Consider the following 60,948-nt stretch of genomic DNA (forward strand, 5'->3'; position numbering starts at 1 on the left):
GCTTCCCCCAAAACTTCAAAATGAGTCGAAGAAATTTCCCCGCGATGTTCGAAATTATTGATATTTATCGGAACGGTATCGCACCTTCTTTTTTAAACTAACGGTTCGAGATGACTAGTAGTCCAATATTTCATTGCACAACAGTTGTTGGGATGCTGTCACAGGCTATTTAACAGGCCAGGCCATCAGGAAACCTCCCGGTCCTCCCAATGGCCAGTCCGGGCCTGCTCATCCGTGAGCAGAGCATCAAGTTGACATGTCTATTACAGCTGAATGCGGCGATTACCATTTTGTTCAGCAAAACGCCTCACCAACATTAGTAAGATCAACAGCTTTGGTGCGTTTTGATGCTGAGTACAGCCACACTTGACAGTCTCTTCTCTGTCATTGTAGACCGCAAATACCTCATTCCTTCTGTGTACTTGGGTCCGAATGCTTCTCGTTTTGCGCCGTCCAGTTCAAATGAAATCGCCGCCAATCATATTTCCAAGCTCGCGCCAGGGCCGGGGGAGGGGTTACAAGACGTGCGTATTGTGCTGCATTCACTTGCACTCGGACATTAGAGACTTTCTCTCATCCAATGAGCCACAACTTTTCTTTCAAAACAAAGCTGCCAACTGGGGTGGCAGCTGGGGGTAGTACCCCTCAATGCAGTGCGCAATGCCTCAACGTATCAACGTGGGCGAGAGCTCAACGTGGGCAAAGCTCAACCTTTCTCAACTTTTGAGGCACGTGATGTCCCGACTCCCGTGTTGTGTACTTACCCAGTCACAAAAGTAACATATTTTGTCTTATAATATATATATAAATCAAGTTAGTTCTTCGAGTACATTTAGGGTTAGGGGTTAGGTAAGAAAATAGAGGTCATCTGTCACCATCTTGTGGTGGCAGGGGAGATGCACGGGCACATGGTTTTTAGTTAGTTCAATAAAACCAATGCTGTTAGTTTTTTACCTTATTAGGGTAATGTGGCATGGTTATGAACACATGAACACAACTATATCATAAGGGAGGAGAGGAAAAGATCGGGATTCAAAAAGGAAATGGAGAAAAAGACAGTTTAAAGGAGAACTGATTAGAAGTGGCAAAAATAATACTAAGGGGAAGGTGAGGTTTTTGGGTCCCCGCCCACGTTGAGCTCCCGCCCACATTGAGCTCATTGAGACATTGCGCACTGCATTGAGGGGCTTCTCAGCTGGGGTGGCAAGGCCTATTGCCACCCCGGTAGGTGAAACTAGGCTACTAGCTACAGTGCTACTAGATGAGCAGTTAACTCTCGCTCTGACTTTTTTTTTTTAAAACTCGCTCTGACTCAGAAAAGGTGGAAAGAGACGAGACACGCATTTTTCCCACCCGCATTCCGCGAAGACCCGCCTTACTGTGCCTCTGATTCGCAGACTGTTGGTCGGGGGGGGGAAATGCTGAATGTGATTGGACCAATGCGTTGACAGACACACACAGACAGTGGAACAGTCGAACATGCAGAGCGCTGTTTGCAGTGGACATAGCGGAGAATTTTGACTCGTTGCGTTGTGGCGATGTCTCGCGGATAACACAGATAATACATATGAAAAGTATAATTTGCTCAGAGTCCAGAGACAGTTGTGGTTCGGTCCGGATCCGGACCGAAGTCCAGACTTTGAAGATGCCTGCCTTAGACATCACGCTAGGTTCTGCAGCTCGCTGATCTGTGTGCCGTGCCATTCCTTCAATTCACAGGCAGCGTTGTGTAGCTTGTAGCTTGTGAAGGTGCAACACAGTCTCACATCATTTATTGTTATAGTCACAAAATGAATCTATTGATTCGTGTTCACCAACACGATTTCGTCATTTTTTTCGTGTCACACAGAATGATTTTAAAAGCAATGTCAATAATAACAAATTAGAAAGAAAACTGATTTAAAAAAATACAGATTTCAGTATTCTGACACAAACGAATTTAGAAGCAATGTATTTCTATTGGTAGTATGTTTCGTGCCTGCACCAAATAATAACACATTAGAAGGAACAAAATATGACAAAAAATACAGATTTCAGTATTCTGAGGCTCTGAGCCCCATTTATTTTCCTCACGGACTGCAAAAAAACTTAGACATTATACAATTTAAAATAAAATGGATAGGGTTAGGCTTAGGGTAAGATATTGAGTAAGAAAATGTTTTTACGAACGACACAGCTTCTGGTATTCCAAGACCCGACCGGACAAAAATATGTGGTGCAGGCTGTTGGAGCAAACACCACAGTGGTGGCTTAAAGCCCACCTCCGCTCCGCGCCGTCCGTTAGATGAGCCTGGTCACATTAATAAGGGAAGGAGTTCAAAACACCGGCATAAAAGTTATAACAATAATCAGATTTTAATTGGTAAAAAAACAACAATACGAAATACAGAGTGCCCTCTAACGGGCTACCCGCTCTACTGCCGTGCGATACAGATATCGGGACCAGCCAGTCAGAAACAAGGGGTGCCTGTGCATGAATAAACATCGGTATACATAGACAGATTTGGAGGCAGTCGATTTCACTCCTAAGCGAATCAGAGTTCTGAGAAAAATGTATTTTACTTCTGAACAGAGAGTGAGAGCTTCGGAACTACCCAAGGACAGAGTCAATCTTTTATCTTGCACCTGAATTCACTCCTTTACTTTCCCAAGGAATATTTCACACAAACTATTATTTCCCAGACAATCAAACATTGTACACAGATATATTGGTGCCCAGAAAGGACCTTGAAAATAATATGTGTGTGTGCTGGTATCTAGGTCAGTGAGTGTGAGTGAGAAGGTTATATATATATAGGATTACTTGAAAACAGTCCCAAATAGTACATGTTTACTTCAATACAGTTTAAAATAATACATGTTTACTTTAATACAGTTTACAACAATATCTGTTAACTTTAATCCCTCTTTTGATCTCACCTCACGAGATCAACATATACACAGCATTTGAAACATAACCACGGTCATTCTTTTCTACTGTGTCCGTCCCCCAACATTTATATAAATCCATCAGAAGCTGGGATTTAGAGCACTTTAAACCTTTAGGAACAGTCCACCATAACAACTTCTTATGACAGTGGAGGGAGACCAAAATATGTTAAAAAAAATGTGTCCTTGTCGGCTGAGTCATCGTGCTCGTCCTCCTCCGACGCGTAAGCCAACAGTCGACCTCCTTGACGATAGCCAGGTCCGTCCTGATGTCGTCCAAGGTCCTAGCCGGAGGATTCCCCGCCGCACACTGGCTCCAGTGGTACCAGCTGTCCCTCTTTCCTCCTAGGCGGACGGCATGAGAGGTCCGCTGGGTCACTCTGTAGGGGCCGGAGAACCTGGGGTTGAGCCACTTAGGCCTGATGACCTTCAGCCAGACGAACTCCGCTGTGTCGGCCTCGTGCTCCTCGGGGTCCCCCTTTGGCGTCAGCAACCTGTGTGGAGAAATCTGTTACCCACCCCTCAAGCCTAGGGCTCAGGGCTCCTGGGCCCCCAGGTGTTTGACCCACTACTGCGTAGGCCGCTTGGAGCCTGTTGGGTGGGTGTCTTAACACAACAGCCATCTGTGAACAGGTTTTCTAGATTAATTGTAGACGTCCTATCTGCCAGTGCAGCTTCAAAATCCTAATACTTGGCCTGTGTCAACAAAATAAACCCCACCATATTTAGGTGAACAAAATAAAATCCTTGTAATCTTTCTCAAATCTAAATATAATATGAACTGCTAATGTTTCTGGTAAAGAAACACACTAATGGATTCAAAAACAATTAAAATCATGATGCTGATAAAGTGAATAATTTCCTGGTGATACTGCTTCTACCTGTCACTGCTTAGACATTATCAAGCTGAAACAATGAATACAGAAATCCAACATACTGTCATCAAATGTCTTTCTATTATGAATTTAAATTAAATGTACATCCCCATAATGACCTAAACAGTCAAATCTATGGCTTTTAATTCTTTACCAGGCTAGTTACAAGATGTTGTCTAAATTAAATTCTGTCTCATTACATTACTATGTTTTAACTTAACTGTAATATGTTCTTTCTACATTTCAAACCTAAGTTACTCTAATACCTGTTGAAATATTACAAAATGGTTTCATTATCACAGGTCAACTTCTTCAGTACTCTATTCTGGAATTACATCTCTCACAGTAGCCCCTTGGCCACTGATTCTGCATCTGTGTTACCTGTTATAATTCAATCAATATTAGAAACATGTCAACATTCACCAAACAGTATCTTATCCCCAGATATGGAGCAGGTTCATTCTAAAACTTTCAATCAATGGTCAGATTGAACATCTGAGTTGGGGCGGCAGGTTTCTTCCAGTCCCTAAATGAAAATCCCACACTCCCCCTTTTTACACATGAACTCATGTGTAACAAAATCATGTATGGGAAGAAAACCTTCAGGTAACCAGTGGTTATAAGAAAATACCAAACATTATTCAAAAATGTACATCCATTATTTTCCACAGTAAACACAATAAGTGTTTATCTCCCTCTTGCAGTCCTAAAAGAAACAGAATCTTTTGATTTTAGTTTGAGCTTCACATTTGCAAACCGCCAACCCCTGTGGGAGTAAAATAACATCAAGTGGATTAGAAACGGGTCACCTGTGCGGTTTCCCCTTTTTGTGGAATTGCAGGAAACCTCCCGTTGCCCACAGAGCCCCAAAATAATATGTTAGTCCAATAACATGCTTGGTTAGTCATTGTCTAAAATCATGCAGTTGAACTGATCACATGCAGACATACATTCAAACTCACTCTGTCAGGTTGTAAAGTCTTGGTCAGGTTCACCCCAGAGTCAGTCATTGACAGTGCTTTTCTCAAGTCACACTGTCAGTCAGGGTCAAAGGTAATTCGGTCTCAGTCTTTTTGGCCATGTGTCGTGCTCTGCAGAGACTTTGATATTTCAGCATAGGCCAATATCCTTTGTCTACAAAAATCAGTCATATATGGATCGCCATCATTTATTACTTCTTGATGACAACTTTAATTGTCAGATATCTCTAACTTGTCATCGGGACGGCTGCTTCCCACATTTCCTGAAATTTGTTAGCCAAAAATGTAACTTCCTTAGTTGCTTTTTATTGACACCTAATCTATATTAAAATGTCTAATAGATCTATTTCAGAAACTTGTGCACATAACTATTATCTTGAGTCAAACCATTACTAGGATCTGTGTAGCTCTGCACCTCATAGCTCATTATACTCATTTATCTTCAATTCTGGTCTTATTTAAAAAACAATGTAAAACTCTTTAGCAGTGTGTGGAACCCTGGGTGTCCGAACATGCAACAATTACTCCTTCCTTCATCGGGGATTCAAAAACAGAAGTAATTTCATCAATGGTTTGTAGTTGAATTTTAGGAATTGTCACCTATAGTCAGTAGTCGAGTTGAGGGGGGAGGGGGGGGGATGGCATCCCCCTTAGGTATTAAAATTGTCAAAACCATCCCCCTTATGAAACGGCCATCCCCCCTTCCCATCCCCTGTTATTTGATCAATTTATGTGGAAATATGGCCAATGTTTAATTTTCAACATTCTACATTTTATATGTGCACGTCACGTGCCCCTCGTCCACATTATTTTAGCCGCTAAAATACTGTTGACGAGGGGCTCGTGCACATATCACGATCACGAAATTGATGTCAAGTCAGTCAGCGTCAACGATAGCAGCGCAGCCTGTGCAAGCATCATGGCCAGTAAGCGACAAGGACAGCTTGACCTGAGGGACTACTTCGGCTTTAAGAGGACAAAAAGTACCACTGAAGGTAAGTCAAGAATACTTTTGATATGTCACCAAATGTGTAATCTCTGGACAGAGGCGATAACAACAGATTTATAGTTTGGGAGCTTACGTTTTTTTTCTTGTTAACTAGCCTAACGCCAGGCAGCTAGTACTAGCTGCTATAGTAACCAACGTCAGGTTAGACCTTTCTTATATTCACAAAGTTAATGTCAGATTTGATTTCTTTTTCACATGGAATATCTCGCAGGGTTTCCCACAGCTCTTTACTGCTTAGGCGACCGCATAAGCAACACACTTAACTAGCCTAGACATGTTCAGTCGGGGAAAAAAATTAAATGTAATTTAGGATGAGGCAGAGCAAGCTAGTGTACAAGCAGAGACGACAGGGGCAGAAGAACACAGAGAAGAACAGGTGTCGTTGACGGTTCCTGAAACAGCCGGTGAAGTTCAGTTAAGGATGGTAGATAGTCCAAGTTTGGGATTCTTCAGTATGAAAACTGGTTCCGAAAGAACCCATTTGAATTAAGGTTCCTGGAGGATCTTTAGGCTGATTTTGTGTATCAATTCGATGATCATGTATCCACTAGTGATTTAAGCACTTTGTTTGATAAGCTTTCCATTCATTTTAGTGAGATCATATAATATAAATTAAGTGTGAAAATTGCACCTTCAGTCACTGTGAGCGACCAAAATGTATTACTTAAAAAGCTTTAAATGTGATGCATGCCTCCGAATCGTGTGATAGCGGCTTCTGGTGGTTGAATGTCATCGCTCTTATTTTATATGAAAAAAAAACACAACTTGACAGTAGGCCTACTTCACTGTCTGCTCATCCTAACAAAACCATAATGCCGTTGTTTTCTTCATATAGAGGATAATCATGGCGAGGAAGCAGGAAGGAGAGCAGAGGAGACTAGAGCTGGAGAAGGAACAGGTTTGATATTTCTAAATAGACACTTTTCTTTTTCGAAGAGGGGGAAATGTAGCTAATCCTACCAAGGGGGGGTTTTAACAAATTTTATGTTTTTGTGGTAGAAAAAAGAAGAGAGGAGGAGGCAGAAGCAGAGGAGCCTAGAGCTGCAGAAGGAACAGGTTTGATAATTCTAAATAGACACTTTTCTTTTTCGAAGAGGGGAAATGTATCTTACCAAGTGGGGTTTTAACATAGATTTTATGTTTTTGTGGTAGAAAAAAGAAGACAGGAGGAGGCAGAAGCAGAGGAGCCTAGAGCTGGAGAAGGAACAGGTTTGATCATTCTAAATAGACACTTTTCTTTTTCGAAGAGGGGAAATGTATCTTACCAAGTGGGGTTTTAACATAGATTTTATATTTTTGTGGTAGAAAAAAGAAGAGAGGAGGAGGCAGAAGCAGGGCGAGATAGTGTCGATGATTCTGACCAAAATAACCAGGGAGATAATGAGCAAGATATCCCTGAATGCTGGACATCTACCAAGTTCAGGGAGAAAAAAAAGTATTATCCATGGCTAATATGTCAAAGCAAAAAACTTGGCTGCCTAACCTGCCAGAAAATGAAAGTGGTTGGGCCAAGTACAGGTGGGAGCAGCCAGTTGCATATTGGTGAGGAGTGGTCCAACGTTAAGGTTACAGCCTATGGTACAAACCGAGCAGCACAGCTGCAGTCTCTTCGTAAGAAAATACACAAGCATAAAATGTCAGACTATCACCAAGCAGCTGAGAAAACCATGGAAAAAGCAAAAGAAAAGACATTGGAAACATTGACTTCTGAAATGCAAAGGGATCACTTCTTAACTACTGATAGGGTATTTCGTACAGTTTACAAGATTGTGAAATCTGGAAGGCCTTTCACAGATCTACCGTCCGATATTGATCTGCAAGTCTTGAATGGACTAGACATGGGAAGAACTTTACATTCAGACTATTCCTGTGCAACAATCAGCCAACACATAGCAAATGAAATGTGAAAGAGAGTAGTTGGAAAGGTCCTTCAAAGTGGAACAAAACTTTCTGTTATGATAGATGAAGCTACAACTGACAGTAAAAAATCAGTATTGATCATTTATATTAGAGCGAGCTTAGGGATGAGTGAAGAGCCCCTAACATTCTTCTTGGATCTAGTTGAGCTTTCTGCTACCAATGCAGGTGAAATCTATCAAGCTCTAATGAAAAATCTGTCACATCATGGCTTCTCTGAAGCTATTCTGAGTGAACGCTTTGTTTGCTTTGCATCAGATGGAGCTTCTGTAATGCTTGGAAGTAAAGCAGGTGTTGCAACCAAAATCGTAGAAAAGTTTCCAAACGTAATGGTGTGGCACTGCATGAACCACCGTCTTGAGCTGAGTGTTGGAGATGCTGTTGAAGAAACTGTAGGGATGAATGACTTCCAGTTTTTCTTTGACAAAGTGTACAGTCTCTATCATGCATCGGCCAAAAACCGCCGTGAACTCACTGAATGTTGTGAGGAACTTGCTTTACAGTGTCTGAACATAGGGAGAATTCTCAGCACTAGATGGGTGGCATCCAGTTACAGGACCATTCAAGCTGTATGGCAGCAGTACCCTGCAATCCACAAGCACTTTTCCAATGCCTCAGTTGATCCTAAAAGAAGTTCAACAGAGAAATGCATGTTCAGTGGTTTAATAGATCGCCTTTCTAATGTCACCTTTGTGCACAATCTTGGAATCATGTATGATGCTTTAGAAGAGTTGTCTGAATTCTCTCTCTCTCTTCAAGACAGAAACATGACGCTCCCCAAGGCTGTAGCAATACTCAGTCGGCAGGTCCGTGTGTTGAAGTCCATGGCAGAGCAGCCTGGACCAGCGGCAGAAGTGGCTCAGACTGCAATCGGTTTGAAGCTATTCAAAGGGGTGCCACTAACAAATAATTTAAGACACAGCACAGAAATAAACCACCAACATTTTTTTCATGCTTTGGCTGCTAAAATTGAGACAATAATGGGATCACTGCCTGGAAAACAGAGAAGCAAAGAAGAGTACCAGAGCTTTCTTGACAATGTCAAAGTGCTGCAGCCATCAAACTGGCCAGATGTGTGTGGTGTTCGTTATGCCGAAAAGGAAATACAGGAACTCTGCTCCTTTTTCAAGCTTGATGATGGCAGACAAATTCAGAGAGGAATGAGGGAATATGTTGATATGGTGAAACTCAAAACTGTTGATGAAATGACACCACAAGCACCAGAAGAGCTAAAACCCCTCCTTCATGCAGTGAACACACTGGTCATCTCCACAGCTGAGTGTGAGCGTGGGTTCAGTCAGATGAACATTTTAACCACAACTAGAAGCACGCTAGAGGTAAAAAGTATGTCAGCCTTGCTTTTCATCAAGTGTGTTGGCCCTCCACTACAAATGTTCAAACCAGAAGTTTATGTCAAGTCTTGGCTTCAAAGTCATAGCTTGGCTAATGATCTGAGAGCAAGAGCCCGGAAAGTTGTCATTAAAAAACATGATTATGAAACTCTTTGGAAGATCCTATGAGATACTACAGTATAGGGGAGAATTGGGTTGGTAGCCATTGAATAAAACTGTTTATTTGTATTTGTATATCATATTATATGTATTATGTTCAGATTTTGTAAATAGTATATTTGTTTAATCCATGTTCTTGCACTTGAATTAAAATGGACTTGACTATAGAGGATTCATGTTCAATGTTTTGTGAGGTTTTGTTTCAACATTTAATGGATGAATTCCCAGTAGATTTATAGGTATTGTGAGTGTGAAGTTGAAGTTGAAGTTGCACTTGCACCCAGTGGGAAAATGTGTCCTCTGCATTTACCCTAACTATGTAGGAGCAGTGGTAGCCATGGGACCAACTCTAATTCTGAGGTGCCTTGGTCAAGATCAATGACAGGAGTATCTGACACGTAATATATCCATAGCATGCAAGTTGTTTTACAGTAATAGAATATAATAATTATCTTTGTGCTTAAACACTAATCAAAAGGGTACAACGTTGGTCTCCCACCAAATGCGCTGTCATCAGATCAAATTAAGGGCCCTTAAGGCAGTCAGCACCAAACATATATCCAGTCAACTCAACTACCCTGAATTGCAGGTTAGTTTTTTTTTTTAATCTCCGGGGGGGGGGGGGGGGGGGGGGGCATGCAGATCCACCATCCCCCCTGGCTTTTTTTTACAACTTGACCACTGCCTATAGTAGTCACGTCTTTAGCTTCTAACATCTCTAAGTATCAGGTCAACACTAATTAAATGGATGTCCATTCGAAAAGGGAGAAGCATGTCTTTCAAGCTCATAAAATGATGCCTTGCGCTCCCTGTGAAGCTGCAAGTAAGACCTAAAAACCACAGCAGGATGGGTTCAGTGACCCCACATTCCTTCCAATTATATGGCTTTTTCAAAATCAAATGTGCTGTTTTTACTTTTACTCCATTTTAAACGCTACATTCTGGACTACAAACAACAGTTATTTCCCCCTAAAAAGTTATTCTATAGTAATATATGTCACAATGGTGAAACCAATACCTCATAATGTTACATCAGGATGTTAAACTAAGCTTTAGCCAAATCAATCATTATTACTGTATCAGAGTTAACTGGAGGTTGAACAAACAAAACCTTTTTTCTTTACATCATGCAAACCACTACCCGTTTTCCAATTGCAGCATCAGCCTTGTTACTCTAAAATTACTTCTTAAATAGGAATATTAGAAATGGAACAAATATTCAATCTTCAGAAATGTTCTTAACAAATGTCTATCTAGTGAATAGGCAACATGTTTCAAAAATGTCAGATGTCTAAAATATGAATCCTAAAATCTCCTTAAATATCAAAGTCCAAAGCTAGACCTAAGGTGAACAGTTTTTGTAATGGACCATTTAATCTAAAAACAAAACAAAACTGGACCTGTGTTCTTGTTATTTGTTCTTCAAAATGCATTAGTGAATACCTTTTGAAGTATTCACAATATAACTAATCCTCTCTAGGATGTGAAATCCATTAATCTTTAACCAGATACTATTTCCCTATTTATGTTTAGTTCATGATAACAATGGTATAACCACCGCATGTTTTACCCATAGCTAGTTTCTATGTCAACATTATTATGTGTGACATAATAATCAGATGTCTTGTTTGCTAAACAGGAATATTAAACTTGAATCTTTTCAGTATTCCAGACCATCGTTTAAACAAGCAGCCTCTTATCTAAACAGTAAGCATTAAGGTTTCTACACCATCCCCCGGGAAACTCTTGCACAATTATGCTGTAAAATCATTGCATCATTCCTTCAGAGTCTGAACAGTCTGAGACAAGCATGTCTCAAGATCTTGTCATAATGAGAACAGTCAATGATTCATTGTCCTCAGCAGCTGTAGTCAGTGGCAGGGTCCCCAAAAAGCTAGAACCGGCCCTGGTCAGTGGGCTTCAAGGAAACTCTCTCTGGCATTGGGATGAGGGAAGGAATCACTTGGCAGACACACGTTGTCCTCTGTACAGCAGAAATCCCCCCAAAACCACAGCACCTCTTCACACCACTGTTGCCTTGACAACGAGGCACAAGCAAAATGTCAATACCTCCTCAAAGATGCGTTCACAGTTCTTCTGTTTGCAGTGAGCAACTCTTCACCAACACACTGATTCAGAGAACCCAAAAGGTGGTGCACAACTATCCAATGCTGCTGTAATCACAGCAAATCAACTACTGAGAAAAATTCAATTGAAATCTCTCTTTGAAAACGGGTTACAAAATAACTGAGTGTCTATATGGTCAGGAATGCCGAAACATGTAAACGTTAAAATAAACTAACGGTGATAGTTTACCCAGATTCTTAACTTCAGAAAAATAGTAAAACTACACTGTAAAAATGTTTTTCTAGTTGAGATCCTGCTTTAGAAGTCTAGTCAGGAAAATAAAATAAACATCATCTTGAAAATCTTCTAAAATTTGAAACCCAAAAGGTATTAATTCTCCACCGTGATCCATTTCTACATCAAAGTCCATAAAAACTGATGATTTATTTCAAAAACATGAAGGATGACAATTCTCATAATCTCTTTACTCCAGTACTAAGTCGGATGAGCAAAACAAGGAAACTCTCCCTAACCACTATAGATTAATCTTTTATCTACTTGGTTATTCTATTCACTTTCAAATTGTCCACCCAAGTTGTGTTAAAAGCATGGTGAGGTTGTAACAGAATACACAAATAACTGTATTCAATCAATGTTTAACGACGTAATATAAGTTAAATATATTGTTAAGCTAATTACTGTTTTTTTGTGAAGGCATCTCTGGTGAACAGCGGCCTGTGGCTTTTATTTTGAAAGGCCGTTTCGGAAATACACTCCGTACGATGAACAGTGAGTTAAACAAAAATATATTGTAATATATTGGAAAATATAATACAATATATTGGATCATACATTTCCATATATGGGAAAGTAGTCCTTATATTTTGAAATATATTGCAATATATGTATGGACCATGTATGGCTATATATTGATACATATAAAAAATACATATTGCAATGAAAACAAAAACTGCACTATACGTTTTTATATGTAATAGTTTTATTGAAACACTCATTTATCTTTCATGAGTTACACAAGTTTACATAAAGTTGAGCAGATATTCATAAACAGTTATCTCACTTCGTTTTGTATAGTGACCCACTTTATATATGAACATATGTTTGATGGTATGAAAAAAGTACAATTCCATTGTCCATTGAATTATGGAACATAATATACAGTTTATAAATATATACAGACACACACATATATGCACGCATATATATATATGCATATATCCACCCATATATATATATATGCATGTATATATGCATATATGTGTGGAAAAATGCATATATGTATATACAGTGGGGCAAAAAAGTATTTAGTCAGCCACCAATTGTGCAAGTTCTCCCACTTAAAAAGATGAGAGCGGCCTGTAATTCTCATCCTAGGTACACCTCAACTATGAGAGACAAAATGAGAAAAAAAAATCCAGAAAATCACATTGTTTTATTTTTAATGAATTAATTGGTCAATTCCTCGGTAAAATAAGTATTTGGTCACCTACAAACAAACAAGATTTCTGGCTCTCACAGACCTGTAACTTCTTCTTTAAGAGCCTCCTCTGTCCTCCACTTGTTAATTGTAATGGCACCTGTTTGAACTCGTTATCAGTATAAAAGACACCTGTCCACAACCTCAAACAGTCACACTCCAAACTCCACTATGGCCAAGACCAAAGAGCTGTCAAAGGACACCAGAAACAAAATTGTAGACCTGCACCAGGCTGGGAAGACTGAATCTGCAATAGGTAAGTAGCTTGGTGTGAAGAAATCAACTGTGGGAGCAATTATTAGAAAATGGAAGACATACAAGACCACTGATAATCTCCCTCGATCTGGGGCTCCACGCAAGATCTCACCCGTGGGGTCAAAATGATCACAAGAACGGTAAGCAAAAATCCCAGAACCACACGGGGGGACCTAGTCAATGACCTGCAGAGAGCTGGGACCAAAGTAACAAAGGCTACCATCAGTAACACACTATGCCGCCAGGGACTCAAATCCTGCAGTGCCAGACATGTCCCCCTGCTTAAGCCAGTACATGTCCAGGCCCATCTGAAGTTTGCTAGAGGGCATTTAGATGATCCAGAAGAGGATTGGAAGAATGTCATATGGTCAGATGAAACCAAAATAGAACTTTTTGGTAAAAACTCAACTAGACGTGTTTGGAGGACAAAGAACACCATACTGTGATATATTTATTTTAATGTCACCTTATATATATTCATGTGTGTTAAATTTGAAGGGACAAATTACATTTTTCCTCCCCAATATAGAGAGGTGAAGTCTTTGTGTTTAGAGAGGGATGTGAGCAGGGGACATCCTTATTTGCAAATGCATGCACTAGTTGACAAAATGCCTTACCTACGGAGGGAGGGAGACATTGGATGAGAAAGTTTGCTGATATGTCGGTAGGGCAAACAATCTGCCTTGGAGATTTCAGGAGGATATTAGCACAACAGACTTCCAGCCATAACGTGAAGAAAGTTGAGGAAAGATCAGGAACAGTAAGAATGACCGATAACCAGCCTATCTCTTCCAACAACATACACAGCTTGCTGAGTATGGCAATGAGAGAACATTTCACACAGACAGGAGGAGGTTATGGCTCACTATCTTTCACGTTCACACCGGGAGAGGCCGCAGCAACCATGTTGCTCAGGTCACGCCAACAATACATAGTAGCTACTGACTGTAGTCCAGAAAGTAGTGACCAACATATGCAGATGTTCCGTAAAGCAATATTGGCAGCAGTACCTGCCAAGATTAAAGCTCTTATGGAGGACAACCCAGAAGTGGATCTACTAAGCACGCAGACATGGGAGCGTCATCTGGGCCATCATTTAGGCAAATTTAACAAACAACTCACAAAGAATAAAACCGAGGAAGAAGAGTTGAGAGTGCAACTACTCCGTGCTCAGCTAGAAATAGCCCGTAAAACAGTTCAAAATGAGAAGAAAAGTGCCAAACAGCTGATTGTTCATCCTGTGGCGCCAGCAGAGCAGGCACCGGGGCCGCAAAACCTAAAAGGAGGTTTTCCAAGGTCCATTCTATAACCAGCCCCAATACGGCTACAATAATGGTTTTCAGCACCGGAGGGGCGGGTTCAGAGACACGGCTAAAGGTAGAGGAGGGTTTGGAACAGCTCCTGGAGTGATCCAATATCAGCAGAACGTGTGCTACATTTGTGGACAGGCCAACCACTGGTACAGGCGATGCCCACAGAGAGGGCGGGGACAAGGGGGACAAGGGGGACAGAGAGGGCAGGTACAAGGGTACAGAGCAGACATGCAGTATTTCCAGAAACCCCATGAGGCAGCCCCACAGGCCCAACACCAAGACCAGGGTCACGTTGCACCAAATGCGATGGCTGCTCCCTATGGCCAGTTTGTCCAGTACGAACAAGACTGTTACCCACCACAATGAGGTCGCCCAGGGAACCCTGAATGTATGGGCCTGGCGGATCCTTACATGGACATGACTGTAAAAAACGCGAAATTACCATTCCTTGTTGATTCAGGAGCTAGATATTCAACTATCAACTCCCCCGTTTTCAACACATCCAAGTCCAGTAATACAGTCTCAGTCATAGGGTTTTCGGGAGAAATAGAGCAAGTACCGCTCTCTACGCCATTAACCACCAGAATAGCGGGCCAGCTATTTTTTCATCAGTAAATTCTGGTACCCCAAAGTCCGGCTAACCTCATGGGACGGAATGTTCTTATCAAAGCTAATGCCTCCATCCTCTGTTCCCCCGACGGACTAATAATATCGTTCCCAGATGGCACTCGCCTCAATTGTTCACTATCAACCATAAAGTCAGCTTCTCAAATGATGTTGGCCCAATCCAATGCAGCAGAAGTAACTCAGTATGCCACTATATACTGGGGGTTGCTCGACCAGCCCCAAGACAAGACACCGGGACTATTTTCCATTTTTCAACAATGGAAGCCGTGGATTAACCTCCTCAGGCCTTATGGTTCCCCTCCAGATCCTCCCCATCTGACGCTGAATTACGATAGAATGGACGACCAAAGTTATGCATATGCGTATGACGCAGAGGTGGCTATGTCCATTTGGGACGTAACCACAACCAATTTATTTGTGGAACAAGCGGGGGTGGCTGCATCTGTTGAACTCACTGATGAACAACTCTATTGGTACCGTATGTCAGCTGAAGCCACACCACACATTTCATTGGCTACCAGGAAGGGCTATGAAGCTAGGGAACTTGGTCCTATGGTAAAGACACTGCTAGAAGTCGAGGATTGGGAACCAACACAAATAGCAGCACTCACATACTCTCCCTCACACAAAGCTTATGCTCTAAAAATCTGCACACAAGAATGCATCTTCATGGAGAGACACGAAGTGGAGAGACATCACGGTAGAGAAAAAACTGACCACTCATTCACTGATGACATATTGCGTGACTTCCCACCTGACCTGTGGGCATCTGACTCTCATGACGTAGGTTTCTGCTCAAAGGCTGCACCAATAACATTTGAAGTGAGTAGCACTATGCCTGTATATCAACCACAGTACCCTGTTAAACCACAGGCCAAAGGGGGTATCGGCAAGGCAGTTGAGGGACTGAAGAGAGCGGGGGTGTTGGAACCCTCACAAAGCGAGTGGAACACTCCAATACTCCCGGTATCAAAACCTAGCGGGGAGTACAGAATGGCTCATGATTTAAGGACCATTAATGCTATCATGACTACAGCTCTGGTGCCAGTTCCTAACCCATACACGGCTATTTGTAATATCACACCTGAACATAAATGGTTCACCTGTATTGACCTGGCCAACGCTTTCTTCTGCATACCTCTGGCGGAGAAAAGGAGGCCTATTTTTTCATTTACAATGGGAGGGGGAAAACTACAGAACACGAGACTGCCCCAAGGCTTGAGTCTGTCTCCAGGAATATTTAACAAAATACTCAGGGAACAGCTAGACAGTGTTTCATTACCGGAGGGGGTGGTATTGATCCAGTATGTAGATGACCTTCTCATTGCAGCACCCTCCGCAGCCTCTTGTTTAGAGGCCAGCAGGAACCCACTGGTTCGCCTCCACGCAACAGGGTTCAAGGTCTCCAAGAAAAAGCTACAATGCACCCGTAAAGAGGTGACATTTTTGGGCAGAGTTATCTCTCCAGCAGGTACAGGCATGTCAGTAACACATCAGGAGATTATATTGCACCACCAGAAACCCAGGACAGTTAAAGACATGTTATCTTTTCTGGGTCTCACAGGCTACAGCAGACACTACATCCCAGAGTATAACCCAAGAACAGCTGTACTGAGAACACTGATCAATGAGAAAGGCATCCGCAATCTCACTGCCACACTGGCCTGGACACAAGCTGCAGAAGCTGCGTTCATTTCTCTCAAACAATCCATGTCCCAGGTCACCTCTCTCGCCTCTGCATCCTATGCATTGCCATTTTTCCTTGATATTTCTGAAAATGAAAACACAGTAAATGGTGTTCTATTTCAGAAAAAGGGGGGTTGTAGGTCAATACTGATGAGTACATTAGTATTACACTGGACAGAGTGGAGAACAGGGAACCTCCATGCACAAGACATGCAGCAGGTACAGCACGTATCTTAAACAAAATTTCACACATTGTGATGAGACACCCTTTGACAGTACTGACAACACATAGCATTGTCTCTTTTGTGAACTCAAGTGCATTCACAATGACTTCCACAAGACAGACCAGGTTAGAGAAAACTCTGACGCAAGCACACATCACCTACACACATGAAGGAGTTAACAGCGCAGACACCATTGGCAGCGGGGAACCCCATAGGTGTGAGGAAAGAATCATTCAGGATGTGAAGCTAAGAATAGATCTCAGAGACGAGCCTATGCCACATGCAGAAAACCTGTTCACAGATGGATGTTGTTTTAGTCACCCAACCAAAGGGCTCCAAGCGGCCTACGCAGTCGTGAGTCAAACAGCTGGGGGAGAGTTTGAGGAAAGATCAACAGGAGAAGTAACAGGGAAAGTCTCAGCACACTTGGCAGAAGTAATGGGAGTCATTGCAGCATTAGAGCTATCAAAGGGAAAAGATGTAAACATCTATACAGATTCAGCATATGTTCATGGTGTCATACATATGGAAATGCGCCAATGGATGCGAGCAGGATTTGTAACATCCACCAATACTCCCATCAAACACGAGAAAGAGATCAGAAGGCTTGCAGAAGCAGTAATATTACCCAACAAAATAGCTTTACTTAAATGTAAAGGTCACAGCACGGCAGAAAACTATTTGGCTTGGGGTAACAATGCAGCAGACAAGGCAGCCAAAGCCAAAGCAGGGTATATGCCCCAGTTTCAAATGCTGGTCTCAAAATCTGCGGACTTACTGCCCGCAGTAACAGATGATACTCTTAAAGAAGCTCAAGCAGCAGGGACTCCTCAAGATAAGACAGTATGGTTAGACAGAGGAGCTACCAACAAAGACGGGATATGGTACTCCCCAGATGGGAGACCAGTGATACCCCCAGGATGGGTAAGATCAATGCTTAAAGAAGCGCACGGCCCAACACATTGCGGCAAAACTCAAATGAGCAGACACCTGACTCACTGGTGGCACCCCTACCTACCCGACATGATAGCTAATTACCTGGAGGAATGTGTAATTTGCTTAACCCATAACATCAGAGCCACTGTAAAACCACACCAGGGAAAGTTTCCTTTACCTAAGATGGCAGGAGAAGAAATCATAATTGACTACACTGACATGATTGACAAAGTAAGAGGGTTCAGATACTTACTAGTTGTAGTCGATGCATACACAGGTTGGCCAGAAGCTATGCCATGCAGGAGAGAAGATGCAGACTCAGTGATCACGTTCTTAGTCACGCATTACATTCCACTACATGGGTTTCCTAGGAAAGTGAGGTCAGACAATGGCAGCCATTTCAAGAACCACGACCTACGCACAGTAGAACAGTCTTTAGGACTAAGACACAGTTTTGGAGCTGTCTATCACCCCCAATCTCAGGGAAAGGTAGAAAGGATGAACCAGAACATCAAACAGAAACTCAGCAAAGCATGTGAGGAGACAGGCATGAAATGGTTAGAGGCCTTGCCTCTGGCTCTCATGTCAATTAGGAGCTCTATTAACCAAGGGACAGGCTTCTCCCCATTTGAGCTGACACATGGCCATCAGTTTCCTGGCCCAGGAGCCTTGAGGTTAGGAAAGGAAGTAGAGGTCCTGAGTCCGAAACCTTATTTCCAGCAGCTTAAGGGATTGGTGTCAGGGTTTTCCACTCAGGTCGCTGATGCCAAAGGGGGACCCGAAAAACATGAGGCCAATACAGCGGAGTTCGTCTGGCTGAAGGTCATCCGGCCCAAGTGGCTCAACCCCAGGTTCACCGGCCCCTACAGAGTGACCCAGCGGACATCCCATGCCGTCCGCCTAGAAGGAAAGGGGGACATCTGGTACCACTGGAGCCAGTGTGCAGCGGGCAAATCACCTGGAAGGACCCTCGACGACATTCGGACGGACCTGGCTATCGTCAACGAGGACATCCCTACAGCAGACGACTTGGAAGCTGACATCAGCGGACTGGAGGAGAAGGACCTCGCGGACATCCCTACAGCAGACGACTTGGAAGCTGGCATCAGCGGACTGGAGGAGAAGGACAACGAGGACATCCCTACAACAGGCGGCCCAGAAGTCGCCGTCAGCAGGCCGGAGCACGAAGACACAGGACTTCACGGGAAGACAGAGGAACCTACTCCCCTCTGATCAAGTTGCTATAAGCTACACATAGCACCTCATTTACTAACCCATTTTTTGAGGGAAGTGGTATCTTAACCCACAGTTTAAAGTTATTTTAATAACCCATTTTTTGAGGGAAGTGGTATCTTAATCCACAGGTTAAAGTCATTTATTAACCTATTTTTGAGGAAGAAGACCCCATTTATAAACCCAAATTTAGGGAATTTGTTTTTCTAAACTCGCATTTAGGGAGTTGTTTTCTAAAAACCCATATTTAAGGGATTTTTCTTTTTTTCTTTTTTTACCTCATGTAGTACTGACACAGGGACCAAAAAATTTCAGAGAAGAATAGAAAATGTCTGAAGGAGCCCTGAATTTCCTGATAACCCGTTGGTCGCTACTAGTGTTAGGAGTAATAATCTACTTGTTCGCCCTACTGTATGTACATTGTAATCTTTAAAATGATGGTTGAGTGACCCAGTGGTCCACAGCATTTTTAATAACTTGGGTTTTAACACCAGACGTTAGCATAGACGTATACTGACACTAGAAGGGTTGGAGCTAACAGTATAACTATGTATGGTAACTGGAAAAGTCTCGCAGGATTAGCCCTGTTTTCTACTGTGACTGTTGCCATTATTTTAATCTTATGTGATTCCATTGACCACCCAGACTCCACTCCCCCGCCAAATGAATCCGTAACTAGAGTCAAACGGGGCCAATATGAGACAGTATTACCCCAATGTCTCCTAGACAAACCTTCACTCTCCATGCAGGTAGTGATGGAATAATACAACTCGACCTGTGCAAAATTGCCACCTGCAGAAACCTCGACAGGACCTATTCCTACCTAGCCAAATACGTCTGCTTAGCCCCTGCGGTATGTAACAGAAGCATCACAGATACGGTTAAAGGTGCTCCTTACATTAACAGAGGCAGTACATACAGGACCCTTATGTGTCCGTCACATACACATACGGGTGCGCCTGCGAGTCCTGGTCCGGTGTCCTAGCAAATTCGGGTCCTGATGACTGGGGATACATGCCACCTTACCGATCGGCGGAAATTGTTAGATCCCTCAAACATAGAATGAAAGTGATAAGGAGAAACCCAAACGTCCCGTGCTCTGTCAGGTTTTGTAATCCGGTACGCATAACGCAAAAAAATGTCGTGCCCTCCGACGCTGGACTTTATGTCCTCGTGGTACATGCAGGAAAGGGTTCGCCACAAGGCCTCTTCTAAATTAAAGTTAAACCAAAGGTAGAGCGAAACGTTCCTCGGGCAGCATCTAATATTAAATACCTGTCTAAAATCACATATACGGATAAATGCACGGGGGATTATAGCCAACTTCAACCTCTAGACGTCATCCAAATGGCCACAGGATACAAAGATGACAATCTATGGTTAAAATGGGTTGCCCAAACAGCCCAAGAACAAATGGCAGGGGATTGCCTAGCCTGTGCTACGGCCCGCCCGCAATTAGTCACTGACCCTGCGCCCCTGTTTCCCACAGATACCTGGGGGTACAACTGTATGTTAAAACTGACTAAGATGGCCAGCCCTCCTAACTGCAACCACCTAGCCAACGTTTTCCCTCCAATTGATAATGACACTAGGACAGGCCCATTTACGCCTGACAAAGGCGCCGGTGGGTACACATGTTTTTCCATGGTCCAAAAATCTCCACGTTTTGACCTAGGAAATGTCTCTACAGATTGGTGTAACCTCACCATGTCTAGCACTAATATAGGACATTGGGCCAGGGCTGGGCTCTACTATTATTGTGGGGGTCACCGCCTGTTCACCCGTATTCCCGAACTATCTGTAGGATTGTGTGCTATGGTGCGCCTCCAGGCACCCCTAATGTTATTAGGCAAAAAACTGGGGCCCACGGACCCTAAAGCCTCCCTTAACACCAATCTAATCACTCGACGTAGGAGACACGCGCTGTCCAAACGCCACGCCCCGGGCTCCTTCGATTTGTCTGTCGACTCTCCCACCTACATCGATTCCATCGGAGTCCCACGAGGGGTCCCTAACGAATACAAACTAGCTGATCAAATTGCTGCAGGGTTTGAAAGTTTGCCAATTATCTCTGCCCTCTTCCCTGTGACCCCTATCAAAAATGTAGAAAGGATCAACTATATACATTACAACATACTCCGATTGGCCAATCTCACTAGGGACGCGGTAGAAGGCCTGGCTGAACAATTGGGTCCAACGTCCCTTATGGCTGTGCAAAATAGGATGGCGTTGGATATGCTTCTGGCAGAGAAGGGTGGAGTTTGTGCAATGTGTGGGGAGATGTGCTGCACATTTATTCCCAACAACACGGCTCCGGACGGTTCCGTCACAAGGGCTTTAGAAGGCCTTCGTACCCTATCTAAAACTATGCATGAACAATCGGAGGTACACAATTTCTTAGAAGAGTGGTTTGCTAACACGTTTGGTCAATGGAAAGGTTTAATAATGTCTCTTTTTATTTCTGTAGCTACTTTTATGGCCATTTTAATAACATGTGGTTGTTGTTGTGTGCCGTGCATCCGCTCCTTGTGTGTCAAACTAATCATTTCCACCATTGAAGGAAAAGCTGCTCCTCCCCCACTGTACCAAATGCCCTTGTTGGCACATGCGGAGGGGGGGAAGATGGCCACAGGGACAAAGAGCCATAAAGGGGAATGTGTGTGTGCTGGCTGCAAGATGTGAAATAAGATAAGGAAACTTGTTGTTTAGAGCAGGTTCGTTCCAGACACCAAAAGGTATCTGGTTTTCGTCAAACTGAAAGAGACTTTTTGTTTCCGGGTTTCTTCTGCTGTGTCGCGCTGATTGGGTACGACAGGCCATGTGTTGGTCTCTCCCTATGAGATGACCTCTGGGGGAAGCATCCACACACCTCCTCCTGTGTTTTTAGTATGAAAGCCTGTGTTTTCCTTTGGTTCGCTCTCTTTTCTTCAGGCTGACCAGAGAGTAAGACAGGAGAAAGAGCAGGAAGTACTTCCTTTGTATTTGTATTGTTACTTTTTATCATTAAAACAAGATTATTGTTTAACTTGCATTCTGGTGTTTCTTAATCCCTTCCTTTTTACGAATTTACCCAGCTTACCAAACGACACGCGGAGAGGTTGGTTTTAAACATCCTCCATCTCCAACAATACCTACTGTGAAACATGGGGGTGGAAACATCATGCTTTGGGGCTGTTTTTCTGCAAAGGGACCAGGGCGACTGATCCATGTAAAGGAAAGAATTAATGGGGCCATGTATCGTGAGATTTTGAGTGACAACCTCCTTCCATCAGCAAGGGCATTGAAGATGAAACGTGGCTGGGTCTTTCAGCAAGACAATGATCCCAAACACACCGCCCGGGCAACGAATGAGTGGCTTCGTAAGAAGCATTTCAAGGTCCTGGAGTGGCCTAGCCAGTCTCCAGATCTCAACCCCATAGAAAATCTTTGGAGGGAGTTGAAAGTCCGTGTTGCCAAGCGACAGCGCCAAAACATCACTGCTCTAGAGGAGATCTGCATGGAGGAATGGGCCAAAATACCAACAACAGCGTGTGAAAACTTTCTGAAGACTTACAGAAAACGTTTGACCTCTGTCATTGCCAACAAAGGGTATATAACAAAGTATTGACATTAACTTTTGTTATTGACCAAATACTTATTTTACACCATAATTTGCAAATAAATTCTTTAAAAATCAGACAATGTGATTTTCTGGATTTTTTTTCTCATTTTCTCTCTTATAATTGAGGTATACCTAGGATGACAATTACAGGCTTCTCTCATCTTTTTAAGTGGGAGAACTTGCACAATTGCTGGCTGACTAAATACTTTTTTGCCCAACTGTATATATATATATATATTAGTGGTGGGCCGTTATCGGCGTTAACGTGCTGCGTTAACGTGAGACTCTTGTCGGCGATAAAAAAAAATATCGCCGTTAATCTATTCTCAAAGTTGGGTTGGGAGCTGGGTCTATACTACGCAAGCTATGATGACTTTCACCTTGATAATTTAGCGCGGATGTATACCTAGCCGAATTGCACTGTAGGGGGCGAGATCGAGTCTTTGACCTGTGTTTCTTCTACGGTCTATGGATCTGACCCCGGTCAAATCAGCCACATTAAGCGTGACATGCTAACATGGATACAGCAGGTATGAAGCCGCCGGGTTTGCTTCAGGGGAAATTTATTTTTAAGAAGCTTCCCGATGGAAACCTCGACAAAAATAAGGTTGTTTGCACCTTGTGCAATGCGGAATTAGTTTACTGTAGGAGTTCATCCAGTCTCAAGTACCACCTAAACACAAAGCATCCCTTAGCTAATGCGGAAGATGCCGACCAGCACGCAGAAGAGAAAGCTACGAAAGTTGAGAAGATGGTAGAGGCGAGGTCTGTAGCACTGACTGGGGACCATTGGACGTCCGTTAACAACGACAACTACATCGGCGTTACAGTACACCTCATCGATGCTAGCTGGGAACTTCACTCCTTCGCTTTAGGTATGCTACTGTTAGAAATTAAAATCAATGTTTTAATGGGGAAATGTAGTTTAAACATGCCGTCAGTTTTAATGCTCTTTTATACTGAAAAAACAGAAATTCTTGTGCACAAGCAGTTAAGCTTTTATTCTGAAAATCCTTCATCTACGGTTAGCATTTAGCATGTGGCTAATATACGATTTCCTGAAGAGGTGAATTTAGTAGCGAAATGATATAGAGTGGTGCAAACCGAAGCCTACTGACTTAACACTACAACTATAGATGTCGAGATACTACCATGCTGAATATTAAATGAAGGTACAGTTTATTTGAATACATTATTGTTTACAGACGAGTAGCATGTGACAACATCCGGAATGACCGGAAATCAAACGAGCCGAGAAGTATTGTTTAGAGTATTGATTACAGCGTTTAGAATGTGTTAAATGAAAAGTGATGAAAGAGAATATGAGGAGAAACGGCGTGTTAAGCATATAGTGAATGTGAAAAGAACCTATCCTCTGTTTAAATGCAATAACGGACATTGGAGACGAAGCGAGCCGGCTGGCGGGGAGGAGCCAGCAGAGGATATATAACAGCACCGGAGGAGAGATCCATTCTCTTCTCTTCCCTATCGAGAGCCAGATCACAGCTGTTTGTCTGACTGAACAATATCATGCTTGTGACCAACCCGCGCCTTTTTTAATTAAAGTACCCAATTGAACTTTCACAGAGACTCCATTTAGTCTCCTTTTAAAGCTTCTCTCCTGGACGGGAGAATAACGAACACAGTTAACACTACGTTATGTCATTTTAAATTACATAATTTAATTTCGTAGCCTTTTAATTACCACCACGTTATGTTTGGAATTAATCTAGATTAATCTAGATTAATTCCAAGAATACAGTGAGATTAATCTAGATTAAAAAAATTAATCTATGCCCACCACTAATATATATATATATATGGGTGGATATATGCATATATATATTCGTGCATATATGTGTGTGTCTGTATATATTTATAAACTGTATATTATGTTCCATAAGTACTTTTTATTTCTATTTGTTTAATATATATATTTAATTGGAAATTGGAAATAACCCAGTACTGAGATATTCTTGGAAATTAAATGAGAATCCATAAAACGGCTGGCGTTTGGATTCTGGTTACGGCCGACCGGCTATTTGGAGTGGAATGCAGCCCATCCACGCCAGACAGCTCAAAACAGTAATCGAACGCGCCACTTCCGGCTGACAGTGGCGGAGGATCATGGGTAATGAGCATAGGTAATGAGCTTTCCGCTATCCAAAACTGCCCTCCCTCTCGCTAAACAAATATTTTGTATAACTCTCTAAAACGTGTTAACGTTCTCATTGGACACATTACGTGCTAGTGATCCTCACCAATCAATCTCACAGATTTCGAGGAGGCCTCCCCTCTCCAGCAATAGATTGATATGATTGGCAGATTCAAATGCTTGCATGTTGATGATGGGATTATGGCGCCGTCAAAGAGAAAGCATTCATCAGGTGCTTCGAAACGGACAATTTAAAAGAAAAATATATTGTAATGTATAATACAATATAATGGATCATACATTTCCATATGTAGTCCTTATACATATATTTTTTTTAAATATATTGCAATATATTGATACATATAAAAAATAATATTGCAATGAAAACAAAAACTGCACTATACATTTGTATATGTAATAGTTTTATTGAAACACTCATTTATATTTCATGAGTTTACATAAAGTTGAACAGATATTCATCAAAATAATATAAAGTTCATAAATATATACAGACACACACAGATATATATATATATTAGGGCCGGGACTCGATTAAAAAAATTAATCTAATTAATTGGAGGCTTTGTAATTAATTAATTAATCGAAATTAATCGCATTTTTAATCACATAAATATTTAACCTGAGAACAGTGAGAAGCAATCTTTTTCACATGGATTTTAGTATACCATTGAATAATGACTGAATACATAAGCTTAAGCAATAAAACATTGTTTATTTTTTTCAAGGTGGTACTTAACCAAGACCAACAGAAAAGTGCAATTTTTGCCATAAAGTGTAGCAATAGCATATTTAGGAATATAGTACATTTCAGAGATTCAGGTAGCCTATAGGTAGGTAGACCTTCTGTAAACTATAACACTTTGTTTTTTAAGTAAAACACAATACTTTCAAGTACATTCAGAACATTGGAAACCCTGACTACTAGAAAACATCTCTCTGTTGCTTCAGAGGCCATAACAGACTTTGTTGATTTACCAACAGTTGATTTAAAAAATCTAATCAATTTCAGTCCAACTCTCTCAATAACCTTGGCCAAAACAATAAACAGTTCAACATAAAGTGCCAGTTGCACCAACAACGTAATAAATAGTTCAACATAAAGTGTACCATTTAAAATAAAATAAAAAAAGTGCCAGTGATTGACCTCAATCCCTCCTATTCTTCCAATATCCTGATGAAAAATAAAATCTCTGTTGCATAGGCCACCGTTTGATCAACGCGAATTGGGTGTGGGTCCTTGTACTCCGAGTCGGGCTAACATCCACGCTAGCTTCCACGCTAGCTGCTATATGTTTTGCATTGAGGTGATACTTGAGGCTTGATGTGCTGCGGTGATATGCGAATTCCTTTTTGCATAATTTGCAAACAACCGTGCTCTTATTGACGCTTCCATCCGTCCGTTTTTTAAAACAAAATGTCCCATCCACGGGGCCAACCAAAGTGGTCTCATCAGCTTCTTCGTTCATGTTTGACTATTGTTCACTGTGGTTTGTTGTTGTCTGAAGTCATGAACGTTAGTTGGTGCTCCAGTGTAATCGGTACCCCTGAAACTCATCCAGTGAGAAACGTTCTGCGGTGCAAAAATAAGTGCAATTAAAATGCGTACATTTTTTTAACACGTTAATTTTTGTGTAATTAACTAATCTTAATTAACGCGTTAAAGTCCCGGCCCTAATATATATATATATATATATATATATATATATATATATATATATATATATATATATATACACAGTACATAATATACACAGCCACGTAACTTGGCAACTTGTTTAAAATGTGTCAGATTCACAACAGTTTTTAAATGGAAGCTAAAGAAACCTAATCAATAAATTGATCCCAAATATAGCACAATGGTAATTTCTAAACCTGGTTAGCGTATGCATCAAGTTGTGACTTGATAATTGCTATAATACCAAAATATAAACAAGCATGCTATTTAAAAATGCTTCATTAGATGTTGCCACCTTGAGTGGTAATTAAGGATGCCACACCTTCTTAAATATAAAATTCAAAGAACTTTCAAGGCATTCCAGGCCCAATTCCCTAACATTTCGGCATTGTTTGAGACACAGTCAAGGTTAATAATTACTATTAAAACACTGACCATTTTTACAAAGAGAACTGGCAGGCTTTACAGAAACTCAAACACAACAATTAAAAAGAGAGGCTTTTATGGGTGAAGACTTCTCAACTTCTCACTGTCACGATTCTCCTGTCACGTTTATAGTTTTGTAGGTTTGGGTGTTCTATTTCATATATGGCTTCGCCCTCTAAGGCTATCGCTATTGGGTAATCCCCCTGCGCCCCCGCGCAGCATTGAAACACTTGTAGTCCACGCCCACCCGCAAGGTGGGCCCCACCCTCGGGCCTCCTTCCGGTATAAATAGGAAGGAGGCCCGGCAATCTGCTCCTTCTTTTTTTTCAGCAAACCAGCACACTTACTGAAGCACAGCAATTGAGAATCATCATGAGCAACAACTGCATCCGTGATTGTCCCTCATGTGGCTCTGGGTTCATAATGAGTTATGACCTGCAGAGATGAAAGCAGTATGCGAATCCTGCCGGGGGTCAGAGCACGCGTACGCGGATCTAAACCAGCAGGTAGCATGCACACACTGCGTTCGTCTCCCCTCGGGCGACAGGAAGCGGAGAGCGGACACTCTTGCTGCTGTGGCCGAGGAGGACGATTGGCCCGTCCAGGCTTACGAGCCCGCGGACGGGGCCTCGTGTCCCTGGGGCAGAGTGCCTGGCAGGAGTCCGAAGCAACTCCTGCCCTGCCTCCCTCTACGGTTCACCGTTCGGTTCTCCCCTCCCCGGACGGGGGAGACAGAGTCGGAGCAGGGTGCCAGCTTGGGGGCCGAACATGCTTTCCCCCTCTCCGTCACCACAGCGCGGCGGCGTCTGTTACGGAGACGGCCAGAAAAGTGCTACTGGACGCTCCAATCAGCCCGGACGGGCTGTTCGGACCCCAGTTCAACGGTTTAAACCATGGTGGAGTCCATGAAGACGGCCGCGGAACAGGTGGACGGCATTCGCCAGCATGTAGAGCTAGCTCCAGTCGGCCGAGCTGCCACAGCGGCACCAACGCCCGCAGCAGCCGCGGCGTCCACGCCGGCCACAGGAGGCCGCCAGCGGAGAGACGCCCACAGCAACCGCCTCGGCGGCTGCAGGGGCTGCGTCCCACGTCTCCGCTCCCCCAGAGACAGGGTCTCCCGGTGGCGAGTCAAAGGGGCTCCCTGCAGAAGCCTGCTGGTTTTAACCTATCGGTTAATAACCTGCAGAGCTCGCGGCATTCCTCTGTCAGAGATACGCCTCCTACACACGGTCATAATAACCCATGAGCGCCGGTATAACGCCTCATGTGGACAGCACTGCACACACCTCCACTCATCCCCTGAGCGTGTACACGCCTCATGATGACAGCCGGAGTGAAACGCAGCCTGTGGAGGTTTCCTCGCAGCCCGTTCGGTCCAAGCCCACCTTGGGTTGCCTCACGCCCTGTGTAAACCAGCTGCCTATAACCTGTCGGTTAATAGCCAGCAGGGCTCGTTGCTAAAGCCTGGTTTTAACCTGTCGGTTAATAAATTTCAGAGCGCGCTATATTAAGCCGGCTGCCACTAATTTGTTGATTAGTAAACAGCAGGGCTCGCTGCAGAAGCCTGGGGTTAACCTGTTGGTTAATAAACAACAGAGCTTGCGGCATTCCTCTGTCCGAGATACGCCTCGTACACACGGCCTTAATAAACCCATGAGCGCCGTTATAACGCCTCATGTGGGTAGCACTGCACACACCTCCATCCATCCCCTGAGCGTGTACGCGCCTCATGATGAGAGTCGGAGTGAAACGCAGCGTGTGGAGGGTTCCTCGCAGCCCTTTCGCCTCACAGTGGCGGCGAGATCAATGGCATCACGGAGAAGCCAGAACGGGGGAATGAGCAGTATTCCAGGCTGATTGCCCCCAGCGGCAGCGCCCGCAGCGCCACGGCGCCAGGGCTCGCTGCAAGAAGCCTGCTGGTTTTAACCTATCGGTTAATAACCTGCAGAGCTCGCTAATTAAGCCGGCTGCCACTAATCTGTTGATTAAGTAGACAGCAGGGCTCGCTGCAGAAGCCTGCCGGTTTTAACCTCGGTTAATAACCTGCAGAGCTCGCGGCATTCCTCTGTCCGAGATACGCCTCCTACACACGGTCATAATAAACCGATGAGCGCCGTTATAACGCCTCATGTGGGCAGCACTGCACACACCTCCATCCATCCCCTGAGCGTGTACATGCCTCATGATGAGAGCCGGAGTGAAACGCAGCGTGTGGAGACTCCCTGGCGTGGCTCGTTGCCATGATGACCACAGAACATCTCGAGCACGTGCGCCCGCTCTCAGAGTTTTTCTCAGAGTGGCAGCGCGTGTGTCTGATGGACAGATGGATGAGCAGGCTGATCAGCAGAGGATACGACCTGCAGTTCGCCTCTCCCCCCCACAGTTCAATGGGATACAGGAAACACTCCTGTCCTCCCAGAAGCTATGTCTTGCGCTCCAATCCGAGCTGCTGGAACTCCTGTTGAAAGAGGATATTTCCAGGGTTCCTCAAAGGGAGGAAAATCAGGGGTTTTCACTCCCGTTATTTTTCTAATCCCGAAAAAGACTAGGGGAATGAGACATCCTCGATCTGTCAGTATTCCACATGCTGACGATCAAACAGGTGCTGGAATGTGTTCACCAGGACGACTGGTTCACTTCCACTTGAAGGATGCATACTTCCACATACCCATCATCCCAAAACACAGTAAATTCCTGCGTTTTCCATTCAGGGAATATCAGACCAGACAATCGTCTGCCGTTCGGATATTTCCTGGCTCCTCGCATTTTTTGTAGAGAAGGCGGGAGGCACTACACAGAGGAGGGATGAGAGTGTGGTTTTCTCTGGACGACCTGCTATTTGCTGGCTCTCTCCAGAGAGGAAGTCGCTTTACAGACGGTACATCTCGTATCGCATCTGTCAAAGCCTGGGTTTCATAATAAATTGGAAGAAGAGCTGTCCTCTTCCCTCTCAGACAATCGTTTATCTGTGAGTGGAATTAAACTCAGCCAGCATGAGAGCGCGACTTTCACGGCAGCGAGTGGAGGAACTGACAGCTCTCCTCCGGCGTGTCACAACCCACACAGCCCTCTCCGTGACGCTGTGCGTTGGCGTCAGCTGGTCACGTGATGATCCCCCTGGGTCTCTTCCAACAGGGGGACTCCAGAGGTGGTTCATTCGCTGCAGAAGCCTGCTGTTTTTAACCTATTGGTTTATAAACTGCAGAGCTCGCGGTATTCCTCTGTCCCAGATATGCCTCCTACAAACGGTCATAATAACCCATGAGCACCGTTATAACGCCTCGTGTGGACAGCATGCACACACCTCTCATCACCTGGGCGTTTACGCGCCTCATGAGGAGAGACGGAGTGAAATGCAGCGTGTGGACACTCCCTCGCAGCCCTTTTGCCTCACGGGCAGCGGCGGTGATGGCGTGGCTCGTCACCATGACGACCATTATGGCACTTCACAGAGAAGCTTCTCCCCCCAACAGTTCCATGGGATACAAGAAACACTCCTGTCATCCCAGGAACAGTGTCTTGCACGGTTTTTACCCCCGCTATTTTTTCTAAATCTCGGAAAAGAACGGGGGAGTCGCCCCATTGTACAATCAATGTGTTGATTCGCACAGACAACAGGCCACGGCTATGGAAGCAGCCTACCTCAATCCCCAGGGAGGAGTACGATCTGCGCAGCTTCTGAACGCAGCCAGGCGGCTGCTGTTCTGGGCACGCACACACGTTGCTCTCATCAGAGCAATGTATATTCCCGGCGAATTGAACAGAGGGGCTCGCAGAGCGCAGCAGCTGTGTTATGCGAGGAGTACGGAGACTCAGACCTGTGTCACGCGCACTGGCGCCTCAGTGGGATTTGGCTTTGGTGTTACGCACACTAAGCAAAGCCCCATTTGAACCTTTAGACCAGGTTCCCCTTAAACTGTTGTCAGCCAAAGTAGTATTACTTTTGGCTCTATCAGCGAAAAGGGTGAGTGATTTGTCTGCTCTCTCTGTGGCTCCCTCAGGCCTCTGGATCCAAGGAGATGGAAGTTCAGCTGTTTTACGCCCTAACCCGGCTTCATGCCTAAGGTCATCACAAGCTCTTTTAGAGTCGAGAGTGATCACCTTGGATGGCTTCTTTCCCCCTCCTCACAGGTCGGAGGAAGAAGCCGCGTCTCATCTCCTCTGTCCTGTGCGCGCGCTGTCCTGCTATGTGGCGCGCACGGCTGCCTTGCGCCATTCTCAGCGCCTGTTTGTGCATTATAGAGAGCGCTCGATCGAGCAACCTCTGTCTGCACAACGGCTGTCACACAGGTTGTGTGAGGCTGTGTCACAGGCATGTCTCCTCTGGGGTGGAGCCCCCGGAGAACATCAATGCGCACTCCACCGGAGGAATTTCCTCCTCCACGGCTTTGCACGGAGGAATGTGGAGTGGAAGACATTTGCACTGCTGCATCTTGGTCCTCCCCCTGTTCGTTTATTCATTTTTATTTGAGAGATGTCTCCCATTCCTCTCTGACACACCCTGTACCGGGTTTCCTGTCGGAGTGAGTGACGTCAGGGAGCCAGCTGTGCGCCTCTCTCCTGCCTCTCGGCACGCGGAGAGCGGCCCTTTTTCCCTCTTATAGGAGGGATGTTCCTTTTTCCTCTGACACACTTTGTACGGAGTGCCTGGTCAGAGTGAGTGACGTCAGGGATCCAGCTGAGCGCTCTCCTGTCTGACACGCAGAGAGCTGCTGTTCCCCTTCTATGATCGCTGGGCAAGGTGAGACCTTCGTCTCCACTTTCTCACAGCGGCTGGGTATGTATTGTTCCTAGCCTTCATCCCGTCAGGGAAGATAGGCATGTTTTGCTATGTTCCAGGGACGGTGATGCGCCATTACGCATGGCACATCAGGCAGGGGGGTGTTATTGAGCAGGTGTGTCTGTGCTTCTAGTGCCGGGCGGACCCAGTGGGGCGCAGACTACATCATGCTTCGCCCTTAACCCAATAGCGATAGCCTTAGAGGGCGAAGCCATATACGAAATAGAACTGAGGTTACCTACTGTAACCCCAGCTTCTATGAGTAAATGGCGCAGCCCTCTAAGCGCTGGGCCCCACTGGCTCTACGAATAGCTGAAGAAAAGTTATTTTGTATGGGAGCAGATTGCCGGGCCTCCTTCCTATTTATGCCGGAAGGAGGCCCGAGGGTGGGGCCCACCTTGCGGGTGGGCGTGGACTACAAGTGTTTCAGTGCTGCGCGGGGGCGCAGGGGGATTACCCAATAGCGATAACCTTAGAGGGCTGCGCCATTTACTCATAGAAACTGGGGTTACAGTAGGTAACCTCAGTTTTCTTGCTGTTTTCCCTGTCATGTTTTCCTCTGGGTTATAGTCTGGTCCCTCTCCCTGTGTTTTTCCTCTTGTCATTAGTTTCCCTGGTGTGTCTAATTGTCTGATTGTGTTCACCTGGGCCCCTGTGTTTTCTCCTCCCTCCTCACCTGTGTCTTGTTGTGTGATTAGTCTTGTGTGTATTTAAGTTCTGGGTTTTCTGTCTGTCTTGGTCGGTTCGTCTTGTTCCATGACTAGTTCTGCGGTGAGTGTTCTGTTTTGTCATTGTATATATCATAGCCTTGAAATAAAGGGATTTTCAGTTTATATCTGCATTTGGGTCCTGCTTGTTTCACAAACCGTGACAGTACGAACCGACCAAAAATGGACCCAGCAGATGATCCGTTTGAGGTAGAATTGCAGCATTTTACTTTTTATCTGGCTTGCTGCGTTGATTGGTGGAAGGGAGCGTCCAGTGTTCGACAGAAGGAGGCCGCTCTGGTAGAATTTCACCGGTTGGCTATGGAGAAACCAGACTTGGTGAAATTCTTACCTGGCTGGATTTTGAACTTTCTCTCAGTGTGTGATTTCCAGCCTGCTGACTACAAACGTCTCGGTGTGTTCCGTCCGGCGTCAACCCCTGCTTCTTCCCCAGTTCCTGCTCCTTTTCAGGAGTCGTATGATGGAACTCGTCTGGCTTATGGAGGTCCACGGAGTATTCAGGCGGCTGCGAAGAGAAGGAGTCGCAAGGGCAGGCTAGCAGCCCGAGCCCCTACAACCATGTTTCCGGGTCCAGTGCCGGCCCACACAGCCAAGTTTCCGGCTCCAGAACCGGAACTTACAGCCATGTTTCCGGCTCCAGAACCGGACCTTACAGCCATGTTTCCGGCTCCAGAACCGGACCTTACAGCCATGTTACCGACTCCAGAGCCGGCCCACACAGCCATGTTTCCGGCTCCAGAACCGGACCTTACAGCCATGATCCCGGCTCCAGTTCCGGCCCCAGCAGCCATGGTTCGGGATCCAGAACAGGCCCCAGCAGCCATGGTTCCGGTTACTGAACCGGCCCCAGAAACCATGGTCCCGACTCCAGTTTCGGCTATAGGACTGGTTGTCCGTCCGACGCCAGCTCGGCGTACCGGCCGACTCCAGCACCTCGTCTCCGGTTGGCTGTCCGTCTGACGCCAGCTCCCCGTGTCCTGTTGGATGTCCGTCCGACGCCAGCTCCCCGTGTTCTGTTGGCTGTCCGTCCGACGCCAGCTCTCCGTGTCCTGATGGCTGTCCGTCCGACGCCAGCTCCCCGTGTCCTGTCGGCATACCGGCCAACTCCAGCACCTCGTCTCCTGTTGGCTGTCCGTCCGACGCCAGCTCCCCGTGTTCTGTTGGCGAACCAACCAACTCAAGTGTCGTTGGAGGTCCCGCAGACTGCCTTTCTGCCGGGGGTCCTGCCAACCTCATGTCCTGAGCCGTTGGAGGTCCTGCAGATTGCTCTTCTGCCGAGGGTCCTGCCAACCCCATGTCCTGTGCCATTGGAGGTCCCGCAGACTGCTCTCCTGCCGGGGGTCCTGCCGGCCCTGTGTCCTCTTCCGTGGGGGATCTTGCCGACACCGGCTCCTGCCCGGCCTCCAGAGCTGTCCGGTCTTTGCCCTCGGGCCCGGTCCCCTGAGTACGCCCGCTGTAGTCTTCACCCCTCCTCGAACTCTGCCTTGCCCCCGGGCCGTCCGCCCGAGACCCCCTCCTCGAACTCTGCCTTGCCCCCGGGCCGTCCGCCCGAGTTCCCCTTTTTGAACTCTGCCTTGCCCCCAGGCCGTCCGCCCGAGTTCCCCACCTTGGTCTCTAGCTTGCCCCCGGGTCGGCCGCCCGAGACCCGTCCTCCAGACCCCCTCCACCCACCCTGCTGGACTTTGTTTTTTTGGGACGTCTGGAATCCGTCCCTTGAGGGGGGGGTTATGTCACGATTCTCATGTTATGTCACGTTTATAGTTTTGTAGGTTTGAGTGTTTTTGCTGTTTTCCATGTCATGTTTTCCTTTGGGTTATTGTCTGGTCCTTTTCCCTGTGTTTTCCTCTTGTCATTAGTTTCCCTGGTGTGTCCAATTGTCTGATTGTGTTCACCTGGGCCCCTGTGTTTTCTCCTCCCTCCTCACCTGTGTCTTGTTATGTGATTAGTCTTGTGTGTATTTAATTTCTGGGTTTTCTGTCTGTCTTGGTCGGTTCGTCTTGTTCCATGACTAGTTCTGCGGTGAGTGTTCTGTTTTGTCATTGTATAGAGATATCATAGCCTTGAAATAAAGGAATTTTCAGTTTATATCTGCATTTGGGTCCTGCTTGTTTCACAAACCGTGACACTCACTGTGCTGTGTTAGTGATGAGTATGTGGTCCCTTGCCTTCTCTAACACGGCACAGCAAAAGGGGTAAATAGATGATCAAAATGACTTACTGTCATGTCTATTTATGTCTATTTCAAAAAATATTCAAGGATTTCAAGGATAATGTAATGAAATAACATGTTGCAGTATAGACACCATTTTGCTTGTTAATATACACCAACTTTGCACTTTTCAATCCTCCCCACTGCATCTTGGAGGTATGCATGCATAGAGGCTTGCATATTGTGGTAGATCAATGAGCATACATTTTCCTTTGAACATTGTCACATCAAAGATCTGTTTCCTGCCCCGCAATAGTCTTTTCAGACCAACTACATTTTCTACATTAATCAATGTACTGTGTGATCCATCATACTCTCTACCAAGAGCAATGCATTTTCTGGTACCTTGTTGCTCTATGATAATGTAATAGTAAACCGTGATTATGTGTCCATTCTGTAACATAACAGTGAAGCTGTTCCTTTTCACTACTCTAGTGAACTCTTGTGAGTAATACAGTTGTCCATTGACTAGAAGTCTACTGAATACTTTCACAATTGTATCTGCAGTGACTGAAAGTTTCTCTCTCATGGCTAGTATCTCTTCACTAGTAAGTTTTCGTGAATAATGCAAACCAAGGGTAACAATCTGATATGCTACTCTATCAAATTGCTTCAGTCTTTTTTGACCAGTTAAGTGGTTATACAGCTGAATGCATTCAGGCACAGCATTTCTCAGTGCATCATTTCTCAAAAGAGGCACTACTTGTCTATGTGAATTTTTTCATTATTTGTAAAGGAACACACTGAGTGCCATGAAACATTTTAAGTATTTCCCCATTAAATGAATCAAAAATATATCCTGAATGTGCCCACAAAGGTCCCCAATTATTTACAGATTCAGGCAAATGAAGACATAAATGTACGTTAAATGACACATTTTGCTTTCCATAGAGTGTTTCAAATTGTTTGACAAAATCTACAACCAGTTTTTCAAATCTTTTTAACTCCTCTGTTGTAATAATGTCCTTGCATAGTAAGAACATGAATGTGACAAGGATTAACCAGTGCTGGTAAAATACCTGGCGCAGAATGCCTTTTAGCACAAAGATACTGTAAAACAGTAACCAGTTCTGCCATTCACTAGCCTTCCAAAACCTTCTTTGCTGAAGAGATCGGGGAACTCTTGTCACATTGCAAGGAGGCCTAATAAGTAAGAGTCGTTGGTCAAGTTCGGTCACTCTAGTCCCAAGATAATATGGTTTCTCGTGGTTTTCACTGTCCAGCCACATACTTGCCATTTGCCGAACCACACCAAGATGTACATTATGCATATGGTCAGGCGGCATGCCAGATATGATGTCAAAGTGTGGAATGTTTATAAGACATGTGGGCCCTTTAACCCCCCTCACAGATTTGTTGGTACGCAGAGCCTCCCTTGCATCACTTACGCATGATCCCTTTTCGGAACATCTTTGAATGGGTAGGCCTTAACAGTACCTTTTCCCTTTTGAACTTGTTCACCAGGATGCAGACAGAGGCTGCACCCGTATTGACCATTAAACTGTGTCATGTTTTGTAGAATGGGCCTGGCAACTGAATCACACATCATAAGAGCTGCCACAAGTCTACATTGTTCCAAAACGCCGTTTCTTTTTAACTTGAAGCCCACAGTTGACAACTTCTGACACTCTAGAGTGAACGGCTTTAAAAATGTATTAACATTTGTTTGCTGCCGAACCACCAGCCAAAAAGTAGAACATTTTCTTTGCGTAAAGGGTAAGGAAGCTCGTTTACAATCCCTTGTAACGGCCAAATACTATATAATGATGACTTAAAAACAGGCACACCATCGCAGTTGAGTGTTAAGGAGTATCCATGAGGACAATCAAGTGGGCCTCCTTTTTCGTTCAGATTATGGTACATTTTACCACTACATATATCTTCATAATTTTCTGAATTACATGTGTTTTTTCCTGAATTGAGACAATTTTCAATATCACCTCTTTGAAGAAGATGTTCCAACTGTGTTTGGATTGGTAAGTATATGAAGAAATTTCCATTCTTCAGTGAGCTGTTTTTATCCCACGTTGTGTTGCACACAGTACACTGCCCTTCACTAACTTGGTCCCCAATGTAATACTCACAGTTTGGACAGCATATGTGACATTGTAGGTGACCTTCTATTGGCTTAAGCTCTTTTAAGAACAGATGCTTTGAGGCTGACACTGTGTTTTCAGGACAGTGAATATTAATCAAATCTAGAAGATCAGAGAGGGCCACACCAATGAGTGAGTGTCTCAAAACAAATGAGAATATAAGTAAAAAACTCTGAGCTTTGGTGAGTCGTGAACCAGTGTAAAGTGGCTCTTCATTTACCTGAGGAAACTTAACATTACCGGCTTCTCCCAAATGGGATTCCTCATTTACTGATTCATCAATACTGTCTTCATATTCAGGGGAAATGTGTTCTCCACTGCCAGGATTTGATTCAGAGTCAGAGTCTGTAAAAGACTGCCTCGGTTCAAACACACCAATACCGTCACTGTCATCAAAGTTATCAGGAATTAAGTTATTTGATGACTGACGCTGGGCTCAAAATTTGTAGATCACTGAAGGGAAAATCACACTCTGTGGAACATTCATCCTCAAACAAGAGTGGCGATGTAGGATAGCTGGGTGTAAATTCATCACAGTCTGCCTGCAGGCTCTGTAATAGGGAGAAAAAAGTGAATCAGATTTTTGGGGGGAAATTACATAAGAGACAAAAACAATAAATACTAAAATAGAGATGCATTAAACACAAACATTGTGATCCATATACCTCCACAGATATTTTACAAATGAATTCTTTTTTTTTAGGACTAATTACATTTTAGAGGAACTGCCTAGACTTTAGGACAAACTATAACCGATACCAATTTAGAGGAAGCAGCTTGTGAATTTGAACCTTCGACCAGCTAAATATGACCATGACAATAATTCTAAATCTCTTATTCTGACAAATGTGGATTATGACATTTGAGCATTGTGCCTTTTTAATAATACAAGTTAAGTCACAGCCTGCCAAACAGAACAATTCAGAAGAACCTGTTCCTGCAAAATACAAGCAAATTTTTTTTTGCCACTTAGCCCTAATGCAATCTATCCAGATAGCTTCTGTGTGATTTCAACAGGTTCTGCCACAATTTCCTTGGCTATACCTCTGGTGTACTAAAAAGCAAATGATTTCAGCTGCCACCCCAACAGTGTAAAACAGATTTGGGAGCAAATACAAAATTATATAAAAACAAATGTCAAAGCGGTAAATAGGCTTACTTTCATTTGTTATAATCACCTACAGTGTACAATACAGTCTATGTGACTGTAAGCGCACGTGGAACTGCAACATATGGCTCAAGAAGCTGACACAGATAAGTGTGTATGATATGGCATGATAAGTGTGAAACACACCACAAAGCTGAAACTTACAGAGACTTCTGCTCCTGACAGACTTTGTTGCCCACTGAGAGAAGGCCAGGCTTCAGAATCTTCATCAGTTATCTAAAAAACAGATACAAAATTATCCATTACATAATCTACAAAACAACCTGCATGTGCACTCCGCTCTGCATCAGCCAAACAGCTCGCTGCACCCGCACTGCGAGGGGGACCCAAGTTCCCGTCAGCAAAAACACGTGGGTTTGCTATCCTGGCTCCAAAATGGTGGAATGAGCTCTCCATTGTAATCAGGACAGCAGATAGCTTACACATCTTCCGACGCAAACTGAAAACTCATCTCTTTAGACTCCACTTCGAGCGATAGAATTACTAACAAAGCACTTATATACTAATAAAGGGCTGGCTTTCTAAATGCCAGTTGAGTAGCACTAGAAATGTTTGGCTCTATGAAACCTGATGTACTTATATGATTCTGTTTTCTTAAAGGTTGTATCTTCCTGGTCGAATGCACTTATTGTAAGTCGCTTTGGATAAAAGCGTCAGTTAAATGCAATGTAATGTAATGTAATGTAATGTGACCAATGTTACCAAGATGTAGTTTGGTTAGTTCTTAAAATAATCTTAAAACCTCACACATAAAATGTGAAATTTAAAAAAAAAACATTACGCTAAACTTACGGCTGTGTGGCTGACATCATGCCCATCTTCAGAGCCACTGTCCGAGGAATAGCGATTCAGGTTCTGTTGTGTAAGAATATAAAGTATTAATTAACTTACAGTTTTTAAGTAGCTTCAGTGAAATAGTCAAGCACAGAAACAAGTAGGGCTTGAGACAATGACCTGAATCCTACAGCAAAATATTTCCTCTTATGCCTTGCCCTGTACAACCATCCACTTGCAATATTTCATTTTTTTATTATGCTGGCTGGGGTGGGTACCAGCAGAAATTGAGTATTTTCTTACTCTCTAAGTGCAAAATCAGGCCAGGTTCTTGCTATAATTTATAGCGTTGCTAAAGAATACATGGTTCAGCAACACACCACAAAGCTGAAACTTACAGAGACTTCTGCTCCTGACAGACTTTGTTGCCCACTGAGAGAAGGCCAGGCTTCAGAATATTCATCAGTTATCTAAAAAACAGATACAAAATCATCCATTACATAATCTACAAAACAACCTGCATGTGACCAATGTTACCAAGATCAGTGATGCAAACACAGGTATGGTGAAAAAAGAGAGAACTATTCGAAGCAGAGAAAAAAACAGTGTAATATACCGTCTGACAAAGGCCTGTGCTATAATGCTTCAATTAACTGGCTATTCTTTATAATATACTCAGATCAATAGGAGACAGAGATGTTAAGTTATAAATCAAGGGTTTTTATTATTATTTACAGCAGGGGTGGGGAACCTTTTTCCTTTCAATTTTTACAACATCCTCAGAGGGCCGTACAAATTATTGAACTCAACCTCTGCTTAAAAAACTAAAATCACAGCCCATTCATTTCACCTTTCTTTCATGCTGTGCAAAGAAAAAGCAACCTCTTAATCCAGATATCTCACCATGACTCACGCATACATGCATGTGCACGATGTGGCATGACCACCAAAACAGAAAGATATGTACACAAGATGTGTGCAAATGTATTTAGTATCCTATCCATGTGAACATGATTTAAGTGGGGGGGGAGGCCTAACCTCCTCTAGGGGGGGTCCGGGGGGCATGCTCCCCCGGGAAGATTTTTTTTAAATATTGAAGTTAAAAGCATCAATCTGGTGCACTTTGAGAGCAACATTAGGAGATCTATGGATACATCTCAACACCCATTTGAAACATAACTGTAAGCAGATTTTTCTTTTTGGATACTTTACAAATCACTCCCCTTTTAAACTGTATTTTTGTTTATTAATAACAACTTTGTTTTACTGTCATATAGTATTTTATATCTGTTTTTCATTTAGTCTCTAATGTCTCAATAATAACTATGATCATATCAAGGTGTGCCTTAACCTCACTGAGCTGAGGTTATTTGAGCCTCTCAGGAGAGAGCTCTCTTCCGACTGGTTGTAGAAAAGCTCTTTAAATTCGTTAGCATAGCTAGCTAACCAGATACTAATAACAACGGATCGCCACTGTGCTTACAACTAAAGACCCAGCCACGCAAACACTGTGGCATGTGTAAGGCTCCTTATGGGTAATACTTTAAGAGCTGGAGCGGCGTTCCGGTGCTCTCCGCTCGTGTTGTGTTCAAGGAACCTGTCCTCGGCCAGGAAAAATAGTCACTCGCTTGTTTAATTATTTTGCGATCTAGATTTCTTCTTATTTTTTGAAGTGAGAAGTTGTCACCCCCCCCCCAAAAAAAAAAGAAAACTCTTCGGTTCTCAACGAATTACACAAGTCACCCAAATCAGCGTTAAAAAAGCGGGAGGCGCCGAAAAGCGACTAATTTGCATCACTGCAAGATGCAGTTTGGTTAGTTCTTAAAATAATCTTAAAACCTTACACATAAAATTTGCAATTTAAAAAAAAAAGGACACTATACTTACGGCTGTGTGGCTGACATCATGTGCATCTTCAGAGCCATTATCCAAGTCGTGGTCAGAGGAATTATGATTCAGGTTCTATGAAAACAATATCAACATCCTGAATAACTTATGACATATTTACGTGCAGTCAAAATATGTATAAAACACAGAAACATATAGGCTGACACTTACATCTACTTCTTCTGTAGTTCCTGATAGACTTTGTGATGATAGTCCACTTATGGGGCTCCAGACCTTAAAAGGAAGCTTCCACATATTAGGTCCAAAACACTTTATATGTAATGTGCACACATTTTGCAAAAAAACCAGTATCTCCAATACTGTCTCCAGACTAAAAGGAATATTACAAAGTGAGTATGCAAGATCACACCCAATCCAATAGCTTGGCATTGTCAACGTTTAAGTATCATAAATATTTCAAGATATTGATAATGACCTCTGCTGCAGGAGAGGGGTCTGAGAATACAAGACTGAGTATCGGATGTTTTTTTCCACTCCATTTTAAGCATAATATAGTGTACTGCCTGCCTGTCGACAGAATAGATACACTGAACAAGAAACTTCCAAAAAAGTCTAAAAAAAACATGTAGATATTATACAAGTTCATGACTCACCAGATCCTGGATTGATTTACGAATCTCAATGTTGCTGGCCTCTGTTAGTGTTTTCCTGTGATAAAGGATTAAAATGACAAGAATGCTTGATTTTAATTAATATGTATCTTTCAAACACCAAAATATTGTAATATTTCCCTCTAAAAGCTTGTCTATTCATAATGACATTTACTATGTGTTGACTCCTCTGAGGAAATTAGCAGTTATGTCTGGAAATTATTTCATGAAAGTACCAAGTTTAAAAAATCACAGTCATAATCCAGCTAACTGAGAATTTGAAAGATGAGTTTAGGGGGCTTTTCAGCTTTCAAGATATTTGAGCATTATTCATTTGTAAAACACGTTTTAAAATTATTCCGAAATAACTACAGATGTAGCACTCCAGATAGGACTCACATGGGTGTGTCCCAGTCAAAAGCCCAGCGGATCCTAGTGGCTGGGGGTGTTGCCAAATTGCTAGAGGGCGTTGCCAAATTTCCCCATTTGTTCAATTACAGGATTTAACCATGAGATGGCGCTTCATTCACAAATACACAAAGACAACTGGGTATTGTAGAACTTAGTCTGTTTGCAATGTTTGCAGCTCTGCAGTTGTGTTTGCTGAATACTGTAGCATTTAATCACTTATTTGTTATGGTTTTCACAGGCTACTATAATGAAAAAACATCAATATTTTAGATCAAATAAAGTATATAGTTTGCTTTATGCAGTATATTTTTTGTAATATTGTTGGGCTGTTTTTACAAAAATCAATTTATACATTAAGATAAGATAAGATGGACCTTTATTAATCCCCGTGGGGAAATTCAGTAGTTGAAACAGTAACAGGGTAAGAGTGAAAAACAGGATAGCACAGATTCAAACAGATTAATAAAATCAAAAATAAGATTAGCGATAAAAATTATAATAATGAGAAACTATGAAATAAGAAATGAATAAAACTAAAATATAATTATCATATCATATATTATAATGTATTGTATTATTAAGTAATATCATACATTAACCCCATTATAGCAGATGCCACATTGAATGGATGAACACATTTATGCATCAATAATTACAACAGAGTATTTCTAAATACAAGTTGTAAAAATACAATATATATTTAATATGAATAACATAATGATTAATTTCAAATGATAATACTTTTCAGGGTTAGGTCCGGTCTGACAGCGCTTAGCTCTCTGCTGAAGATCACTGCTCTAAACAAAGTCAAAAATCCTACATCCAAACAGAATAAATATAATTAATTATTATTAATACGTTAAGTTTTGTTCATTGTTTTTCACTTTTATTAAATGTTTGATATTTCCGGCACAGAACCTTTCATACCAGCAATGCGCGATAGAAACAACAGAAAGTGCGACAGTTTAAAGAGCCTGTGACAGCATCCCAACAACTGTTGTGCAATGAAATATTGGGCCACTAGTCATCTCGAACCGTCAGTTTAAAAAAGAAGGTGCGATACCGTTCCGATAAATATCAATAATGTCGAACATCGCGGGGAAATTCCTTCGACTCATTTTGAAGTTTTGGGGGAAGCCGGAAGTGACATCAATGCGGGAACGCTTCACTGTGCGGCGAGAGAACCAAACACAGACAAAGTGTGTTGTCATGCGTAGAAATGGTGAATTACTGAGTTTAGGCACGTTAATAACGTTTTAATGAAGTTGACTACAGTATATTCATATTTGTCAGTGCTTTCATATGAAGGTAGATATGGTGCAAAATGCGAGAGCGTGTAAAACCTGATGTGAGCACTTGCAGAAAAAAAATCTGAGCTTGTGTGCATAAATTTACACTTGTATAAAATATCCACGTAACTGTGAAACAAATGTCCACTTGTATAAAATATCCACGTAACTGTGAAACAAATTTGAAGTCACAGAAGAAAAAAAAAGGTTTTGTAGCTTGTAGAAAAAAAATGAACTTAGTGATGAAATGTTCACTTGCAGAAAAGTACATATTTTTTAAATATATTTTCCATTACAACTGCAACTTGGTTATTACAACCTCTCAAATCAGTCATTACAACTTGACGAATCTGCTCTGTGGCAGTATAAATCGACGAATCTGCGGTCTTGACTTTTGCTACACTTTTTGCGATAAATGTGTCGCAAAAGTAATTTTCACCTTTAGATCAGCTGTAGATGTGGGGGGAGGGAGGGGGGTTGGAGCGAAGGGGCGGAGCTATCAGAACGACGAGGCTTGACTGCGGGGCTAACGGTTCGTGTCGCTACCAGCGCCGTATAGATAGAAGAGTTACGACAGCGGAAGTCCAAAAACGGTTATCGTCACGTGGTTCATGTAGACGAGGATCGTTCCTCGGAAGTTCATGGCGGGCAATGTGAATGCATTGATAACAGGAGATAGAACTTCGACTTTTGGTAATTATTAGTGAATAAAGGTTTTGATTTGCAATATTTATACAACAAATCGATATGTGTATGTATTTACATCAATATGTTTTAAAAAATGAAATAGAATTTGCTAATATTAAGTGATAATATTAGGATTAGTGTGAACAACTAGTTTACATGTTATGCTAACAGTGCCTTGGTTAAAGAGCCTGTTGCCGTTTATAGCTTTGAATTCTTTAAAACCAATATTATCTTCTTAAACTTGTATGGTAGTCAGGAGCATCACTTTCTAATGTTTATTGATATATTTAGAGGGAGGGGATCTAAAGGAATGCTTCAAAATTCAGACTAGATTAATTTCTACCATTTTCTTAAATTCATGGTAGTTTCAGTAATCCCATGGTAATTTAGGACACAAGTTATCTAAATGACTAATGTCATCTTTATGGCTTTCAGAAAGGACAAGAGACCGACAGGTGACTATCAAAGGACTAGCAGCAGCAGCAGCAGCAGCAGCAGCAGCAGCAGCAGCAGCAGCAGCATGATGATGATGTTAAATGTGTTGTTTTAGGAACATCCATTGCAAATACATGGAATTCAATAAACATTGAATAGCATATCATGCAGTTTGTCTGTGCCTTTTCCTCCGTGTTGTCCTGGTTTGCTGTGCTGCCTCCTAGTCGCCACCATGGTTTGCTGTGCTGCCTGGGGATGCTCAAATCGCTCCGAGAAAGGAGTACGAATGTACGGCTTCCCCACTGACACAAAGCGCAGGAAAAAATGGCTGGCTCAAGTCAGCAGGAGCAATTTCACGACCAACAGCAAAAAAATATGTGAGGTAATTATATACAAACACTGCATTTGCACTTTTTCACAAAACGAAAACCACACCATTGGGAAAGCTTAATGTTTTGTTTAATACAAAAAAACAGGGAAAGGCTTGAAAAACACAGAGTTGAGACTCAGGGTGCAGGGTGAGGGTCTCAGTACAGGTATTCAGGCTCCATTGATTCCCCTGGTTCTTGTGCTGAAGAGGGAGTAACAGACAGGAGAAAGGGTTATACACACCTATATAGCACACCTATTGGATGGGAAATTGCCTTGGGGAGATAAGGTGTGGTCTTTGTTCCCAACTGAAGTTATGGAACTTTATTATTTGTGAGTTTAACAAAGTATGACAAATGGCATCAGTAACAGATGTGATATGAATTTCTATAAAGTTGTCTCACATTCTTGGTCATATTTTATATACAGTATGTAATGAGTATAACATGTCCAGTAAGTATAAAGTGTTTCCTAATACTGTGTATTCAACCACTATGGAATATGTATGTGGGCAGACAAAACTGAGTTGTTCTGTGTGTGAAGTAACCTCAAGTCACTCCGCAGGCACATTTTGATGCAGACCAGTTTGTCAAGACAACAAAGGGCAAGACTAGGCTGAGAGCAGAGGCTATACCCACCATCTTCGTGCATCGCCCTGTGGTCAAAAAGAGAAGGGCCCCTGCACCACGATTCACCCTGGGACCTGTATCTACAAAGCCCATAGCTCATGATCACAGCTATAGTGTGAAAGGTGACACAGGTATAATAAGTATGAACTCTTAGTAACAAAAGTCATATTTCTTATTTTTAAGTGGTATAATATTTTAAATGTTCGAAAATCTACAGTGCCATCTCTTCTACTTACATTGGTCTCAAAGATTGAGGGAAGAAGGGATGAGGAGACTGAGAGAAATGAAAGTGAGGGTGAAGAAAGACAGGACATGGCTAGTGAGGAGAGACGGGGAGGGTGGACACCACCCACTCAGCCAGCAGCCAGTCAGCATACGAGGGAACCAGCAGCCAGTCAGCATACGAGGGAACCAGCAGCCAGTCAGCATACGAGGGAACCAGCAGCCAGTCAGCATACGAGGGAACCAGCAGCCAGTCAAACAGATCTATTAAAAAAATTAAAGAGAAAATTAAAGAGCCAAGAAGGAATCACCAAAAAAGCAAAGTCTGCACAAAGAAAAATCAGGAAGGAAAATGCAGCTCTCAAGAAAACAATGAAAATGAGGGACAACAAATATAAGAAAACGTTTTAAAAAGACCAACTTAAGGCATTAGGCAGACTCACCACAAGGGGGATGAAATGGAGCAATGAGACAATTAAGAAGGCTTTAAAAATTTTCTTTAGGTGCAGACCAACGGGTTACAAAACTCTGCAGGAATTGCAGATTCCCCTTCCAGGAATAAGGACACTGCAAAGAAAGATGCAATGTGTTAAGTTTGAGCCTGGTGTGTAACAGCTAACATCACTGCCCCTCCACCCGTAACATCACTGCCCCTCCACCTGCCAACATCACTGCCCCTCCACCTGCCAACATCACTGCCCTCCACCTGCCAGCACCCAGCCAGAGGAGCGCAAACAACAAAAACAAGCAAGGTGTCCCGTCATGTACCTGGAAGTTTGGGTTGGCAAAATGGAGTAAGAGAGGGACTTGAAAAACCTTGGTGGCTCTCTACTCATGTTGTTACAGTTGTCTTGGTTACAGCTCTCAAGTTTTTTTTTTTGCCATTTCCACATCTTTAGAAAAGATGAAATAAATGAAGTGAAATCCACCTCTTCTCTGGAGAACAAACTTTGATTTCTTGCAGTTTTGCTCCTCCACCTGTAACATCACTGCCCCTCCACCTACCATACAGTAGGTTACTAAAAAGATTACTTATATAATACAGTGATAGAATACATGTTTAGTATGCTTACTTATATAAAACAGTAGTATTAAACTTACCTTGTGTTTTCACTCTCACTTAAAGAGCCTGTGACACGAACCCAACAACTGTTGTGCAATGAAAGAGTGGGCTACCAGTAATCTCGAACCGTCAGTTTAAAAAAGAAAAAGCGATACCGTTCCGATAAATATCAATAATTTCGAACATCGCGGGAAAATTCCTTCGACTCATTTTGAGGTTTTGGGGGAAGCCGGAAGTGACGTCAATGCGGGAACGCTTCACTGTGCGGCGAGAGAGCCAAACACGGACAAAGTGTGTTGTCATGCGTAGAAATGGTGAATTACTGAGTTTAGGCACGTTAATAACGTTTTAACGAAGTTGACTACAGTATATTCATATTTGTCAATGCTTTCATGTCAATTCGGCGAACATAAACATAAATGATCGTGGTGAAGATGATGATTAAATTAGGATTAAAAATCGGGAGTGAGAGCTGCTGAATTTCCTCCTGCCGGATGTGATAAAACAAATCGATTATTTTTGTAGTTGTAAACTCAAGTGGATTACACTAGATTTATTAGTGCTTTCATGTCAATTCGGCGAACATATGATACATTAAATGATCGTGAGGATGATGATTTAAAAATCTTTTGTTTCAGCCGGTCGGCATTTCATGATGAGAAAACAAACCTTAGCTTTTTGTAGTTGCAGTCAGTGGTGTAGTGGGCGTTGGACGCGGGGGTACGCCGTACCTCCACTTATTTGAAGCATGATTTCTTTTTTTAATAGTCTAATACATCTAAAATCATTGCCAGTGTTATCAGTTGCAAGTGTGTGTTTGTTGTCATAATGACGAAAACATAATAGGCAGATTTCACAGTAATTATAATAAAAACGTAGCTCAAGCATTTATGCAACTTGATTTGAAGTGTGTGTGTGTGAGGGGCAGAACTGTGTGTGTAGGGTGACCAGGTGTCCCGCACTGTGCGGGAATGCACACACAGCATTTTTATTATTTGTCCCGCGTCCCACACATTGAGACTATGTCCCGCATTTGAGTGATAGTCGCGCAGAAAGGCCGGATCGGTTCGCTGACAGCCGGCACCGCCCTTTATTATTATATTGTCTAAACGGCATCATGTAAGCTGCGCTGACAGGCGACACAGAGGTCCCCAAGCCCCCCCCGTTGACAGTTCACGACCGCGTCCATAGTGTCTCCCGTCCACCCACCAACCCGTCCACCCAGTAAAAACATCCCCACTACACCACTGGTTGTAGTAGTACACCAACATGGATTAAACGTGTGTTTTCTTTTACCACAATGTTGGGGAAATTAATGGGTAAAATGCGCGGATTATTATTATTATTATTATTCCCACTCCGATCGGGACACTAGGTCCCCTGCGTTTCCCCGCAGTGAGGCTCCCCCCGTTGACAGTTTACGTGGGCTGGGCTGGGTGCAGTGGCGGACTGGCCATCGGGATGAATCCCGATGGGCCGGTACCGAAGTGGGCCGGTCGGATAAGTCACTAGCACATCCCCCACTCCCCCCGTTGACAATTTACTAGTGGTACCGAAGTGGGCCGGTTGAGAGTCCCGGGCTGATTTTTAGTCCCAGTCCACCACTGGCTACATGACCGTATGATCGCCCATATTGACGCACCTAATTCCTAAACTTCTAACAGATACAAAATAAACCGATCCTTCAGCCTCATATGAGCTCTCAGACACGTTCAAAATTAAACTGTCATCGCTGTCTGAGCTTGCTGCTGTGTGCCCCATCGTGCGTTTACATGCAGATGCTGGGATCCTGAACGGTGCAGCTGGAGCGCTGTGCCCGCAATGACATCACACATAATTTGGCGGGACTTGAAGAATCCCCGAGAAGATCTAGAAAATTGTCAACATTGAAGGGCAGATTAATGGTCATCAAAGTACAAATATCCAAAATCAGTTCAGTAACGGTTTTCAAGGGGACAATATTTACTCAAATTGATGGGTTTGGATGATGGGGGAAACTCGTGTCACAGGCTCTTTAAGTCCCTCTTCCTTTGCCATCAATCCAAAATCAGCTGAGCTGCAACATTATACAGACAGGTAATAATCAACATAATCACAAGGACACAATATGGCTCTGCTAAAAACACTCACTCTTACACGCACCAAAGTTATATTTATCTAATATTTAACTCCCTCCACCCCACATACAATCCCGTTTATAAGCCCCTCTTCTCTAATTCAACAACGTTGGAAGAAATAACATTAAGAGAACGGAATTTACAATTAAAAGGCTGTTCAACGTGTGTTGCTAACTTGATCCGGTATCCTAGCTTTATCCGTTATCTGTAAACTAAATCTACTAATTTAGGGATAATCCACTGACATCCTTTAATAAACATGTTAATTTGAATCAGATGTATTGATAATATCCGCAATATAAATCTTTAAACTTCTTCTTACCTTTAAAAGTCCGTCACAAACGGTCTATTATGCTGCATCTCTACAGCTCTGCTAGCCTTGGCGCTAACTTCCGGGGAACGATTGAGAGGCTCCACGATCCGCCATTGCTGTAAAAAAGTGGTCCATTGGAGTGAACGGAGATGACGTAACTCTCAGTCTATACGGCGCTGCCCCAACCCATAGATCCGTGGGTGTATAATGTCAATCACCACAGTGTACACATTAACAACAACTACACTCTTTTGGCAGTGTAACAATTAAACAAGAACTACACTCTTTTGGCAGTAACAATTAGATAATAATAAACGGTCAGACTGACACTGAAGACAAACAAACTATTTTCAGCAATCAATCTGTTTAGTTGAGTCTGGGTGACATGTGGCGATTTAAAAAAATCGTTTTTGGGCTGTTTAGATGGTGTTGCTCCATCTGGGTCACTGCCGGTGGTTGAGACGGTGGGGTCTTTGGCGACTTCAGGAGATCGGCATTGCTGTTATTCGATGTGGACAATGCTTTCTGTCCTGCACACAGTTTACATTTGACCGTAATATTTTGTGCGTCCTTTATCCCCACAAATTGAAAATAGTGGTTATATCTCCAAGTTGTAAATGCGCTGCTGCTCTCGCTGATACTTGCATCTGCCATAGTGTGTGTGCTGGGGGTGGACGTTGCCGTGTATGTGTGTGTGTTAGCCTTAGCAAGTGGTTTTGTGTCTGTGTATTTTCCCCATAAGGCAAGACCCGCCCAACTCTGTCTCTGATTGGCTTACCCTGAAATGTTACCCCGCGTTAACCAATCATCACTCCTCTCTGGTCACTTTCACTTTTCCATGGTACTGTGAGAGGACATCGCTGTATTCGCCTGTAAATTACATCCGCAGGGATATTCGGTTCAGTTGGATCACATAATGTAACGCAGTAACGCACCCATTTAAATCACAGTAACTATAACTGCGTTACTGAATGGGAATATTTAACTAGTAACGTTATTAGTTACAGCAAAAGGTAGTTGTGTGCGTTAGTTTGTAACACGTTAGTCCCAACACTGGTAAACACACACCTGATCACCTGAGAGCTGCCGTTTCATTCAGACTGTTTACAAAAAAACAACGGTCTGATTTTAACAACTCAATGTGCGATTGTTATAGCAGTAATATTAGACACTAATAATACAGTAAACTATTAACACTGTACATATTATTGTTTGCCCGTGGGATTAGGATTATCGGTAGTGAGAGCCGTGCTGCATTTTCCTCCGGTCGGATGTGATATAAAAACAAGGCGATTATTTTTGTTGTTGTAAACTCACGTGGATTAAACTGCATGTATTAGTGCATTCATTTCAATTCGCAAACATATGATACATTAAATGATCGTGAGGATGATGATTGAAAATCGTTTGTTTGAGCCGGGCTGCATTTCCTGATGAAAAAACATAGCGATGGTTTTGTACTTACACCTACGTGAATTAAACAACATTATTTTGTCAAATAAAAACATGGTGATGTTTTGTAAATGATTACATGTCTCTTATTTATCACAGAATATGATCCTATCCGTGACATATGGATCTTAACAAATATCCGCTATATCAGATACCTGTAGATCTATCAGCTGTTTATTTCACATGAGTTCCAGTGTGGCAGCTTTTCACGGCTCCCCCTGGTGGATCCATAATCCATTCCAGCTGGTTTCATTAAAATTACATTTATTTATCAAGGGGGCGAATCAAGTCCTGCGGGGGGTTTTTCCTTTTCAGCAGAGGCCCACCCCGTGCAGATCACGGACCCGCACGGGTAGGCGTCTGAAATGAAACGCTACATCTGTACATGCTGATAACGGTTAGTAAAAACCATGAATTAATGCTTCGACAAGTGTGCTTACAAGAGTCTTTCCCAGACAATGTTAATACTTGGGCGGGCCGCCCAGGTATATTAAGGCCCGCCCAAGTATATTTCGGACCTTTTTTTATTTTTTGTATCCGTCCGCGAGCGACGCCATCTGCGAGTGATTAACTAATGGACAATGAACCCTCGCTCTACGTCTCCTGTGCCTCTTCGCTCTGCGGTTGATTAACTAGGGGACAATAATCCCCCCCTGTTCGCTCTGCGATCGATTAACTAGTGTATGATCCCTCGCTCGACACCTCCTGTTCGTGCTGCCATCACGTGGAGGGAAACGAGAAACGGAGAAGACAACGTTAATTTAGAAGACGCGGACACTAAGGTAAAGTAACTATTTTCTCCTTATTGTGTTGTTGTTTTCTGACTTTGGTAGGAGATTCGAATTATTTTAAGTTAGTGGCAACTAAGAGTGTATTTAACGTAACCAGGCCAACTTTGCTGCGTTCAAGTTACGTGTGCTAAATTAAATATAAAAAAGATTATAATGTGTTTTCTCTTCGGGCTATGCCAGTTAGAAGGACACAGATTAACATTAGCTAAGGTTAGACTGTTAATTTCCCCTGCATTACTCCTCAGATATGAGTATTCAAAAATATTTTAAGAGAATACGGCGTGACGATGAGGAAGAGGGACCACAGATAACTTAGCCAATGTTAGCATTTTGCTTGCAATGGCAATAATAAATGCATAAGTCTCAATAATGATATATGTCGGTTAATTTGACCTGAAATTATACAATTGCAGTCAACAGTGAGTTGCAATGCAGAGACCAAACTAGATTCAAGCTTGTTTTCAATTCTAGCCGGTGGTCAGTGAAGATGCTGGCACAACTAGTCAGAGTACTGAGGGAGAGGCAGCAGGTCCCAGTGTGGTAGAAGCAGCAGCAGGTCTCAGTGTAGAAGCAGGTGCAGGTCCCAGTGTGATACAAGCAGCAGCAGGTCCCAGTGTGGTACAAGCAGGTGCAGGTGAACAAGCAGCACAGTTCCAAGCATCACAGACACATACACAGACATAGTATAATAGCAAGGAGAACTCTACCATTTAAATGCAGTAATACCAATGCATTATTTTCAGATTCCAAGCATCGCCACTCAGGATGAAACCCTGATTGGCTCAAAATGCCACAGTTCAAGAATTGGCTCTACCTCACCCAGCATGGTATGAATGGCATTTGCAAGTTCATATTTGTAATAAAACTTATTTTTTGTAAGAATTAACACGTTTTTCTTTTTAAAAAGAAATGTTTTGCCGAATCTGCAGTCAACACAAGCCTCTAATAAAGAAAGGCCCCTTAAAACGGGCTTTCATAGAAGTTGGGATTCTTGTTTTCCGCAAGGATTATATTGAGCGCCACATCTCCTCAGAGCCTCATCAATATAGTGTAAAGCATCAGGTCTCACTTGCATCAGGTATATCATTTTTTTATGTAAAGCTAATTTCTGCAACCTATCAACCATGTTTGGCTCATATAATGAATGATGTATTTGCCCTTGGTCTAGGCTACTCAGTGATGCAGGCTTTTGAGCCCACAGTTATTATGGAGCATGAGGCCGTCATAGGTGGATTCAAATGTCTTTACTGGCTAGTAAAGAATGAGATGGCTCACCACACCAACTACCCTAAGCTCTTAAGTTTAGCTCAGCTTTTGGGTTGTGATTACTTTGAAAAGCTGAAGGTAAACCTAGTACAAAATGATGCTTGTGAAACTAAGAACTTTAACCAGCTAAATGTTAAATGATCTCTTTTTCTCAGGTGGATCAAAGAGACAATTATCAATCACACAGAATAGTGGATGAAATGCTGGAGATCCTTGCAGAGATAGTAGAGTCGCCTATTTTGGAAGAGATAAGGTCATCTCAAGCAAACAGCCTAGAGGTTGATGAAATCACAGATGTATCTGTAAACCCGCCAGCTGGATTTACATGTTAGGTGGGGTATTTTTTAAAGGAATGATGTGCATTTAAATAAAGATGTAGGCCTAGTTAAACTTAATATTTATTAATATGTGTGAAAACCTATACATTTTTATTTTAGACACCTGGATAAAGAGGGTTATGTTTTCAACCACTTCCTTGACCTGGTGACTCTGGAAGATGGGAAAGCTGACAGCGTTGTTGCTGCCATCAAGAGTGTATTACAGAAGAAGGATCTCCCGGTAGACAGGCTCTACGGACTCGGGACAGACGGTGCAGCAGTGATGACGGGTATGGAGTTTATTGTTAAATCTAATGGATTGTGTGAAATGTGTATTGTCAGCTGTTATTAAAGGAAACAAAATGACGCCCTCAACACTTCATTTAATTCTTAAACTTAGGCCGTCTGAATGGAGTGGCAAAGCAGCTCACAGACAGTTTTCCAAAGCTGGTTTCTGTAGCGTGTGCTGCTCACAGACTAGCACTGGCATGCAAAGATGCCTCAAATGCTGTCAGGTATATGGCAAACTTCAGGAACCACCTGCAGGAACTGCACCTATTCTTCCGAAATAGTGCAAATAGGTCAGCCACACTGAGTGCTGCCGCTACCACTCTTGGTCTGAACGACTTGAAAGTCAAGGTGTGTTTTCACCTATTTTCATAATACTATTGTGGTGTCATATTATTTACATATATTTTACTTACCAGTGTTTCTACTTGTTGTTAGGAGGTGAAAGATACAAGGTGGCTATCGCAGCACCTAGCCGTTCAAAACCTCCAGAGGAACCTTACAGCTGTGCTGGCTGCTCTGGCAGAAGAAGCGAGCACAAGGAAGTGCCCAGTGGCCAAAGGTCTATACACCTTCTGTGCCACATACCGCTTTGTGGCTGCCCTCTACCTTCAGGCAGATGTGCTGCCCCACATTGCAATGCTGTCCAAGGTGTTTCAGAGAGCTGATGTGAACTTTCTCCACATAAAGGAGCAGGTAGATTACAAAGAAATGCATTTGATGCTCCCAGTTATTTGCATTATCCATCCTATTATATTGTTGTCTTTTTCCACATTTAGGTGCCAGTCACACTTGTTACTCTGAGGAGAATTCTGGAGGCAGGCGAGACCCCACTCCCCGGAACGTTACTTGCTCGCCTACACCAAGACTTGGACAACCCAGGTGGACTTGGGCGTTTAGAATTGCCGGAGAGGAGGAGAGGATCAGGAGGGCACACGGAATTCTGGAGCGCCCCCGGGAAGATATGTGGGCCAGATTTGTCAGAGATGTAAATACATCCCTTCTTACTTTTACATTCCAATATTTATTTTCCTTGAACTGAAAAATGTATAATATAATTCCCGGTCCTCAAACCTTACATCTGCAGCCTGGAGAGCAACATTGAGAGCAGGTTCCAGCATATTGAAGTGCTGGGGGCCTTCAGTGTCCTGGGTCCAAAGGCAGTTACCTCCAATGATGTAACCAACATTTCAATGTTGCAGACCCTTGCCAACAAATTCATCCCAGGGCAGGATGCCACAGTTATCCAAGAGTGGACCTCCTACAAGCAGCATGTTCTTGAAGGAACATTTAAGGTTGGTAAATACCTAAATTAATATGAACTTGACGGTTAGAATGGCTTGTTTTGACATCTGTAAATGTTTCAATTATACTGTATACTCATTTGCCCTGCCTTGGCTAATCTCTGAAGGACAAGACACAAGCTGAGATCATGCAGCTCCTGGCCAGTGAGAAGGACGAATGGGCAGAAATATACCCAAACCTCAGCCTTCTCTCTTCAGCGGGGTTGGTCATCTCTGTCTCCAGTGTAAACTGCGAGAGGGATTTTTCTACGATGAGAAGGGTAAGTGTCATTCTGTATAGTTCATTAAAAACAAACTGTCTGTTTTACAGGTGAAAACTGACATGAGAAACCGACTGAAAGGGGAGCACCTGGCTGCATGAAAGGGGAGCACCTGGCTGCATGTATGCGGATAGCAGTCAGTGGACCAGCACCAGAGGCGTTCCCATACACACAGGCGTTGGAGCTGTTCTTCAACAAACCCAGACGGATGAAGTGCTCTGAAAAACAGTGCCATCTTTGTACAAAATGAATATTGCCATACAGTAATGTAAAGTTAATGAATAAACATGTTGTTAAAACTTGTTGTTTGTCACATTTGTTGCACGTCACAAAGCCCGCCCCGCGGTCCGCTCGCACCGCGCTCCGCTCGCAGCCCCCTCCCCTGGCACCTTCCCTCCAAGTATATTTCAGATCTGTGGGAAACACTGAAGACAACAGGCGAAAACCTTTTAAAATGCGTGTTTTTTGAATGGAGGTCTAACCTGTATCTGCTCTGTCCAAACTCACAACAACGTCCAAAGACATAAATAAACCAGCGACTGTATTCGCCATGACACAGACAGTAGGCCTATGTGGTTTGTACATGTATAACTTTTCTCCAGTTTCTGAACAGTCATAATGATATGTGAGCTCTGTGTGCTAACAGCTAACGGCTGATTGGTTTCTGATTCAACGTCAGTGACGACATGCTGATTCTCACCGTAGTTGGCGAGGATGAAGCAAAACATTAACCTCTTTTTCCACCGTTTTGTTCTTGGCGGAATCTCCGTTTTATCGGAGCCAGGGAGAATATATTTCCTTTTTAGTCGGTCCATTTCCCCCCTGGGACATAGTAGTTTGCGCACGGTTGTGGGGGAGGTGCGCCACTGCGCGCGACTGACGGACAAGTTGAATGTGATTGGTAGGTCTTCTCCAATGTGGGAGGGACTTATCTTGCGTGCACACAACCGGAAGTTGAGCTGAAAAGATCGCCAAATTCATAGCTAATTTTCACAGCATAGAAGAAGAAGAAGAAGAAGCTAACTTTCACCTTGTCATTCACTGGATCGAATGTCAAACTATCGATATTCCCTTGTGTCCTGGACTCAGGGACCAGACAGAGATGCGGTTAGCATTGTACCACTAACCTGGATTATTGACTTTGACCAGACAGATACTTCCAGCAGGTCATATCTTGTAGAATATCGTATGGCTAACACAAAGAAGCCTGTCAATGGATGGCAAGTTGAGCATGCAGTGGTGCTGCAGTTAGCAAGAAAGTTCAGCTATTCATTTTTATTTAAACAATGAGCATAGCTTACATTAGAAAACTCCTCTGACAGCATGCTATGAAGGTACAATTAATATTGTTAGCATTTAGCAATGTATAGCCAGCTGTAACGTTAGCATGTTTTTGTGCACATACCTAACCAGACCTTAACCATAGCATTGTCCCACCATAAATCGTAATTCGTTTTTTTAAGAAGAATGTCTAAATACATTAAGATATTGAGGGGAAAAGAAGACAGAGGTAGCCAGAACGCCTCGTTAACTTAACCATACATACTGGCAGTGCACTGATATTGTTAGCTGACTAAATTCGCCGTCATGTTTCAATAATCAATAATGGAACACATTATTAATACAATATGTGAAGTATTCAGTGTTTTATAGCTTGTAATGGCGTTGATGTTTGGCTATTTTTGTTTTCTATTATTAATGTAGAAAAAGAGTCTACACTGAAAACTGCAGAGCGGGAACTTTTTAAAGCGGACACGCCAAAAGACCACAAGAAATCCAGGAAACCCAAACGCCTGTTCGGTGATGATGATGAAGAGCAGGATATAATTCCCAGTGGAGACGGAGACTGTGAAATTCCGAAAAAGGTTGTGTGTGTGTGTGTACAGTGGGGTGTGTGTGTCAGGGTTCTTACGAGTAATTTTTTTGGTCATGGAAATTAGATGAAGTCATGGAAAAGTCATTGAAAATCATTGGTGAAAAAGTGTATGAACCCTGGTGTGTGTGTAGACCAGGGGTGGGCAAACGTTTTGCTCGGGGGCCGCTATGAGTTTCACATTTGACAGCCGGGCCAGCAGATCGGTGAAAAAAGATTTAGCTATCCACTCCTCATTAAACACACTCGGCACTCAGTTGACTTTTCATTTATTTGGTCCACTCATTGTTACAGATGCAGATTCAAAGGTGAATTATTGCGTCATCGTTTGCGTTATGACGTAACCGTTTACGTGCCTTCTTATGAAAACACAGCGTTTTACGTCTCTGATTTTGTCAGAAAAACCACTCACAACAATATCAATAGAGGACTGCGTCGGTTAGTTTTTAATCATACGAAGCCAGATTAAATTAAATAACTACTTCTCCAACCTTATACTTTTCTCCAGAGTGCCGTGGTGCATGGTTTGTTAACCTGTTAAGCCTGAGAGGACCCTAATCCGGCTCTGGCGGGTAGTTTTTTCACCAAACTGTGTCTCAGGGCTTCTTAATATTTAAAAACCTATTAATGTGTCATACTCACTTAACGGTTAGAAACTCAGCTAACTGAAGAGATGAACCACACAATCAAAGCACAAGTCTCACAAGAAGCATCTAAATGAGCCCTGAGCAAAAAAATGCTAACGCACAGAACTCAAGGGAAAAATACCCTTATTACTTATCGTAACTGCACATTCAAGATATCCGATTAAAGCTGAGATTCCTCCGATTCTATGGGCATTGGTATCATCACTGAGCGATCAGAATTTGCGACAAGGGAAGCAAACAGACATCACAACTAAAAATAGCTAAAATATACTGTATGTTAATTGTTTATAATAATAGGACATTATTTAAAATGATAATAATAGTGTAATACCCTGAAAATCTACTTTTTTCCCTTTTAGAAAAAGCCCACACTTGCAGCTCAGAGACGGACTGAGGAAGAAATCATTACGGAAGAAAAACAACTTGCCCAAGGAACCCGGAGTCCAGGAGAATCTTCAAGTAATGAAAAAACCAAAATCCGAGAACTCCAGAGCCAGGTCAAGACTTTGCAGAAGGAAAATAGCAGACTGCGCAACATGCTGGTTAAAGGCAAGTACCTCTTTTAGATGAAAGAGTAATGAGCGACTCCTCATTTTAGACTAAAGACATTTATGTTGTAGGAGGAAATAGCTTTGTTGCCAGATGAATCTTGAATTTCACAGTGCAAGATTCAGTCTAGTGATGATTCCCATTCAGCTGCTAGAAAATAAGTGGGCTTGCATATGTCTTGTTTTAATTTATACATTTTTTAGACATTTTCCACACAGGTTGCAGACGCAAAAGGGGGACTCAAACTGCAGGAGGCCGACACAGCAGAGTTCGTCTGGCTGAAGGTCATCAGGCCTAGGTGGCTCAACCCCAGGTTCTCCGGCCCCCACTGAGTGACCCAGAGGACATCTCATGCCGTCCGCCGAGGAGAAAAGGGGGACAGCGGGTACTACTTGAGCCAGTGTGCGGCGGGCAAATCACCTGGAAGGACCCTAGACACATCAGGACGGACCTGGCTATCGTCAACGAGGACATCCCTACAGCAGACGACTCGGAAGCTGTCATCAGCGGACTGGAGGAGAAGGACCTCGCGGACATCCCTAAAGCAGACGACTCGGAAGCGGCCGTCAGCGGGCTGGGGGAAATCACGAGGAATCAGAGGAGTCTACTTCTCTCTGATCAGATTAATCAGTTACCCCATTGAAGGAAAAGCTGCTCCTCCCCCTCCGTACCAAATCCCCTTGTTGGCTTGGGCAGAAGGAGAGGATGAGTATGATGACGCGGCAGACAAGGACGCAGTTTTTTAACATATTTTGGTCTCCCTCCACTGTCACGAGAAACTGTTATGAGGGGCTGTTCCCAAATGTTTAAAGTGCTCTAAATCCCAGCTTCTGATGGATTTATATACTGTTGGGGAACAGAAACAATGGCAAAGAAGGACAGTAGTTATGTTTCCAATGTCTTATGTAAATTGATCTTTTGTTATAAGATCAAAAGGGGGAATTGTGATATATTCATTTTAATGTCACCTTATATATTCATGTTGTGGGTACTGAATTGCTACAACATTGTGGAGAAATGTGCTTAAACATGTTGTATTACTCTGTATGAAAAAGGAGCAGTTGTGGAGGAGGAGACATTCTCCATTAAATACCGCATGTCAAATATCAGGGAAATCTACAGATCTTAAAAATATATGTGTGTGTTTAATTACTTTGTATCAATAATAAGCAGTCTGTGTAAAAATAAGCTGGAAATATGCAAAGGAATACTCTTTGGAGACAGTCTAAATCTCTGGAATGCGGCAGGACGAAATGAGTGTGTTTTCTCTATAATGGGCCTGTGTAAAGTTTGACTATTTGAGAAGCACTAGTAGGACTGCTTGAGAGCAAAGGTAATGTTTTCCTCATTATTATTTGATATTGAGGTAACTCACATGTGATATTTGTATAATCCAACTATAACAACAATATCTTAAAACATATTGTTAACTTGTGTGTTGTAAACTGAAGGGTGGAAGGGGGCCACAGACAGGGAATGTGTGTGTGCTGGCTGCAAGATGTAAGATAAGATAAACATACTTGTTATTTGGAGTCGGGTCGTGCCGGACACCGAAGGTGTCTGTTTTTCATCAAACTGAAGAGACTTTTTGTTTCCCGGGTCTCCTGGCTGGCTCGCGCTGATTGGCTACACACGCCCTCATGTTTGCCTCTACCAATGGATGAACCCTCAGGGGAGCATCCACACTATGCCTTTTGTGGCTTTTTGTATGAAAGGCTGTGTTTTCCTTTGGTTCGGTCTCTTTTCTTCATGCGGCCAAGATGGTAAGTCTTTCCAGCTGGAGGAACCAGAGCCGGAGTACTCTGCATTTTGAAGCTGCTGTTGCGGAGTGCTTCGTGATTGATGTTGATATTGTTGTATTGTATATTTTACCATTAAAACAGCATATTTGTTATAACCTTACCCTGGTTGCTTTGAATTCTTCCTCTGTTAATTTGACCCACTCACAAAAGGACGCGCTGGAGCAGAAGGGGGGCCTTCAGAGCCCCCACCAGAGTGTGACTTCTGTTCCAACATGACCCATGCTCAGAAACTAATAATGCGAGATATGGAGAAAGCTTGGGAAGTTCATCTAGCCACGAATGATTTAGGAGGAGGTGTGGAGATAAGCAACCAGGGTTATAGAAAATCTGTGTTATTCATGTCCATAACTTGATCAGGAACAGAGGAAACATTCTCTCCTGAAGAGAAGCATCTTGCACTTGCATTCAGATTTTATCCAGCCCTGAGGGAAATGTCTCAAGGTACCAAAATGTGCATATACACTCCTTATTCTTCAATATCTGAAGCTACTAAACAAACTGTTCAGGGAGCAAAAGCAATGATGTATAACGATATTCATGTTATGTCACGTTTTTATGTCTAGGTTTGGGTGTTTTGCTGTTCTCCCTGTCATGTTTTCCTACTGGTTTATTGTCTGGTCCTTTTCCCTGTGTTTTTACTCCTGTCGTTAGTTTCCCTGTTGTGTCTAGTTGTCTCATTTGTGTTCACCTGTGGCCCTTGTGTTTCTCCTCCCCTGCCCGGCTGTTTCTCGTCTTGTGATTACCCCTCCCTGTATTTAGTCTTGTCTCTTCCTGTGTTCAGTGTTGGTTCATTTTTTGTCGTTCATGTCTCCCTTCATGTTGGTCACAGTCCCTTATTTTTTTGGATGCTACCTCGTGCCTTGTACCTTTTCTTGGATTCTTGTTTTTCCAGCTTTTTGTGATTAAAGCTCGCCTTTTGTTCCATTTTGAAACTTGCTTCTGCATTTGGGTCCTATTTTTCCCCATCCCGTGACAGAATGAACCAACCACATATGGATCCAGCAGATGATCCATTTGAAGTGGAGTTATATTCATTTACCTACTTGCTGGCTTGCAGCTATGGTGAATTGAGAGGAGCAACCAGTGCGGAGCAAAAGAGGGCTGCCCTGGCAGAGGCGTACCAGAGGGCAACAGAGAAACCAGGGTTAGTGAAGTTCTTACCTGGCTGGATTATGGACTTCCTCCAGACATGCGTTTCCCGGCCTGCTAGCCCCAGGCATGCTAGCCCCCTGCCTGCCACAGTTCCCAACATAGCTTCTTTCGAGAACGCCTTTGATGGGTCTCGTCTGGCTTTTGGAGGTCCACGGAGCCTCCAAAAGGCTCCTAAGAGACCCAGGTCCAGGCTACGAGCCCGAGCCGCTGCAGCCATGTTTCCTGCTCCATTACCTGGCTCACACAGCCAGGGTCCAGGCTTCTGCTCCGTGCCCAACAGCCATGGTTCCGGCTTCAGTACCAGCCCCAGTAGCCTTGGTCCAGACTCCAGTTTCGGCACCAGTACTGGCTCTCCGGCCGATGCCAGCTCCCCGTGTCCTGTCGGCATTCCGGCCGACTCCAGCCCCCCGTGTTCTGTCGGCGAACCGACCGTCTCAAGTTCCCTCTCGAGTCACCTCTCGAGCTCCCTCTCGAGTCCCCTCTCAAGTCTCCTCTCGAGTCCCCTCTCAAGTCACCTCTCCA

The 60,948-nt window shown here is 43.2% G+C and overlaps 2 protein-coding genes across 28 annotated transcripts; one reads left to right on the forward strand and one right to left on the reverse strand.

The window, feature by feature from the left end:
• Positions 1–32,249: 32,249 nt before the first annotated feature.
• Positions 32,250–55,479, reverse strand: LOC307031641 (uncharacterized protein). Of its 13 annotated transcripts, XM_079668917.1 has the most exons (9): positions 55,104–55,479; positions 48,735–48,841; positions 41,194–41,248; positions 40,751–40,813; positions 40,580–40,654; positions 39,091–39,162; positions 38,711–38,773; positions 38,063–38,134; positions 32,250–37,301 (listed from the first exon to the last, which is right to left on the reverse strand). In XM_079668917.1, exon 9 carries the CDS (start codon positions 33,751–33,753, stop codon positions 33,139–33,141), a length of 615 nt encoding a protein of 204 aa, XP_079525043.1. In that variant the 5' UTR covers positions 33,754–37,301; positions 38,063–38,134; positions 38,711–38,773; positions 39,091–39,162; positions 40,580–40,654; positions 40,751–40,813; positions 41,194–41,248; positions 48,735–48,841; positions 55,104–55,479; the 3' UTR covers positions 32,250–33,138. The 13 variants fall into 13 exon arrangements, 2 of the variants coding, with proteins under 2 accessions (XP_079525043.1, XP_079525042.1); XM_079668916.1 differs by lacking the exon at positions 55,104–55,479 and having other exon boundaries at positions 48,735–49,595; XR_013806029.1 differs by lacking the exons at positions 32,250–37,301; positions 38,063–38,134; positions 38,711–38,773; ... (3 more) ...; positions 41,194–41,248; positions 55,104–55,479 and adding exons at positions 44,455–44,583; positions 45,020–45,090; positions 45,247–45,496; positions 45,676–48,351 and having other exon boundaries at positions 48,735–49,595.
• LOC307031638 (E3 SUMO-protein ligase KIAA1586-like) lies at positions 50,785–60,206 on the forward strand. 15 transcript variants are annotated; one of them, XR_013806021.1, is made up of 13 exons: positions 51,036–51,602; positions 51,712–51,795; positions 51,876–52,046; positions 52,137–52,566; positions 52,672–52,841; positions 52,952–53,190; positions 53,278–53,535; positions 53,619–53,827; positions 54,042–54,134; positions 54,251–54,403; positions 56,108–56,268; positions 57,283–57,472; positions 57,676–60,206. XR_013806021.1 is itself a non-coding variant. In XM_079668906.1 (11 exons), exons 6-11 carry the CDS (start codon positions 52,835–52,837, stop codon positions 54,455–54,457), a joined length of 1,128 nt encoding a protein of 375 aa, XP_079525032.1. In that variant the 5' UTR covers positions 50,785–50,959; positions 51,440–51,602; positions 51,712–51,795; positions 51,876–52,046; positions 52,137–52,566; positions 52,672–52,834; the 3' UTR covers positions 54,458–55,051. The 15 variants fall into 15 exon arrangements, 13 of the variants coding, with proteins under 13 accessions (XP_079525032.1, XP_079525034.1, XP_079525037.1 ...); XR_013806022.1 differs by having other exon boundaries at positions 51,037–51,602; positions 53,927–54,134; XM_079668906.1 differs by lacking the exons at positions 56,108–56,268; positions 57,283–57,472; positions 57,676–60,206 and adding an exon at positions 50,785–50,959 and having other exon boundaries at positions 51,440–51,602; positions 53,927–54,134; positions 54,251–55,051.
• The last annotated feature ends 742 nt before the right edge of the window (positions 60,207–60,948 follow it).

The sequence above is a fragment of the Notothenia rossii genome, assembly GCF_949606895.1.
Source record: "Notothenia rossii genome assembly, chromosome: 3".
Taxonomy (NCBI): domain Eukaryota; kingdom Metazoa; phylum Chordata; class Actinopteri; order Perciformes; family Nototheniidae; genus Notothenia; species Notothenia rossii.

Excerpts from the sequence above, each read along its gene's own strand:
- LOC307031641 (XM_079668917.1), bottom strand. The coding sequence starts at position 33,753 with ATGGCACAGGACATGGGGTTGGCAGGACCCTCGGCAGAAGAGCAATCT.
- LOC307031638 (XM_079668901.1), top strand. Across the intron at positions 53,828-53,926 it reads GGGCCAGATTTGTCAGAGAT|CCTGGAGAGCAACATTGAGA; the intron begins GTAAATACATCC and ends TTACATCTGCAG. Across the intron at positions 54,135-54,250 it reads TTCTTGAAGGAACATTTAAG|GACAAGACACAAGCTGAGAT; the intron begins GTTGGTAAATAC and ends TAATCTCTGAAG.